We start from the raw sequence: 72089 nt of genomic DNA, 5'->3' as shown, positions 1-72089 counted from the left end.
TCCCTCAAATGTTTAGTGTTAATCTTTTAGTGGGGTGATGTATTAATCTTTTCTTGCAAAGTCCATTACACAAAATAGACATTGAAACTAATTACACGGATAATGGATAGTCATAATTGAAATAAGCTGAGAATGGTACGATGATTCTTTTTGTATAAAGACACGGACCTAGACTGGAAGTCGTATTTATAACTGATAATGTGTATAACTGTGAAAGGAGGAAAAGGTAGGTGAAATGATGATTTTGTAACAGATGGAAAGGGTTTTGTAGTTCGATTTGTGTCAAATTTGGATTTTTTTGAAATTTTAGAAAATATTAGCAAAAAATATGATTATGATTTTAACATGTTTAATTTAGAATATTGATGCTGTATAGTGGGTTATTAAACCCCCTAAGGGTGGATTGTCGTATATTTCTAAATGAAAACATGAACATAGCAACTGAAATGTACAAGGTAATGATTAGAAAGACAAAATGCTGATTGATAGAAGGGCCATTAGATATCCCCATGTGAGTTATTTCTGTGACCCTAGGCTTGAGAGGGAGATCACCCCGCACTCAGCCAACTGGAGGACAATCTGCCGTCAGGGTTTCACAGAGGATGGTTCGCTGATAGGGCAAAAGACTGTTTATGACGTTAATGCACATTCCATTGGTTGGTTAGCAGCTGTGGTTTAGGAAATGGCCACCTCAAACAGACAAGGAAGGAGATCATTATCTTTGAAACAGGAACCAAACTCAAAATAACAGTTGAGATCAAAAGGTCATATTTACCCTAAGTAAGGAATTTCAGGTTATGACATGGCAGATGGTCAGGAGACCGAGTAAATCGGACTGTAAACAGAGCCTTTCAGACTGAAGATAGATGAGTCAGCAGCACCCAAGTTAGGCCAAGTGTTCAATGCATCAAGGTTTAGCAAATCAGAAACGGAAGAAACAATAAGAAATGCAGTTGATTGGTAAATATCAGAGGTGAAGGGTTAGACCATTTGCAAAATGTGGTGTTTCATGGAGACTAGTAAATCGTCCTACAATATGGAAATCAAATAACATGTGGTGAAATGACTAACAACTGTTTTCAGCCAAGGCTACCATTAGTATTATAAAGGAAAGTGTCCATGTGTTTGGGTTCAAATAAAATGAGTTGATTTGCTCATTCTAAATGTAAAATAATGAACCCAATAGGCTACATTGTATAAACTTAGTCACAATAAAGAATAAAAACTCTTAATACTAGAAGATAAAAGCTGTACAATATTGGTCATATAATTTAATCAGGAAATAAAGTGTTACTCAGTGAAAAACGGAATCCCCTCATCAAGTAATGATTAAAGTGTCAGCAGACCCAAACTGTGAAACTGTTGTCACAAGACCCAAGAGGACGTGTCACAACAGACAAATTCCGGCTACAAGGAATGTGGCCAAATAAGGAAGGCAGATGGTGGGAGTTGTGACTAGGCAGGCAGGGAATCTCTCTCTCTCTCTCTCTCTCTCTCTCTCTCTCTCTCTCTCTCTCTCTCTCTCTCGCTCTCTCTCTCTCTCGCTCTGATAAAAAGGGCTGTGATGGCGACGGAGAGGAACACACAGAGGACAGACACCCGGGGACAAGACCCAGAGAGGATCCTGGGAGGCGAGACACACAGAACTCGAGAGCCGAGCCTGAGACACAGCGAGAAGGATCCTGGAGCATGGAGACACAGAGCCATGGACACAGACGATGACAGAGATCGCCTCGCAGCAGGGGAGCCAGACTCCACGAGGGTAGACGAAACAAGCGCTCCCAAACCGCCGAGGACCCGAAAGCAAGGTTGCCCTGACGACCGGCAAACCACTAAGAGAAGATTTGTGTTGCCATGGACAACCTGAGACAGAGAACCGCCACTGAGGAGAAAGCTCTGATCGGCCCTAGCTGATCCGAGCATGGACCAAACAGCCACATGAAAGAGACAAAGATATACAAAAGAGACGATGTACTTAAGCTAAGCTGTGGTTTATTAATAAACACCGCAGTTGTTTTTGACCACCTCGTCCGCCTCCTTTTAATTGAACCGAACATCCGAAATATCAAACAAATGAAGGAGAAGGGTAATAGAAAAACTATACGATCACTGAACTTAGATATAGGTAAATGAAGATACAAGTTACTTCACTAGTAAACCTAGTTACCTGTGTCCTGTACAGGAGCGGCCTTCACAAATGTGTGCCACCATTTTGGCTCGTGACAGTAAAAAAAAACCATTTTGTTTCATGACGAGGTTGATGTGTGTGCCACCATTTTGGATCCTGATGCTGTTGCTGTGTGTGACACCATTGTTGCTGATGACAGTGCTAATTTGAGTGACACCATTTTGGGTCCTGTTGATGTTATTTTGAGTGACACCATTTTGGATCCTGACCATGTTATTTTTTGTGACGCCATTTTGAATGGTGATCCAGGAGACGAAGGACAGGCCAGAGATGAAGAGAGGCAGACTGGAGGAGGCAGCTGAGCAGCAGGGGCCAGGCACCGCAGCCAGGCACCGCAGATCAACTACGACAGGAGGAAGAACAGCAGGAGGAGAGCCACTGAGGCAGAGCTGAAGAGACGGTGGGCCAGCTGGGGAGATGTGGAGAGGACAGCCCAGAGACACTGAGGCAGCAGCAGACCAGAGGAAACACTTTTGCCTGTAGGACCGCGCCCTGGAATGGGGACCAGCTCAGGAAGGGGCCCTTGCCCTAGAAGATGGGACCGGCCCAAGATGGGGGGTGTACTGTAACAGAGGGAAGGAAGCGCCCTGATAGACATTGGGTGTACCTGAGTAAGGGGGGTCCAAAAGGGGTTAAGTGTATTGTCTGAAAAGTTGCAAATCTGTGTCTCTCTCTTTCTTCTTCTCTCTCTCCCGTTCCCCCCCTCCCTCTATCTCCTCTCTGACCGTCGTTCATCCCTTCTGGTTTAGGTGTGATGCGTGTAATGGATGACAATCGGCGGGTACAGATCCATTAATGAACTATTGTGTTGACATATTGATTTAATGTAAAAAGGGGGAGTTTTTAGTTCACTAATATCTTATATATCTGAGCACCCATTGTCTCCCCACGATGTGCGGGCTGCACCCTAGATGCTGGCGCCGCTGTGTCCCCGTTTACATCTGGCTTGAGTGACCTGATGACCCCGTTGCTGCACCCATCTTGATTTGTTGGTTGTTGGGCTGTAGCTACATCTGGAAGTCATTACCCTCCTAGCCCCCCTTCTTCTGACACAGGCACACACACACACATACACACACACACACACCATACACACGCACAGGCACACACGCACCCCTCCCTTTTCTCTTTGTCCATGTGAGGGTATATAAATCGCTGTCATGTGTGTCTTCATTCTGAACGAGAGGCTGAGCAGGTAAGGGGCCCAACACATTTGGTGCTACACGTAATGATATTATTGTCTAGACACACTAGGTCAGGAGTGATGCCACTCATTGTATGTTTTGGACATATGTTTGGTTAGGTAGTGTAGGTAGTGAGCAGTAGGTTTTATTTGACCTTTGTGTTTGTGTATAGGTAGACAAGATATTCCTTACTGAGTTAGTTGTGTTTTACTTAGTTTATTCCTTTGGCATCTTTTAAGCTCCTTTTCCCTTCTCCTCATTACACCTTACTGTAAATTGTACCTAAATTGTACCTCATCCCATTTCTGCATTGTACTGTATAGTATATTGTATTGTAACTCAGTTACTTTTCTACTCTGCATTGTACATTGTATATATGTATATATTGAACACTTTTTCTCTACGTACTTGACTTCTATTTTATACTTACTATACTTTTTATACTTATCTATTTTTATCTAGCACAATCTCTGGAGCAAAACAGAAAGAAGCATTTTATATAAAAGTATTCTGTACTTGAAACTTACTAGAATACAGCTGCCTACTGCCTAACATGGTGAAACACGTCTTTAAGCTACAGTAAATTAACTCAACCAACTGGCGTTATCATGATAATATCTAACGTTAATGGCTCTAACGTTAACGTTAGGTTATGTATATAACCAAGTTCTGTTAATGCTAGTGACGCTCAGCGTCATATTGCATATATCTCGCATCAGCGTATATACACTGAATACATTTCAAAATGTACCTTTATATGCCAGCATTCATCTGGCCACACCCCCATCCGCTTACCTACATAAGCAGGGATGGTGCCACACACTCATCTCCTTCCCAAAAAATTTCACCACAATGAAAAATCAAGGGCCGCAGCAGCGTCTAGACGCTGAGCGTCACTAGTATTAACAGAACTTGGTTATATACATAACCTAACGTTCTGCTTCATACTAGCTCCGCTCAGCGTCATATTGCATAGCAGGAGCTGAGCGGGAGCTAGAAGCTCGACAAATGTACCCCGCTGAGGCCCCCCACAACCATCAGATCAGGGAGGACCGAGCCCCCCCGACCCCCTTAATGGAGGGGATCACGGGAGGGCAACGGACCCGACCGTGCGAAGAGGCACTCAAGCAACTCAACGCACAGGGTGAGCAGACCGTGGCTTGACCCCACGACTACACACACGCACAACCCGCATGCCACCCGGGAATGAACGGAGGGAACAACCTCGTTACTGCCCCCAGAATCACGGGGTCAAGGGCAAACCCAACCCCGTGGCAAGGCCGTAGCAGCGGAGCGCGAAGGAAGACCCAGACCCACCAAAGGGACTGGACCCCCTGGAACGGGGGCCCGGAGAAGTCCATGATGCCAGCATCAAGACCCCACCAGGTGGGCACTTAGTGACCCCGCCCCCCACATCGCCAGCGTATTCGGACAAAGGCCCCTCAGCCGAGCGGGCCCTGTCCCCCCAATAGTCCACCGCCTGGCACACTGACCCTGCAGAACAGGCAGTCAGCATGGCCGTAAGCACACAAAAAAGGTTAACCAACGGAAGCAGGCAGTGCACCGGGGAAAAACCAGGCAACAGGCTGTTAACCCGAGCCTGGAGACTGCGGACGAGACAGGCGCCAGAGGGGACAGCTGAACACAGCCGCCCCGGCGGAAGGGGCGTATGCTGGCGTTGTTGCATGACCAAGCCTCCATTTAAAAAAAACCCACCCAGAGGGGTTGAGGCAGAGAAGGCTGACACGATTGGCAGACGGCATGAACGTGCAGGGGCACCCTCAACCGGGTAACCCGGGAGTTGACACTGCTCCAACACACCAGGGAATCAACCACCTTGGTGTTACCCAATGCAGTGGTTGTTCCTATAACCCCTCAAGAAAAAACTCCAAAACACACCTGCGGGTATACACCGGCTATACCGCAGTACAAGTGTTTCAGTTTTCAAAAAAGGGTTAACCCAGGCCTACGGGTTGACGAAACATTACTTCGGACCGGGCCCGGCGATACGGGAAGCACAGGGTCACCAGAGGAGGTCAAAGACCACCCCAACAGGCCCCTCTTCGCCATGCGTGAGAGAGGAGCGAAAAGAATGGAGAACCAGACCCAAGCACACCGTACTTGGTATTCCCAGGCGGTCTCCCAACCAAGTACTAACCAGGACCAACCTGCGTAGCGGCCGAGATCTGACGAGATCGAGCGTGTACAGGTTGGCATGGCCGTAAGCCATTACGACAGTGCAGAGTAAAAAATGTACCCAACTAGGGTCTCCATAGCGCTTAACCCCGTGACACCCGGACCGACCTGGCATTTTTCCCCCTGAAAAAAGCCCAAGTCCCTCAGGGTACCAGAACAGCATATCTGCATCCCCGGCGGACAACGGGTTTAACTGATCCGGACCAGCGTGACCAGAACCAGTCCCGTGCCCTAACCACGCCGACATGCCTACTCCAGGAGAAGGGGCAGATATGCGTGTTGATCTTAAACATGAAAAGAAGGCGCCACCCAGACGTTCGGGGCGAACCGCGCCTGGTGGCCCACCCCCAGGGCGTGAGACCCCTCTACATATGTTCAGATCCATTCCGTCATCATCCCCCAGATATGAACGAGAATCCGTTGATAACCAAAACAGGTCGTCGGAAGAGGAAACACCTCCATCCCAGTTGCTTTATAAAAACGCCGTTTTAACCTCAAGCAACCAAGGCGTGCCAGTCAGTCGCCTGATTACAGAACACCCCGAGCTAGCACTATGCGTGCGTCGGGACACAACCACATCAATGAACAGGCTATTTAGACCTGTCATTGAATCCCCAAGGCGCCCAGGGGAACGACAAGAGTGGTGTGATACTTCCTAACTCCAACTCTTTTAAAAGAAAAGAAGGAAGCACCAACAGTATGTATCCCAGTCTACACAGCCGGGGGTAAAAATTGTTTACATTTTTACATCCCACCACCCTCCCATAGAGAGGAGACGGAAATCCCCAGAGAGACTTCCCACGCGAGCTGTACAGATTGAAAAGAATATATTGCACCTCGAGCCATGTAAAAGTTTGGTTTTAGGGCTCTCCGGGGAGGAGGCACTGAACCCATACACACTCAATAATCGAATTGAATCGAATACACACACAATAGAGTAGGACTCCTTCTTGAGGTTCCACTCACCTTATCAATCTGAGGAGGAGGCTCTGTACTCTGAGGAGGCTCCCTCACATGGAAGGAGAGTCCCAACTCACAGAAGGCCCGAATAGGAGCTTCGTGAGGAGGAGCCCTGACCACCCCTCGAAACAGATCCATCATATGGACCTGAACAGCACACGGAAGTCCTACCAACAGAGACGCGCACAGTGACGTACTCTATGGCGGGGGAATTTCTGCGGTGCACACGCCCAATATTCCAGGGCGTGGGACCAGGAAACTCCCCCCCCCCCCCCCCCTCACCCTGTAACGTGCCTTAGCGCAACGTGACAGGAACCTTGAAGGACAGGTGAGTTTACCCCTGACCAACAGAAACAAGGGGGAGGAACAGTTCACCCCTTTACGACCCCACACCCATGATACGATGTAATGACAAAAAGAGAGTATGACACAGTCATAGTCAGCTCCATGAAGCGTCTAACAGCTTCACACAGCGCATGTGCTAACCTGCTATCTGATTTTTACTAAGGAAAAAACACAGACTAGAGAGGGCTCTCCAAGAGCCCCGGTACCAAACTTACACATGTGCTTCTGTGGCCAGCCCAACCCAGTTGTAGGTCACATGACACACACAACCCATCATCACCTACAAAAAATGGCAAAAACACTCTACAGAGGAACGCCGTTTTTCATAATGAGAGAATACATAATTCTCAATTAGTATCGGCCACAGGCCTTGCTAAGCACACACGAAAAGCGACCAAACAATCTTTTCTTTTAGGAAAATAAAGTTTCTCAAGCAGTTTTAGCACAACCTCAGCAATCAAGCTAAGGGTTACATCGTATCCCTACCACACAGTGACACAAAATAGTGTAACAACATGTCTGAGAGGAGGATGAAGAAGTCCCCAGGGAACCGGGGGGAAACACAACCCTCCTACTTTACCCTTAATACGGCCAGTTAAACAGGTAAACCTGTCAATATGTGAACACACTGTTCATTGTCATTACAGGCTGAGAGAAGAATCATTCTTTACTCATATGTCACTAAGCATAGCTTTATAGGTTAGTTCAACCCCCTTAGTTGAGAGTGCACGGTACAAGAACACACATGATGTTTCTCAACACAACAAACCAGATCATTTTCACATCTGTAATAAACAACCCTATTTGCATGGAGAAGCTAATACCAGTGACAAGACAATTCACACATAACTCGCATCATATCCTAAATGTAGTGCAGCAACACTCGTTTTGGAAAACATCGTTATTTACAAAACATTTAGAAGGGAAAGCAAGAAGAAGTGCTCAAGGTCTGGTCAGACCTTGCCTACCTTGAGCGCAGATCAAGCGAAACTGCAGTCTCTAACAAGGCACCGTAGTAAACACAGCCGTTCTGTGTTGTCGACCTGGGCAGCGTCGCCGCTCCATCCCGCCGCTACGGTCCCCCTTGTTGACGCAGTCCTCGCCGTCCTGGCTCAGGGCAGGTTCGACGAACATCCTCTGTCAAAGATGACGTCATAGTCAAGAGGGTTTAAAACATGTCATAATCAAAGCACGTTCAACAGTGTAGCATTAAGCTAACGGCCGCACTCGGCCGATAGCAGCAAGCTAACGTTTCCTAGCCTAGCCTAGGTAGGCCACAACCAGCACGCAAGCTAACGTTTCCTAACCTAGTGGTCACAACAGGCTAGCGCCGCAGCTAACAGCTGACTGGCTAACAGTAGGCCACCACTAGCACGTAAGCTAAGCAGCTATCACCTGAACTTGTACACAATGATATAACAATCACTCAGACAGGCCGCCGTTCTGAAACCCTCCTCACTGTTTAAGAGAGAAGAGAAACAAGATGTTAACACAGTTTTACAACGGTGATTTTACCAACACCCGACGGAGCCAGCACAATACCCAACTGGCCTGTAGCTGACTTGAACACAGATCTTCCGCTAACGAACATCCATGCCCATATTTCCTCGTGAGGGAATACTCTCATTTGTATATGAAAGAAGGGGCCTCACGGTGACAGAGAAACATCCACTCGTCCAGAAAACACAGGGATCACCAGTGTTATTGGTTGTGGCCCACTAGTTAACTATAATGGGCTTCAGACCAAGGTCTTCCGTCGCCTAAGAGGCTGAACAAAGGACCCTAGTCTGGGGCCGGTTTTCATAAACATGGTCAGCTAGCCCTCAAAGCACTAACAGACAAGTGGAGCACGCCAGCAAAAACATTACTCACCAACCTGGAACCCACCGCTCCTCACAACAGCGCGTCCTACAATCCAGCTGTCACTGAAAGGTTTTACAGCAACCAGCCACAGCAAGGAACTGCAGTTGGGAGGCATGCAGCGGCGTGCTCCCAATACGAAAACCGGTGGAGGATTTTTAGAATGATCACCATCTTCCAGACACTCCAGTACGAAGACAATATCGCTGTATTTTCTCGAATATAGTGAGAGAGAAAATAAAGATATGATGTCAACGTATCTCCTCGTTCTTCCTTTCCTCAGAGTAAATATTTTTCTCCACGTCAAGTGGGCATATGAGCAACACGTTGCTTGTGATGAAATTTGAGAAGGAGATGAGTGTGTGGCACCATCCCTGCTTATGTAGGTAAGCGGATGGGGGTGTGGCCAGATGAATGCTGGCATATAAAGGTACATTTTGAAATGTATTCAGTGTATATACGCTGATGCGAGATATATGCAATATGACGCTGAGCGGAGCTAGTATGAAGCAGAACAGGCAATGTTGAATCTTATTGACTAGTGTCAAGACAGAAGTGTTGTCTGGAGCATTCGAGGATTATGGAAGAGCGGCTGGCTTGAGAGACTACATTGACTCATAATTCATACACAACACTTTAATGGTTCTGCCCAATGATGATGTTTCATGATTTGATTTGATAGTTTATTTGGTAGGGACAACACATGTCAATGAACATCAAGTACAAAATACAAAATGTAGACATGCAGGGTTGTAGCTAGAGCTAATTTACACCTGTAGTCCCTAAACAGGAGACATAAAAAACTCTTTCAATAAATAAATAGCCTGCTTAAGGTAAAAGCATTGTGACAATCAATGATAAAAACAACAATAAAAACAAGTTAAATAACTAAATTAGATTAAAAATTATCACAGTTAGGGCGGTTAGGTGGCGTAGCGGAGATTGCGTTCGTCACCAACCCCGGAGCTGTCTCACAGCTCCGGGGTTGTCACCAGCTTGGCTGGCCGTTCACACTAATACCTGTCTCAAACCCTGCCCCTTTTCTTGATCCTCCAATCACAGCTTTGTTTGTACAATCACTTTGTTTGTACGAGGAAGTCAGAGGTAAGCGACAGCTGTGATTGGAGGATCAAGAAAAGAGGGCAGGGTTTTGAGACAGGTCCATTGGCTGTATTAGAGGGTGGGAGAAGCTGGCGGGGTGGGTCCGGGTCGTTGTAAACAGCGACTCCTACAGTTCGGTCGGGGTGCCTGCTAAGCGTGGATAGGACCTGAGTGGGATAGTGTGATCCTTCCACACGCTACGCCCTCTCAGGGAGGATCCGCGCTGCCAGGTGAAAAGAAGCGGTTGATTGGCTGGACGTGTGTCGGAGGAAGCACGTGATAGCCTCCACTCTCCCAGATGATCTGACTGTGGGGGGTAAGTGCGCAGCGACCAGGAAGGGGATTGAGAATTGGCATACGACTAACATTGGGATGGGAGAAAATCGGAGGAAAATGGAGGGGGAAAAAGATCAATAAAAAAATATTATCACAGTTCTGGTTTGCCTTGAGATGCAGTTTAAGATGGGTCTTGAACATGGAGTATGTGGGGCACTCTCTAATCGCAACTGGTAGGTTATTCCAGTAGTTACCACCTTTAACCCTTAGAAGTCTAACCTAAATAGCTCCTCCTCCTGAGAATTTCCCCCTTTTTTTTTGTTACATAATATAAAATTACAGATTCATACCTTCAAAATAAGCCATCAATTGTCAAATTTGAGACGATAGTTTTCAATCAATGTCCTATCAAACATTCTGGTAAAATCCTAACACCTTTTCAGTATAGGACTTTGAACTAGATCCAAGTTCATTCAGCTATCTGATGAGAGAACTACACTCCCAGAATTCAATGTGATCATTGTCACTAGAACCATTTCACACCTGGAGCAAAGGCCCAGTCATTCCTTTGTTATTCCAGTGAATGGACCCAGCAGGAGGCCTAGCCTAGCGACAAGCGGCCACTACATAGTTGGGTATTGAAAAAATGCTCATATCCAAAAGTAGTAGATAGATATAGGTCATACATGTAGGTATGCACTTGTCCTAATATACTAACCTACACTGTAGCACTCAACACTTTGATGAACATTGTTACTCAGCTGATAGAGGTGTGCCCTTCCTCAATAAAGCCAGAGAGAGAGAGAGAGAGAGAGAGAGAGAGATAGAGAGAGAGATGGTATTTACAGTACTGTACCATATCACATACCATATCACCTTTTGCAGCATACCATGATTACTTATATTGAGATGTTTCAGTACAGTGGATGGTACAGTATATACAGTAAAGTACAGTATATATAGTACTGTAAGAAAAAGAAGCAAACCAATAACAATTTGTGGTTGTATTTCTCTAGAATGAGAGAGAGAGAGAGAGAGAGAGAGAGAGAGAGAGAGAGAGAGAGAGAGAGAGAGAGAGAGAGAGAAAGAAAGAAAGAAAGAAAGAAAGAAAGAAAGAAAGAAAGAAAGAAAGAAAGAAAGAAAGAAAGAAAGAAAGAAAGAAAGAAAGAAAGAAAGAAAGAAAGAAAGAAAGAAAGAAAGAAAGAAAGAAAGAAAGAAAGAAAGAAAGAAAGAAAGAATTATTATTGCAGCGATTTTCACTGTTGACTTTTATTTTACTGGCCATCTTTGAACATGCCATATTTTTCTACTAACTGCCTGCTGGCAAAACTATGCTACTCGCTACAGTACCTGCAGATTAGACTACCTGTATATGCGCTGTCAACTCTCGCTCTGACTCCAACCCGTTGAAAGAGACAACACGCATTTCGTGAAGACCCGCCCTACTCTGCCTCTGATTCGCAGACTGTGGGTGGGGGGGCGGGATTCTGACGGGACTCTGAATATGATTGGACCAAAGCAGTAGACAGACACAGGCAGTTGGAGCAGTGCAGGCGGACAGACAGGAGCAGAGGAGATAGCGGAGAATTTCGAGGATACCTGCTATACGCACTGATGACAGGATATATTTCCTTCCACTTGGTATCACTCTTGAATCACGTTTCAACCACTAACGTTGCTGCCATGAGCCTTCGCTATGGTAGCCTACAAGTGATAAAATAAATAAAACGCCCAACTTGCTGTACAAGAAATTCCTTCTGTGTGTGTGTGTGTGTGCTCTACTGGGCGCACCTTTCTACTCTAGAAAACTGCGAGATAACTCATCATAACTCGTACACACAAGCACTCTGTCTCTACTCATACAGTAGTTGATGTTTTAGCGCGACGTGGGTATATACACGGGCGAGGATGAAAAGCATGTTAGACTACTTTTTATTCATAAGTTAACGTTCCGTCGGGTCCGCGTGTATTCTCGAGAATGATAATAATAATAATGCAGGACCTCTTCAGATTATATTATCAACGACAGACAGTGAGAAACACACCCCCCCCCCCCTCTCGCGCTGAAGAATATGCATATTAGATCACTCAGTGATTAACACCTATGCGCTGTGTGTGTGTGCGCGCGTGCATGTACGTGACGCGTTGTAGTTTCGGGGGAATACAGGGATATTTAGAACTATACAATTGAGCAAGAATTAAACATATTTACAAGTCGTATTATGTTTAGCAAGTAAGGATACATATAGATTACACTATTATGCACTCGAAATTGTCTTTGTGCTATTTTTACAGATTTTTGAAAAACGGGACTTCCTGAGCATTTGTGAGAGATTCTAATTCTTTTGTTCTCCGCCCACGGGAGCAATAGGCCCCGTTGACTTCTAAGGGTTAACAGAGAACACAGTTTTTGCAAAGGTAGTATACCGAAAAGGCACCTTACAGTCCCCTCTACTGATGTCCCTGGTGGTAATGCCAGTGTCTCCTTTTTGTTGGATGAACTCATTCAATGGGGGAGGGGCAAGTCCATGCAGAACCTTGTACATGAAGCAAGTATATTTAAAAACGTGGAAATTTGCGAAACTTAGCATGTTATGTCTAAGATATTACAGTGGTGAAATGAATTTGGTTTCCTATCAAATACTTTTATGGCTTTTTTGTAGCGTAATTCTATTGGTGTAAGAGTAGTGACATATGAAAGAGACCAGTTGATAAAACAGTACTCAATGTGTGATAAAATCATTGAATGCATAAACATCCTTGCAGCATTAACTGGTAGGCAGGGCCTGATCTGCCTGAAGTTTTCGATGTTAAACTTGACTGTGTTTGTTACTTTCTTCACGTGACTTTTGAAGGTCAATGTAGAGTCCAATGTGACCCCAAGATACTTGAACTCATTTACAATGTCCAGCTCCGCCTCTCCCAGAAACACATTAGAGTGAGTGACCTCTACTGGTGACTTTGTGAACATCATACACACTGTTTTCTTGGTGTTAAGTGAAAGACATGATTTTGTTAGCCAGTCTTGAACATGGGTCATCATTGCAGATGTCAGAGTTGCAGAGGCATCTTGTATTGATTTTGCAGATGTAAAGATTACACAGTCGTCAGCATACATTTGGACATTGGTGTTATGGCATGCATCGGGTAGGTCATTGATAAATAATGAGAACAGTATTGGCCCAAGACTTGAACCCTGTGGAAGGCCTGTATAACAGTCAAGGTAGGGAGATTTGACACCATCAACACAAACACATTGCTTTCTACTGGATAGATATGATTTCATCCACAATAGAGCTCTTTCAGAGAAATTTAAATGTCTAAGTTTGGACAATAGAACCTGGTGGTTGACAGTATCAAATGCCCGCTTCAGATCAACGAAGACGGCACCAACACAGTAATGTGTGTCCAGTGAGTATTTAACTTTTTCGAAGCTGATTCTGTTGAATGATGGGCGCGGAACCCGAATTGCATGGGGTGCAAGAGGGTACAGCTTTTATTCATTCAATAGCTTTACTACCCACTTCTCAGCTACTTTAAATATGACTGGGAGAATACTGATTTTTTTGTCCAGATTTAATCCCTGAAGGACAGATTGACCAGATGTGTGATTGGGGGGACCAAAGATTCTATATGGGTTTTAAAAAAAATGGTATCAAGCCCATAGGCGTCCTTAGCTTTGGAACTGTTTAGTGTACCAATAATATTGGTCACCTCCAGCTCTGTTTTTCCCTCTAAATTAAAAATAGGTTGTGCATGATTAATAGTACTATGGATGGCATCAGATGGGGTAAAACACTGTGTTATCTCCTGGACAGAATCCAAAAAGAAACAGTTGAATTGGGTGGCTAGAGTCAGTGGGGTTTTCACTAATTCATTATTAATTTTGAGTAAATTTTTTTTGTTATGTTGGTTTTGTCTACCAATTAGTTTATTAATATGTTGCCAAATTATCTTACCATTCCCTTAAGCATCTTTGATCATGTCCATGAAATAATTTGCTTTGGCCATTCGCATAGTATTTATTACTTGATTCCTCATTGAAGTGAATTTCTGTCTGTCTGTCTGCCTGTCAGCCAGGCCAGAATTCAGAAATGTTTTGAGCAGAAGGTCTCTTACTTTCATCTGTCTCCTACATTCATCATTCAACCAGGGCAACGTGTCCTTATTTCGTCTCTTTTGACTCCTCATCTTGGTGAAGGAGGACACAACTTCATTAATTGTTGCCAGGAATGACTCGCAGCCACTCTCTATGTCCTTATTTAGGAGAATTTTACTCCAATCCTGCTCTTTAAGAGCTGCCTCAAGATGGTGCTGTTGACTCTTTGGAACCATGTTCTGATATACAGTAGGTCTAGATTTGAATGAATTAGAGAATCGTTGTTTTGTTAGCTTTCTTGAAAAAGAAATTACATTGTGATCTGATATACCGGTCAAAAAATTATAGGTCTTAGTTATTCTTTCCGGTCTATTGGTAAACAGTAGGTCTATTCTAGTTTTTGAGGTAGGAGTTATCCTAGTAGGCTTTTCTATAAGTTGAGTAAAACCCAAGTAATCTGTAATATGTTTAAGATTTTTCTTTTCCTTATTTACATCGCAGTTAATGTTAAGGTCACCTACAACAATTATTTCCTTCTTAGAATCACAGTGATTGAGGGTGACCTTCAACTTATTATAGAAGTCTACCTTTGTTGAGGGTTTCCTATAAATACAAATGACACAGAAGGACATTTCGGGGGAGAGTGAAATGTTCACACCAATACATTCCAAATCTACTTCTCTTGGCCATTCAATTAGAGTACATTTTAAGGAGCTTTTGACATACAGCAGAACCCCTCCATGCCTGTCTTGGTCTCTGTCTTTCCTAAACACATTATAGCCAGGCATAGTTATTGCTGCCTGTGGAGAGGAATGGGTTAACCAAGTTTCTGTCGGACCTAAAAAGTCAATATTAGAATTGCAGAGTAGATGCTCCAGTTGTTCACGTTTAGGTATCATACTCCGAATATTTAGGTGTCCCCCAAATAGCCCTTTTGTTTTACATTGTGGGTTCCAGACTATTTTGGATGCATTCAATGTTTTGAAGAATTTAGTTTTTCTGTGTCTTTTCACAACTAGATTCCTTTGTCTGGTTGGCATGGTTTGTTTGTCCATTTCATGACCAACAAGGCTGCGACTGTTCCCATGGGACACAATAATTACAGGGGAGGGAGGGTGTTGGTCCAGCTGAGCATCCAACACAGAGAAGGTGTTATGTCAGGCCACGATGTTGGAGATGTGACATGGCCAGAGCTGAAATTCCATTGTGATTGGGGTAGAGATTGTCATGTTTGTAGAGTTTAGACTCAGTCCAAAATGAGCTCCGTCTAAGGGTGGGAATTAGACCGGAGAAGTACAGGTTTTCCCAAGGCTCTCTATCAGCTCTGCCAGCGCTTTGTAGTCTTTGATGAGTTTGATGTGCCCGTATGTCTCGCGATGGTCTACTGATTGTTTACACCTGAGGCTGACGTCATTCACTCCCACATGCACGATTACTGTATGAGCAGATGGGTAGCGCTCGACAATGGATGGGATATGTTGGATTAGATCAAGAACTTTTGTGCCAGAAAAGGAGTACGAGATGCCCTTGGGAATCGGGACGTTTCTCACGATGGAATCCCCCACGAGGATGTATTCGGGAGGAGAAAAGAAAGAGGGCTTGCCATTATTTGCGGTAGCAGGAGGAGGTAAATTACTAGCATCAGCTATGCTAGCTGTAGCAGTGTTATCAGCATGTGAGGAATGGAGGGAGGCTGTGGGGGCCAGCGGAGAACATTTTCGTGTACGCTTACCGGAGGGAGAGCGAGACGTAGACTGTGACCTGGAAACGTTGCTGCCGGCAGAGGTGCGTTTCCTACGTGAGGTAGCCCCGTCGCCCTTCACCTTCTTGGACCAGGCATCTAGTCCAGTGGCGCTATGTGGCCGAATTGGAGAAATCTCTTTTCTTTATTATTTTTCACATATTGAACGATAGATAGTTGATGTCAAATGGGCCATAGTATATCCATAGCTATAATATAGAATATAGTTATAGCTCTACAAACAAGGTGACGCACTCCTATCTTTTAAAGCGTGGCATTGCTACAACGGGACCCGTATAATGGCTGGCGCCCAATGTGTTAATGTCCAAAAATCCTAACTATTAATTTAAGCTATTGGCATGGAAATTGTATTAATTGAGAAATGTGATACTTCATCCTCTGATTTTGGGAATACTCCTACCTGTACCCAAGTAGCACAATATACACGTCCCCATGTACTTTCAAACATACAGGTTCCAATGTAGTGCTCTCACACATATTCATAACCTTCATATTCGACTGCTCACACTACTCAGCACTATTCAGGAGCTTCAAGCTTTCAAATATGTCATGAATTGCATACAAATGGTCCAGTTGGTTTAACATCCCCTGTACTTTTCCATCAGGGCCAATTCAATACGTTATGTCAGTTTCATTACCTTGCTCCAGTGAGCGATGGCATAACACTACTCACTGTGCCTGCAGGGTTAACTGTATCTGTCAGCCTGCATATTGATAGTTTTAGTTCATTGATCTGATGTCAATATCTTATATATCTTTAGGCTGCACACTGCTCTCTGTGTCTCTCTCCCCGGGCCGGCTCCCTCCTCACACACATGCAAAATCATGTAGCAGAACATGCAAAATCCTAGTTCCCTTGGCAGTTATACATGCAAAATCATGTCCCTTCCTTTCAGCACACACACACACACACACACACAAGCACACACCACACAAACACCCATACATACACACACAGAGACATACACACACCCCCCTCCCCTTTCTCAAGAGTGTATAAAGTGACATGTAATATGGACATTCTGCCTCTTTTGTCTACTGGTGATGTGCCCGCGCGGGGTGACTGTCTGTCTTCTTCTCTAATGAATAAAAGCTCCGTTTGAGAAATACTCTGTCTTCCGCTTCGTCTTTCGGCCGACTGGTCCACAACTATATCAATTAAGAACTCACGACCAGGGATAGGTAATCCCTAACAAATGGAGGTTCCAGTGAGAATTGATGTCGATGGTCGCCTGAAAATGTAGGGCTGGTGCCGAATTGAGGGGGAGGGGCCGGCAACAGGACTTCGGCCTGAATTCAGTATGATGCAGTGTCCTCTGGGGGAGGTGATGGCTGACTGACGAGGATGGAGTGTCGTTCGGCGCTCTCTGCCTGATGGCCTGCGAGGAGACTGCTGGAGATTGGTGTTGAGACTGTGGGATTCACAGTCTCAAGGGTGGGTGTGTGGACTGTGTGGACTCCACACAACAACTGAATAGTGGACTCAACAACTGAATAAATTACTGAATTGAAATAATTAATTGAAATAAGAATATTAGAATAATAGATGAGAAAGTATAAATTGATTGAAATTATGCAAAATGTGACTGAACTAAAACTGGACTGTCTTAAAATATGATTGATATTGTGCAAAATAAGACTGAACTGTCTGAACTGTCTTAAATAGTATTTCAAACATGTACATTGTGCGAGAGGGGCATGCATCATTTCCATATTTTACAGATCCTGGTTAATGTTAAATCGACGTCAGTTTATTGGTAGATTATTTTTTTTTGTTTTTATTCCTCTATAAAGTTACGGCAATGAATTTTGATGACTGTTCGAATTGGTAGTGTACCCTCAAATATGTTTCCTGGCTTGTATTGTATAGCTGTCATTAGCATTTTACGGGTTTTTAGTTAGCCTGGAGGAGCAGGGCCCAGTAGTGCATTGTGGCAAACACAAGATTACAACCGGGCATAATGGATAAATGGGAAATCGATTGAACGGGTCATCGAGGTCCTGGGTGGTCCTGGGTGGGCATATGTCAGGGGTAGGACTGGGTAACACGAAGGGCCAAGGTAAAGTTGATGATGTGTATTAGAAGATGGACGATTGAAGTGGAAAAAAGAAGACGGTTCACTCCACTCTCTTCCCCTCTGGTCCGTTCCATCATCTGCCCACCTACGATCCCTCCTGTCTAAAGACACTAGACCTGCCCACCTATGATCCCTCCTGTCTAAAGACACTAGACCTGCCCACCTATGATCCCTCCGGTCTAAAGACACTAGACTCTACTGGCGAGATGGAGGCAGTCGTCTCGGGGGACATCGCCTCCCTCGTCTCCCTCTACCCACTGACTGTGCAGGGATCAAGGACTCTGAGATCTCCAACACCCGAGGGGGTTTTGCTAGGACTCTGTTTCGTTCTGCGGGACTCCCACACCTGTACTGTATTGATGATAGTATTGGTGGTCATCCATCCTTGTGTTTGATGGTTGATGGTTGTGTCATAAATTATGTATTATGACAAAAGGGGGACTGAAAGGAATCAACCATCAAATTCCTGTCATACCCTTTTGATTAGGTGATAGAATTAAGATGTGATAGAATTAAGATCCTACATTGTGTTCTATGTCTGTTCCCTCCTGTCCCGCATTTTGGGTTGACCTACTTACTCGTGGTGCAGGCTGAGGCCCCAGTCTGTTTTACACACAGCTTGGTTTGACCTGCCGACCTTTTGACTCCGGACCCCTCTCCCCACACACACCCACACATGCACACACGAACAGATCTCTTGCTGGCTGCTTGCGTCTGACGACTGGCCGGCGCACAAGCACGCACACACATGCAAAATCTCTCTCTCTGGCACATCAGAACACTCACAGATAATTGATAGGTTTTTCAGTTATGCAAAACCTCCCGAACCCACCTTTAAGGCATTTGCACCCCAAGATCAGTTCCGTCACCACCGGCAGAGGTATGGAGAGGAGAAGGGCCTTGGTACGGTTCTCAGCATGACCACAGCGTCCCCAAGGAAGCGGACGACAGCTGACCGTTCCCCATCGCGTCCATGGTCGTTCAGCCACTCCCCAACCCGACAGCCTGTGGAAGAAACAAAGCACACAGAACACCACAGCTTACTCAACAACCACAAGCATATTACAATTCATCTAGACTCTTTCTATGAGAAAACCCATTGATTGAAACACATACAAAATGCGTAAAGAACCACTCAACTTTCAGATTTCCAGTTCCGGCACATCAGCGTCATACTCCGTGCTCATTATCACCCATTTCACAAATGAAAAAAAAACAACAAGAGAGGACAAAATCAGAAACACATATTCCAACAAAACACATAGCATAAATCAAATCAAAACCAAACAAAACACACATTGTCCTACATCAGTGCATCCCTAACGCAGATCTAATCTATTGAGCATAAAGTAGTCTACTGAGTATACAGTATTCCAATGAGTATACATATTCTAATGAGTATACAGTATCCTACTGAGTTATACAGCATTCTAATGAGGTTGAGAGAGTGAACAGTTTCAAGTACCTCGGAGCCCACATATCCGAGGACTTGACATGGACCACACACATTGACAGTGTTGTGAAGAAGGCACGACAACGCCTCTACTTCCTCAGGCGCCTAAGGAAGTTCCAAGTCAGTCAGAAGATCCTTAGGAACTTCTACTCATGTACAATAGAGAGCATCCTGACCGGCAACATCACCTCCTGGTTTGGGAATAGCACTGCACAAGACCGTAGCAGACTACAAAGAGTGACACGTTCAGCCGAACGCACAATTAGAGGGGGGCTTCCCACCCTCCAGAACATTTACAACAAGCGGTGCAAGGGGAAGGCTAAGAGAATTATTAAGGACTCGAGCCACCCGAACAACTGCCTCTTTGAACTGCTGCCGTCAGGCAAGCGATACCGGAGTCTTATGGCGAGCACAGAAAGACTCAGAAGGAGCTTCTATCCCCAGGCCATCAGGCTGCTAAACGAAAATAATCGCTAAACGAACAATAATCACTATGCAACAACCATCAAATGCACACAGCACACACCCACACGCACACACTCACTCAAACAAACAACACACTGCAGCACCCACTCTCCACACTTTAGATCACACAAACACACTTACACTTTATATTTATTGATAAAGGATTTGCACTACAACTCGTACACCTACTGTGAATTGTACCTAAACTGCACCTCGTCCATTTATGCCTTGCACTATATTGTATTGTATATTAGTACACTGCACAGTATTGTATATTGTATGGTAACTACGTCTACGAACATTGTACATATGTCAAAACTGAACACTGTGACCTCTTTTTTTACTTCTAATTTTTACTATGTTTTTATTTCATACTTATCTTGTCATGCACAGTCTCTGGAGCGCAACAGTAAGAAGCATTTTGTACAAAAGTATTCTGTACTTCTGTATGACAACTATTAAAGAAACTTGAAACTTGAAACTTGAGGTATACAGCACTGCATTCTAATGAGGTATACAGCATTTTACAGACCAGGGGTATATTCCAGCATCCAAGCTGGATGGTCCACGGCCTCTTCAGAGGAGAGCAGGAAAAAAGGAAAAAACAAGCAACAACATCCAGTCTCCTACCACAACCATAGAAACATGCAGTAATTGAACCTTCGTATAATTCGTTCAGTCATTTTTCTTGAAGAGGGATGGGAGAGAACAAATAAGAGGAGAGAGAGAAGTAAGAGAGAGAGATAGATTGAGAGAGGTATTCAGAGAGAGAGAGAGAAAGAGAGTCAGTGAAAGTGCGAGTGAGTTAGTCTGAGAGAGAGAGGGAGAAGAGAGAGAGTGAACGAGAGTGAGAGAGAGGGAGAGCGGGAGAGAGAGAAAGAGAGATGGTTAGAGAGAGAGCTAGAGCGAGAATGAGAGAGAGAGAGAGAGAGATGATCAGAGAGAACGAGAGAGAGAGAAAGAGAGTGGGGGAGAGAGAGAGAGGGAGAGCGGGAAAGAGAGAAAGAGAGAGAGATGGTTAGAGAGAGAGAGGGGGAACGTGAAAGAGAGAGAGAGAGAGAGAGAGAGAGAGAAAGAGAGCAGGGGAGAAGGGGAGAGAGAGGGCGCGAGCTAGTGAGAGAAAATGGGAGAGTCAGAGAGAGAGCGCGTGAGGAAAAGTGTCAGTCCGGGGTGCGTGAGCGAAAGAGAGAGAGAGAGAGTGGTGAGAGAGAGAAGGAACGAGAGAGAGAGTGAGAAAGAGAAGGAGAGAGAGAGAGAGAACGAGAGAGAGAGAGAAAGGGAGCGAGAGAGAGAGAGGGAGAGGGAGGGAGAGAGCGTGCGAGTGGGGGAGAAGACAAGACACTCTGAATGGGTCCTGTGAGAGCGGGAGAAGAGAGAGAGAACGAGAGAGTGAGAGAGAGAGACAGAGAGAGAGAGAGAGAGAGTGGGGATTCACCCAGAACGTGCTGGCTCACTCGATTTCAGCACCACCACGGAGGGAACAGCTCCTACTGCCGTGTTGCCGGCAGGACCGAGCGCGCGTCGCCCCAATAAAATGTTGTATCAATGTGAAGTGTCTTTAGCAATGCAGAGTGCAGACCCATGTGAATTTACGTGTGGTCCCGCAACGTTTACAGCAAGCGGCACCAACGAAATAATAATGATAATAATGGTGATGATTATGTTGAAATGAAAATGGGGACCCTGATGACGAAAGTTCCATCACTGGTCCGCCGCTTTAACAGCACTGTACCGTATTTCTGTGAACATGCTCGCCTCTACCAACATCCATATTTGTGGTAACAACGCAGATATCGAGTGTATTTCTGTGAACATGCACGCCTCTGAACCCAACCACGCGAAAACAACCGCTTCCACCCCTCAAGCCGCGCGCCCGTGGGGGGAGCGAAAGCGAAGCGCCGGTCCCACCGCAGAGCGCACGGCGGTGTTCAGAGCGGTTCATGCAAACAAACTAACCACATAGCACAACATAATACATATAATATAATACAATATAACACCTGCTCCTTCTCAGACCCGGAGCATATATACCCACCTATATTTAATCAACTAGGTTGTCAATGCATAGTCTGAAACTGCAATATGGACGATATTCATTTTAATAATAATTTAACCCTGGGCCTCAAACCCTATTTGGGCCTCTAACCCTGGGCCTCAAACCCTATTTGGGCCTCTAACCCTGGGCCTCAAACCCTATTTGGGCCTTTAACCCTGGGCCTCAAACCCTATTTGGGCCTTTAACCCTGGGCCTCAAACCCTATTTGGGCCTTTAACCCTGGGCCTCAAACCCTATTTGGGCCTCTAACCCTATTTGGGCCTCTAACCCTATTTGGGCCCCTAACCCTGGGCCTCAAACCCTATTTGGGCCTCTAACCCTGGGCCTCAAACCCTATTTGGGCCTCTAACCCTGGGCCTCAAACCCTATTTGGGCCTCTAACCCTGGGCCTCAAACCCTATTTGGGCCTCTAACCCTGGGCCTCAAACCCTATTTAGCAGACCTTAGGGCCTCAAACCCTATTTAGCAGATCTAGGGCCTCAAACCCTATTTAGCCAGGCCTAGGGCCTCAAACCCTATTTAGCCAGGCCTAGGGCCTCAAACCCTATTAACATAGACAATATTCATGTCCTCACAGATGTCAGCAGACGCAGGTACTTTTCCCTATCAAAATGACAAAACAATTCTAAATTTGGAATTTGCCAATTTGCAGAAAATTTAGTAATGGGTTTTCTGCTTACCGTTTTGTCATTTGAAGAAAAAGCACCGGCTCTCGTTTCGACCTGGACCAATGCACTCAACCGTTTATGACTCGTCAGTCAGTCCCGGAACGAATGCAGAACGGACAAGAAGACAAATCCAAAAAAAAATAAAAAAAAAAAATACAGATTATGATCTACTCATCCTGTGCCAACTCTGCAGATAATCTACTCGGTCTCTGCTCACCTATTTCCGATCACCAATCTCAGCGGCGCCTCCAATTGAAAGGAAATTCTATCACAGGCCTCCTCCTATAATGTAACCTAAGTTCTTTTAGTTGAATGTCGGCGAGGTGAACAGAGAGATGAGACAGAGTCAGATGGCAGTCTGTAGAGTTTTACTGAACCCTCACAGCACAAGTAGATCACAATCCGGACCACGCACCTCCGCACACGGAGCGAGCCAGTGCCAAGTGGTGGTCTCGTCAATACATCGTCACATCATTTATACATTTGTCGCGGCCACCCCTCCTCCTGGCTTAATGATTGTGTGGGTGCTGGTGTGTGTGTGCTAGAGTGTGTGTGTGTGTGTGTTGAAAGGGTGTTTGTGTGGTGTGTGCTTGTGTGTGTGTGTGTGTGCTAGAGTGTGTGTGTGTGTGTGTGTGTGTGTGTGTGTGTGTGTGTGTGTGTGTGTGTGTGTGTGTGTGTGTGTGTGTTGAAAGGGAGAGAGTTAAAGCTATATGCTCCAACGTTCTTGGGGGAATGAATGTGTCTTCTGTCTTCTTCTCTAATGAATAAAAGCTCCGTTTGAGAAATACTCTGTCTTCCGCTTCGTCTTTCGGCCGACTGGCCCACTGGCAAATCAATTAAGAATTCACGAGGGATAGGAAATCCCTAACAAATGGAGGTTCCGGAGTGAGAATTGATGTGGGCCAGCCGCAACCAAGGACGGAACGGGGAATGGGGACGCGGAGGAGGAGGAGGAGACGGTGCAGAGGATCCAGCAGTCACTACCAGCTGTCTGCAGCGCGTCTGAACCAGGGGTGAGATACCAGCAGCCCCTCAGACGTCCGTGACCAGACCACCAGACGACCGGATGACAGGCAGGAGGAGACGAAGGACAGACGGGCCAGGATGAGAGGCGACCGGAGGAGATGGCAGCTGTGCGAGAGGCCGGAGATGACCACCGCAGCACGGGAGAGGAACACCGCAGCCAGGCACCGCGGAGACCGCAGATCAATCACCGCTGATCGTCGTCTACGACACGCAGTTCGTCCACGACTAGAACGGGGGAAGCGACAGCAGGAGTGACACTGAGCTGAGTTGGAGTGATGGTGGGCCGGCCGGCGAGAGGTGGAGAGGACAGTCTGAGACACTGGGAAGGCGGCGGACCAGGGGAGGCACGTTTGTCTAGGGGACCGCACCCTGGAACGGGGACCAACCTCAGGAGGTCAGCCCTTGCCCTCCAGAAGACGGGGCCGACCCAGGTGGGCGGTGCACTGTGACAGAGGGAAGGAAGCGCCCTGATGGACGTTGTGTGTGCCTACGGGAACCAGCTCAGGAGGAGACCCACGTCCCCTAGAAGACGGGACCAGGGGTGCACTGTAATAGAGGGGGGGTTCCTCTGGGTTAGGTGATGAGTAAGGGGGGTCCGGCGGGGTTACGTGCTATCTTCTGTTAAGTTGCCAGAATTGTGTTTCTCTCTTTCTTCTCTCTCTCTCTCCCGCTTTCTCCCCTCCCTCTATCTCTCTCTCTGCTCTCCTGATGTTGATTATCCCGTCTGGTATTGGATGTGATGCATGTAATGAGGTGACAATCGACGGGTACAGGTCCATCAATGAACTGTTGTGTTTGACGTATGTATTTAACGTCAAAAAGGGGGATTGATAGTTTTAGTTCATTGATCTGATGTCAATATCTTATATATCTTTAGGCTGCACACTGCTCTCTGTGTCTCTCTCCCCGGGCCGGCTCCCTCCTCACACACATGCAAAATCATGTAGCAGAACATGCAAAATCCTAGTTCCCTTGGCAGTTATACATGCAAAATCATGTCCCTTCCTTTCAGCACACACACACACACACACACACACACACACAAGCACACACCACACAAACACCCATACATACACACACAGAGACATACACACACCCCCCTCCCCTTTCTCAAGAGTGTATAAAGTGACATGTAATATGGACATTCTGCCTCTTTTGTCTACTGGTGATGTGCCCGCGCGGGGTGACTGTCTGTCTTCTTCTCTAATGAATAAAAGCTCCGTTTGAGAAATACTCTGTCTTCCGCTTCGTCTTTTGGCCGACTGGTCCACAACTATATCAATTAAGAACTCACGACCAGGGATAGGTAATCCCTAACAATACCAGATTGAAGTTAATGTAAGAGATGATCAATGCGCTTGCCGGTCCTATTTGATCACATATAGCATGTTGATAGAACAATTATATTTTTATCAAATGAGTTATTTCCTATACCAAGCTAGTATACCGCTCTGCCTTCAGAAACGTCTCTAGATTGGTCTAAATCCATATTATGATTTGTGCTCAGGCACTGCAATCACACGCAGAGGAATTCAATTGATGGTCTCTACAAACGGAATGCAGGCGGGATTGACATGTGTGAGGTGTACGTTTTGTAGCACACGGTCGCAATGTGATGTCACATCAGGCTTTACTATTTACAATCTGACGTCTGATTCCAGAGCACTGTGTCTCCTTCTCGAGTGATCTGGCTGGACTGTGTGCTGGATTTGTTGGTGGGGCAGGGGGGTTAGAAAGGGAGTGAGTGAGCAAGTGAGTGAGTGAGCGAGTGAGTGAGTAGAAAGAGAAAATAATATGAGAGAGAGAGAAGAGGGGGGAGAGATAGAGAGAGGGGTAAGTGGTGATAATTAAAATGTGAAAGGCTGCAAAGCGATGTGAAGAATTCTCCCTGCAGATCAGTAATAATTTGTCATGATTATATAAGGGTCCACATTTAACACATGTAAACATACCCCTTTAATCATAACTTACTATAAATCTAAAGTTATATACGGTCACACACATCTGACTTTAATCAATTCTGTCCTCAACAAGGCATGGACACATATTGGACAACCACATAGGTAAAATATTACCTTGGGGAGTCTGGGATACTATATGACAGGCGGCGAGATTGACTAGTGGAGATATGGCACAGAATGTACAACAGTAGTGAGAGGACACATCCCAGGAGATGCTCTCTCTCTCTTACGTGCGCTTACTCCCTCTCGCTCTCTCTGTGTAGGTGTGTGTGTGTGAGAGAGAGTGTTTGTATGTGTGAGCGAGTATGTGCATGCTCACAAGTGTGTGTGTGTGTGTGGTGTTGGGGGTGATGAGCCTACTTTTAGATGGTCCACATCCTTTAGAGACAGATCACATATGTCAAGTGAATCGTCTGCCAGTGGCTGTTGCCCTTTTGTCATGACCTGTACCTCTCCTCCCCTCTTCTATCTTTCCCTCCCCTCCTTCCATCCCCTCTCCCCTGCCCCCCTCCCCTCTCTCCCGCCCTCTCCTTCCCTTCCCTCCCCTCCCCCCTCTCCCCTGTTCTCCCCTTTCCTCTCATCCCTTCTCATCTTTCCCCCACCCCCTCATCTCCTTCCCCTCTACCCTGTTATTCGCTCCTCTCTTCTCTCCTCCCCTCCCACCATCTCCTCTCCTAATAATAATAATAATGGCTTGAATTTATATATCGCCTTTCACCCATGGCGCTTTACAGTAAAAAGGGGGAGGGGAGAGGATAGCGGTGACCTAAACTAAGGCCATGTCCAGACGAAGACGGATCCGATCTTTTTCGTTTCGTTTTAATTTAAAAAAAAAACGTTTTCGTAAACACGAAATCATTTCAAGAGATGTGTGCGTCCAAGCTGGGTGGCGTAGCGGAGATTGCGCTTGTCACCAATGCAAGAGACTCCGGTCTCCCACGCGTTACTCCTCGCCACTGAGAGTCCGCGCTGTCTGGTGAAAAGATGTGACAGGCTGCCTCCTCGTGTACCGGAGGGGACATGTGATGCAAGGCTTCTATCCTCACTACAGCCGAAAACACTGAAATGCTGTAACGCTGCCACAAATGTACAAAATAAACGTCTTTCCGACGTCGCTCTTTTATTATGAAACCCCCCGACAGGAAGTATTGTTGCTGTTATCGCTAGCGACTTGTGTCGTCCGGTTCTGTGTTTTTGAGTTAACGCTAATACAAATGTTGAGATTGTTGGTGAACAACTAACTTTAGGTTAGTTTTAACGTTAGCTAGCAGCAGGGATGGATGCCGTTGTGCAAATGCAGCTACAGGCAATCGATGGTGAGGAGGAAGAGCTATGGTGAGGAGGAAGAGCTGCTGATTTTATATAATAGCCCTGTGGTGCGGCTCGAACTACCTGTTGTATTAAATGAATTGATTGATGTTTAACTTGTCCTTGTGTCCAGTCCTTTCGACTAGCCCCACCCGTTCATTGTAAACAATGAACAAATGTAATTGTATTAACATTACGGTGTGTTGTAGCTATGGTAATCAATTCTGAATGGCATTAACGTTAGTTGGGTATGTTAGCTAGTATGATAGTCCAGACCAGTGGTTCTCAACCTTTTTACACCAAGTACCACCTGAGAACGTAGCTGGCTCTCCAAGTACCACCATATGACCGAAGTTAAAATACAGTCTATTCAGCTATGGACAGTTCACACAGGAGGCAAATTTATTCCTAATAATATTATTTATTGTTAACTTTTGTCAGACACAGCCACAATGTATAAAGGGGTAGCACTAGAACTAGCAAACTCTTCCACACAATTCTCATACAATGGGGCATTGAGAACATAATAACTCTCACATAGCAAGTGAGAAAATTAAGAACAACTATTTCAGCAAATGTAATAAAAATTTCAAACTTAAATGTAAAAATGTCACATACTGTTTGAACACAACAAAGCCACAACCACTGGATTACAAGATGTACAGTGCAATGACAATATACTTTTTTCTTTTTCAAATGACAGTGTAGCCAAGACACCAGGGCCCTCATTCATCAATTGTGTGCGTAGAAATGTTCTATTTCCACACGTAAGCACGGAATGTAGAACTAGTGTACGCACAGGGAAGTCGGGATTCATCACACACTGCGTACGCAGGCTCTATGCTCCTCCGTGTTGATGAATACCACTTTGTTCTACCGTCAATGCTCGTGCATGATTATCCATATATGGTCATGAAAGTGAGGAAACACCCCCCATGGGATGTGAAATAATGGACTGACCCGAGCGGAACCCTGAGAAACTCCACGGAGAATTCACTGCTGTCGAACCAAGAAGACACTATCGCGTATTATGGGATAAATAAAAGGCGGATTTGTAAACGGTGATGTCAGATATCAACGGCTCCCTAAGACCATTGCTGCAATTCTGCCTGGACAGCTCAAAATACTAATAAAGACCGTTCGTTGACCACTGTTTGGCGTTGGTTGTGTGTCATTATAACCGTGCTGTAATATGAATGCCTTTATTAGTTGTGTTCGATTGGCTATATGATTTTTAGAGGCATCTATTTTGTTGTCGGCTAATAAAGACCGCGCTGGAATATAACTGCCTTTTCCCGTGTTGTTTGATTAATACCCAGGGATTAAAGTTCTCCTCAATTTGATTCCAAATCGCGATGGATCTCCCGTCAATTTTCTACCTGCTGCATATGATTTCTAGAGGCATACTACAATCTATTTTGATGTCAGTATTGGGTAGCCTATACATAAACAATAATACGAGAGCATATAATACAAGAACAATGAATCTTACTGCCATGTATGATGTAGCAGATGCGCCATGTGTAGCCTGCCTATATGTGATCAATACAAACATGAACTTGAATTCCATCATGTCTGTGTGCGGGTCACTGCGGGAACTCACAAGGCTGTTGTCACAATGTAAATAAGAACGTGCACTGAAAAGTTACAGTATGTAGTTGGTTGATTATTTGTATGACAGTCAGTAAACCCTTGCAAAAAGTATCAGTTTTATTTAATGAATTGAAAACATTCAGCATCGCCTTCCTCCCGGCATCCAGCAATAACATGTATCAGGCAAATGCGCATCGCAACATTGACTGAGTGGAATCCCTTTCTATTCACATAACTGCATTTGTGATGGAGCTTTGACAGCTACAGTAAGTAACAGTCTATTGCTCGATCCATCTCCAATATCACGATGGACCGTGCCGCGGTGGCAAAGACCCGAGGGTGGAGAGGATCTTGAATTAATTCCATCATATATATGTTGTGTGTCTGTCCACTATGTTTGTTACTTTGTTATCCCCCCCCCCCTATCTATGTAAAGCGACCTTGGGTCTCTTGAAAGGCGCTATATAAAATGAAGCTATTATTATTATTGTTATTATTATTATTATCATCACGTCTGTGCGGGAGCTCACAAATAGACTGTTAGTCTCAGTGAAGTTTCAACGGAGGTCATCTATTCTAACCAACAAATTGAAGTAGAAAGCATTTCGTGACCAATCTTATTTGGAAACATGACACACAAAATAATTTGCTTTTTATTTGAAACAATATCTAATCGCGTTTGGAGGTTGGTGTTTTGCGTCTGCCCCCCCGTGCCAAACAAGCAGGCCAACCTCTTGTTCGCGTGTGAGCCCGTTATAATTACACTACTGTCGCTATTTTACAATGAACTATAATGAATTACGGGTCATACAGAAGTTGAACACTAATGCACGGAAGCTTATTTCCGCCTTGAAACGAATGCAGGACTGAGGAGTGCTTATGCGTAGTAACGATATTCTACCACTGGGCGCCAGGTACGCCTGGTCTGACCTGTGCATAGATGTAAGCACGGAGTCAAGTTCAAATCGAAATTGATGAATCCCACTCTTTGCTTAGAAATGATCGTACGCACAGGGTAAGCACAGATCTGTGTGTAGAACACGTTGATGAATGAGGGCCCAGGTGTAGGTCTCTTACTGAACAATCAGTGTTTTTCTCATCTCACCCACGTCTAGACACCCCTCACCAAGAGAGAATTGTACACAAAATAGTTCTGTGAATCTGAGAAACATCCCGTGTAGGCTTCGTTTTACTCACTCATATCACGCAGAAACTACAAATGATCAATTTCACACGAGCAAGACAAGAGACAAGCAATTTACTGAAACTAATGAGAGTGGTGAAACTGAGATGCGTAAAATATCAAGCTGGTGGGAGTCAGTCTGGACTTCACGCGACTCTTGTTCAAGTTCATAACAGAGAATGTCTGCTCACAGATTATAGAGCCGAACAAGCTCAGCATTCTCTTTGCAAGTGTTCGCATTTCTGGGTATTTACCTTTTATCCAGCTGTCTGTAAAAGTCCAGAAGTGAGATGATGGGGACAGTGTCGGGGTCCACGGAGAATGGAGATGAGAAAAGTAGCTAATCCCCTTTGATCACCAGCCATAGCTGGCTATTGAAAAAACAGTTGTCCCACTTGTCTCTTAACACTTTCAGTGCCAGCAGGGGGCACACGATTTAGTGGTTGAATGCCCAGCATCCACTTCAATGTTAGCGCTAATAACGCCTAATATTATAATTTTTTTGTATCCACTTTTTCTCCCATTTTCTATATTTTCTCCCATCCCAATTTCGTATCATCCAATTCAACCCTCCCCTGTCACGAACGCTGTTTCTTGCCTCCCACAAGCCGGCTGCAATGTGGACTAAGTCATACATAGCACAAGTCCCCTCCGGTACTTGAGGTAACAGCAGTCGCATCTTTTCCCCTGCGCAGCTCGATCTCTCAGTGGCGAGGAGTAACGCGTGGGAGGCTCACGCTGCCCCCGACACTTCCTGATTCTACTGCGCAGGCGCACCAACCGACCTGTAGGAGTCGCTGTCCACAACGCCCGATCCCCACCCATCAGTTTCCCACCCCCTAATACGGCCAATGTGTATTAGTATGAACGACCAGCTAAACTGAAAGCAATGTGGAGCGCTGGGCTCGAACAGGCAAGCCCAGCGTCTCCGTCATTCGTGGCGAGCACCTTGCCCACTACGCCACGTAGCCGCCCACGCCTAATCTATGTTTTAAATTATGGCTATGTGTCTAATCTGCCCATCGCTTATCAATGACTCATTTTCCAGTCAACATTGTCAAAGCGGATTGTTTTTTTATCGGTTCATTTCTGTTTTATAGCATTTTGAAAAGCCCTCGTTTTCAAGGAAAATTAAAAGATTCCGTGATAAACGCCCTGTACTGGAATATTCTAGAACGTTGTAATTTTTCGGCCTATTTATGAATAGTTTTCAAATAAACACTAGATTATCGATAGAGAGAGAGAGAGAGAGAGAGAGAGAGAGAGAGAGAGAGAGAGAGAGAGAGAGAGAGAGAGAGAGAGAGAGAGATTCCTAAGATGCCGTAGGTGATGATGTCACACCCGGATTGTCAACACACAGAGTTGCAAACGGGAGCAGCTCCGATGGGTTAAAGCTATATGAAACTAATAGCCAAATAAATGTGAAGTTATCTTTGAACCTCTGTTGTCAAGCCTTGTCAATATACCCCCCCCCCCCCCCCCCCTCCTCACTAATGGAACTGTGCCGCAGAATCACGTTAGAACGTTCGCTTAGCGGTAGCCCCTTTCGTGACTGTGATGCAAGCCTTGTCAAGTAACGTGCACTTACCTAGAAATGCCCCTCCACGAAATCCACTTGAGAGCATCTGTGTAACAAAGTCCAATATGCCCTCGTTCATTAGATCCAAAGCATCAATTGCTTTTCCTCGACTCTAACGCTAGTTTAGCAGCTAATGGCTAATGGCTAAACAGCTGATTTTGTAAACAAAGCACAACGAGCCGGCCCGCCTGGCTGCATTCACATGTAAATCGAACTCCTCCCCCGCGAGGACAACTGAGCCGTGAGACAAAGTCTCTAAACAGGATGACTTTACACAAAGTAATCTTACCTTTATAGATACTAAAACTGTTCGCTTTTATAATAAACATATTCTTAAAAACTCAAATTCATTCAATCTAAAAAAAAAATTTAAATAGGGAAAAAAGAAAAGAAAGTTTCAAGATTCTCTTAGTTCCTGATCGCTCACACAGCCACACACACACATAGGGGAAAAGCTTATATCTCCGTGAAAACAGGTCTGATTATCCTAAGACTGGTAAAATAGATTCCTTACCTGAGATCAGATGGTATCCAAAAAGATCATTCCAATTCCTGATTGCCATTCCAAAAATCGATCGCTGTTGTACACCACACACACTTGCTTCTGTATTTAGTGAAAAAACATTCTAATTTCTACCGATCAACTTTTCTTTTTTTAGGTGCATTCGCCATGGCTATTATTGCATTACATGGCCTCGCTGAATGAATGGAGTTATATTCCAGTATTACGTGTGCAGTATACGGTTGGCGCGCAGCATTCCTTGCCAGCATTCCGGACATAGTATGGGGGTCATGTGGAGACAGATATTGCTAGAGAAGGTGCTGCCACCCTGAGGTGAAGAAAGAAATTGCAACTTGAACTTTTATGAATAATTCATTCTTGTTTGACGTGCTGGCGGGCCGTTCATAATACAATTTATGAATGAAGTCAGGGATCCCTCCGAGTACCACCAGCAGGGGGCTCAAGTACCACTAGTGGTACGCGTACCACAGTTTGAGAACCACTGGTCCAGACAAACAAAGCTATTCAGTTAGCTTGCTAGCTATCGTTGGTAATCAAAGTTGTCTGTATTTAACGTTACCTCAGGATACCACTGTCATTGTATTTAGTTGGTTAGCTATTTAGCTAATGTTGATAGCATTGAATAGCACCAGCGCTAGCTGGCTGGCTACAACGAATTCTCACAAGCTGGCATCGTAAAATCTCAACACCAGCCATGGGAATACTATTTACTAAATTATGGAGGCTTTTTAATCATCAAGGTAAGAGAGGATTTGTCAACTGAAGGTGTATGCTTTGGAACAGTCTATGTGCTTGGCTACTTAGCTAGCTTATTTGGGTTTTCAGAAAAAGGCCTGCTATGTGACACTAATCTCTAGAGTCTAGCTAGTATCGTATCGTGTATTTCATCACAGTAGCCTCCCGGTGTTTAATAAAAACTTCTAGCCAGGACATATCTGGACATATAAGACATATATGTATCATGTTTCTTTTTTGTTGGGTGGGTTTGCGCATGCGGGTTAACACTTTCGCGGCCAACCACATATATATACGTTATTGGGCGCCAACGGTTAACGGCCAAAAATCCGTTACGTATATGCGTTTTTGGATAGTTTTCCCTTTTTTTCGATTTTAATATCCTATTCAATGTCAGGGACCTGTATGTTGCAGTTACAAGGCATACTGGGACCCCGAAGGTGCAGTACCGGCCAGATCCTGCTAGCAGGCAATATCGAGAGTGCAGTAAACCCTGTTCCAGACCGGGTGCTATGTTTAAACTGCTCCGGGTGGACTTTTCTAGTAATGGGAAACCAAGGGCTTCACCCGATTGCATTGAATCGTTTTCGGGAACCCCAATCCATATGTTGTGGTGGGTTATGTCGTGGACGAGATGGACATAGGATGGACCAGATGGCGATCAAATAATTGGAATATTCTTTTTGGAATACCACCGACCACAGGTAAGGACAATCTGACGTCAATTTCAGCTTGATCGTGCAAGGTTATCATACCCATCCCCCTGATCTGCGTGTGTTGTGGTAAGCCTGTGTCAGAGGAGCAGAGATTCTGGGATGGGGTGTAGGTGTGGAGAAGGTCGTATAGGTATTGAGGGGCAGTGGTGTGTAGGGATTTATATGTGAGCAGGAGGATCTTGAAGGTGACATGAGATTTTACAGGAAGCCAATGAAGGTGGGGGTGATGTGCTGCCAGGATTTGGTGTGGGTGAGAACCCTGGCGGCAGAGTTCTGAACGTACTGGAGCCTATCCAGGGCTTTGTGGGTCACCCCGGATAGGACTCCATTACAATAGTCCAAGCAGGAGGTGATGAAGGTGTGGATGAGGGTTTTAGCCACAGAGTCTGTAAGTCAGGGCCGGAGTCTTGAAATGTTCTTGAGGTGAAACAAGGCTGATTTAGTGACAGATTTGATATGGGGGACAAATGAAAGTGTGGAGTCCAGAATGACACCTAGGTTGCGGACTTCTGAGTAGGGGAGAATGGAGCAGCCATCGATGGTGAGGACTAGATCCCCAACTTTTCTGAGCAGTGCCTTGGAAGTCACAACCATGAGCTCTGTTTTGTTGCTGTTGAGTTTGAGAGAATTTGATGACATCCAGGTTTTGAGGTTGTGCAGGCAGTTCAACAGGGACTTGGGAGGGAACTGTGTGGAGGGTTTGGTGTAGACATAGAGCTGAGTGTCGTCAGTGTAGCAGTGAAAGTTGAGGCCATGTTGGCGGATGATCTGGCCAAGGGGAAGCATGTCAATTATGAAAAGGAAAGGGCCACGGACAGAGCCTTGAGGTACTCAAGTCGAGAGAGTCTTAAGTACCTCGGAGTCCACATTTCCGAGGACTTGACATGGACCACACACATTGAACGTGTAGTGAAGAAGGCACAGCAACACCTCTACTTCCTTGGGCGCCTAGGGAAGTTCAAAATGAGTCAGAAGATCCTCAAGAACTTCTACTTGTGCACAATAGAGAGCATCCTGACTGGTAACATCACCTCCTGGTTTTGGAATAGCACTGCACAAGACCGCAGCCGAGCGCACAATTGGAGGTGTGCTTCCCACTCTCCAGGACGTTTATAACAAGCGTTGCAGGGCCAAGGCTAAGAGAATAATTAAAGACTCTAGTTACCCAAACAACTGCCGCGGTCAGGCAAGCGCTACCGGAGCCTCATGGCCAGTACAGAGAGACTCAGAAGGAGCTTCTATCCCCAGGCCATCAGGATGTTCAATGACACTATGTAACAACCCATCATCTACACACTGCACACACATGCACATGTACACACTCACTTTAAACAAACACTCACCTTATCACTCACTTTAGACACTTATTTTATCTATTATTAACACATTGACGGCCACAGGGATTAGACGGGCCCACTCTATAAGGCCAGTTTATCATAACAAGGTTTAACTGGGCGTGAGGGTGTTTGTAGAGCTAAATCTATATTTAAAATGATTGCTATGTGTCATGGGGCTATGCCCTATAAGTAGGGATGCCCATGGGCCTTAATTGGTTTGACCTGTTCCCACATGTGGTCATGCGGCCAAACATTTAGTTTAGGCCTTTGGCCTAGTTTGTTTTGTCATGTTGTTTTGTAATACAGACTCATTGGTTTAAACGTCGTGTTCTGCGCCGTCATATACCGCCCGCCTAAATACAACAAGGACTTTTTAAACGACTTCATGGACTTCCTCTCCGGATTGATGGTGAGATACGATTACATTCTCCTATGCGGCGATTTTAATATCCATGTGTGTTGCGAATCACATCCCCTGTCACAAGATTTCCTAATCTCATTGACTCTTTCAACCTCACCCAATCTGTCACAGCACCAACGCATGAAAAAGGACACACACTTGATCTCGTTCTGTCATTTGGACTATCTGTCAATATAATTGATATATGTGCTGCTGCTTTTTCTGACCACTCACCTATTGTTTTCTCCACTAAAATCCCCTGCTCTGCTATTTTCCCTCATGTACCTACAAAAAAATCCTGCACGTTTACCTCTGACACTGCTGCCCACTTTTCTGATGCCTTCTCCAGCTCCCCAATCTGTGTCTTAAATGCAAACAGTGTCCCAAATATTGATGACTATCTCTCCATGTTCAACGAGTCATGCACCGATATTTTAAATACTGTAGCACTTTTTAAAACTAAACGCATAAAACCCCTCCCCACACCCTGGCTAAATGAATCCACGCGTACTCTTAGATGTGCATGTAGACGTGCCGAGAGGAAGTGGAGGAAGGACATGTTGCATGTCTCCCTCCAAATCCTACACAGCACTCTGTCCATCTACCAAACGGCTGTCAAAACTGCAAAAACAACTTACATTTCCAACCTAGTCACAACAAATTCCAATAAACCCCAGGCCTTGTTCAAAGTCCTAAACTCCCTCATAAACCCCTGTGCCACTCCCTCTGTCGTACCTTCATTAGCTCTATGTGAAGGCTTCCAACACTTCTTCATCAGCAAAGTCTCTGCCCTCAGATCTCTCTCCTCCTTGCCCCCCCCCCCACCCCCTCTTCTCCCCCCCCCCCACCCACTGCCTGCTGTTTTTGACCAGTTTGCCCCAGTCTCCCTCTCCTCCCTTTCCGATGCCATTAAACACCTGCGACCAACAAATTGCCCCTCAGACGCACTCCCCTCGCGCATCCTAAAGGAAGTACCTGACCCTATCCTCCTCGCATTATTACCTCTACTAAATGCCTGCCTCAGCACTGGATGTGTCCCGGCTGCCTTCAAGCATGCTGTGGTCCAGCCCCGGATAAAGAAGCCCAACCTCGATCCCTCTGTCTTTGCCAATTTTAGACCCATCTCACAATTACCATTTTTATCAAAAATCCTGGAGCGCATAGTCTACATACAGCTACAATCATTCCTTGAACACAACAACATCCATGATAAATTCCAATCTGGCTTTAAACCATGACACAGCACTGAAACGGCCCTCCTCCGTGTCTTAAATGACCTGATTTCAGCTGCTGATGCAGGCAACCCATCCCTACTACTACTCCTTGACCTCACAGCCGCTTTGATATGGTAGATCACCTCAAGCATTACGTAGGCCTTAGGGGCCCCATCTTAGACTGGTTCCGGTCCTACCTAAGCAATAGGACCTTCTCTGTCCAACTTGGCGACTTCACTTCCTCTGTGGCCCCCCTCACCTGCAGGGTGCCCCAAGGCTCGATATTGGGTCCCACCCTCTTCCTCTTATATATACTCCCCCTAGGCCAGATCTTGGCAAAACATAATATCTCATTCCATTGCTTCGCCGATGACGTGCAGGTCTACCTCCCCTTAAAACACACCCAAGGGAAAACATCAATAAAACCACTACTTGACTGCCTGGCAGAAATCAAGTGCTGGATGTCTGAAAACTCCCTGACATTAAACGAAGGGAAAACCGAGGTCATTGTTTTTAATAGTGCCCCCCCGGCCCCCCTCATTGACGCACTTGGTCCCCTGGGTCCAAACCTCTCCACCTCTGTCAGGAACCTCGGGGTCATCTTCAACAGCAATTTTAAATTTGATAAACAGGTCAGTGCCGTAGTCAAAAACAGTTTTTACCACTTCAGACTCCTGGCGAAGACAAAGGCATACCTCTCCCAAAGTAACCTAGAGACGGTGATACATGCCTTTGTCACCACTCGCCTCGACTACTGCAATGCCCTCTACACAGGCATCGACAAATCCCTGCTTCGCCGCCTACAACTGGTGCAGAACGCAGCCGCGCGCCTCCTCACCAAAACAAAAAAACATGAGCACATCAGCCCAGTTTTGGCCTTGCTCCACTGGCTACCTGTTCGTTTTAGAATAGATTTTAAATTAGCCCTAAATGTTTTTAAATCACTGAATGGCACGGCTCCTCCCTATCTATCCGAGCTCTTGCACTGCCACACCTCCCACCGATCCCTCAGATCAGCTGACCAGCTGCTATTGGTGGTGCCTAGAACTAGGCTCAAGACTAGGGGAGACAGAGCCTTCTCCACCGCAGCGCCTAGATTGTGGAACAGCCTCCCCCTCAGCGTACGGGCCGCCCAGACTGTGCAGGTTTTTAAATCACTTTTAAAAACCTACCTGTTCTCCCTGGCCTTCCCCCCCCACTTAATCACCACTAGACCCCTGGCCCTTCTATCCTCTTTGTTTTACTGTGTCCTACCTGTTTTTATTACTTTCATTGCTTTACTGTGTTTTTAATCTTATATCTTGGATCATATTATTTTGTTTTTATCAACCTGCCTGTGAAGCACTTTGGTGCCAGCTGCCGCTGCCTGGAAATGTGCTATACAAATAAAATGTACTTGACTTGACTCAACTTTAAAGCATAACATGTTATGTAGAATTAAAGTACATACATGTGTTGATAAATACTGTTTGTCTGTGCTCCCACTTGGTTCCTTGTAGGATCTCTGGCTGCCCAACCAGAACTGGAAGAGGCCAGCTAGGGCATTTTCTGGAGGGGAGATTTGGAAGGAAGTGTGGTAGAGTACAGGGGGGGGGGGGTCATAATGAGAAGGGAATAGGCTTATGAAGCGCCCTAAACACTGTTTAGTGTTTTGTGATGATAGATCATGGTGGAGTTATGTATCCATGTTGTCCAGAGTTATTGGATGTGTAAATTGATGTCTGTATTGATTAATTGATTGTTTTGTTTTTGGTTTGTCCCTGTAGGAGGAGCTTCCAGCATAAAGCCAGGGATGGAGGCTCCTCTCGGGGGGAAGTAATGTCACGCTTGGAAGCGAGACACAGCCGTACTAGAACTAGTTCCCTTAGCCAAGGGCCTAGTTGTTTATATTTGTTAAAAGAAATCATTTTTAACTGGGCTGTTGTATTATTTTTGTATTTATGTTAAAATATGTTTTTTTCCCGTTTTTCCCACTGGGGAGCAAAAGAACAAATAGAATAAAAAAACAACCACCGGGTGATGGCAACCTGACTGACTGCATTTTTCCTTCGCTTGGCCACATCCTCACAATTGGTGTCAGAAGTAAAGAGGACTACAAGCTTCAGGGATGCCTCCCAAAAAGCAACAGCAAGAGCCTGCAGAGGAGGGTGCCACAGGGGGATCTTCGAGGATGGCTTTCAATCGGCAAGTGGCCCCACTGCAGGTTCGGAGGCCAGCTTTGCCAGGTTGGTGCAAATGCTTGAAATGCATATGCAGTACCAGATGGATCGTGATAAAAGGCAGGAAAAAGAAGCCGAAATAAAAGAACGGGAGTTAAGTGCTATCAGCAACAAGGTCATGAGCTTCAGTTGGGTCCCAGGCGGAGAACCCAGGATGGTGAGGTTAGAGGATTCCGATGACGTGGAAATTTTTTTGACCACTTTCGAAAGACTGGCAGCAGTGTATGGCTGGCCACGACAAGAGTGGGCTGTCCGCCTCATTCCTTTGCTGACTGGTAAGGCCAGGAGTGCCTTTGTAGCTATGGACCCAGCTCATACCAAAGACTATGACATTTTGAAAGCAGCAGTATTGAGGAAGTATGATATCAACAGAGACACTTATTACCAATGGTTCCGCTCCGGCGACACACCACCAGATGAGGCCCTCCATGAGCTCTACACCCGTCTCAAGGACATGTTCTGTAGATGGGTGGGTTATGGCACCTCCACCAAAGAGGAGATCATGGAGAAGCTGGTCCTCGAGCAGTACATCAAGGTGTTGTATCCAGAGGTTAAGACCTGGGTGAGGGAGCGCAACCCAGAAACGGCGGCAAAGGCTGCAGAGCTTGTTGAAACATATGTGACGGCACATGGAGGTCCAAGGGGCCACCGCTATGCTGGCGCACTACACCAGGCCAGAGGTAAGTCTGAGGGTGTTGGGATGTGTGGTTCAGGAAGTTACTCTCCTAGGCAGCCTGGTTGCAACCAGCCCAGTTCGAGCCAGACTAGGCCAAAGCCATTTGTAAGAGGATATGCCAGGAATAGGTCAGAGGTTGTATGTTACAACTGTGGTGAGGCAGGCCATATCAGTCCAGTTTGTCCCGTTAGAAAGCCGGATAGCAAGTCTGTGCTATGTACCTAGGCCAGCTCTAGGCGCCTCCCCTAAGGACAGTTCTGAGTCACCAGTCATGTTGAATGGCAGGCCCCTGTCAGCCTTATTAGACACGGGTTGCACACAGTCTCTGGTACAGGCCAAGTATGTCCCCAGGGAGATGTGGAGTGAGGAAAGAATTACAATTGTCTGTGTCCATGGGCATGAGTCAGAAGTCCCCATAGCGGAGGTATATGTTGAGGTAAACAACCAGGCATATCTGGTGATGGTTGGAGTGGCCCCACAACTGCCCTACCCTATTTTGCTGGGGACAGATCTGCCTATTTTGCTAGACCTCATTCATGAGAGTAAAGGGAGATTATGTGGGGTAGTTACTAGGTCCAAGGCGAGAGAGCACACTAATACACCAGTCTCTGTGACACAACCACTGATTCAACCAGACACAGCAGACACAGAAATACCCACCAGTATCAGGCCAGACTACGACACACCAGTTACCAATGCGGACACAGTGCAGCTGATGCCATTTTTTGGGGTAGAGGTAGGTGGAGTGCCAGGAGTCACACAAGAGGAGAGATGTGAGAGGCGCAGGGAGCAAGTCAGAGGAACTGTGTTGCAGTCAGCTGACCAGCAAGATAAGGATATGGAGTCGCACACTCACACAGGTCTATCAGCTGTTAGGTATCAAGAGAGTAAGGACCACTCCCTACCACCCTCAGACTGATGGCCTTGTTGAGCGTTTCAATCAGACCCTGAAATGTATGCTGAAAAAGTTTGTTTCTGAGTCAGGGAAGGACTGGGATAAATGGCTGCCGTTTCTGTTTGCCGGACCACTCCCTACCACCCTCAGACTGATGGCCTTGTTGAGCGTTTCAATCAGACCCTGAAATGTATGCTGAAAAAGTTTGTTTCTGAGTCAGGGAAGGACTGGGATAAATGGCTGCCATTTCTGTTGTTTGCCTACCGTGAGGTTCCCCAGGCCTCAACTGGGTTTTCACCTTTCGAGCTGCTTTATGCCCACCAGGTCAGAGGTCCATTGGATGTGCTGCGAGAAACCTGGGAGGAGTTGGAAAAGCCACAGAACATGAACATCATCTCTTTTGTCCTGAAAATGCGAGAGACGCTCATGAGGACCACCACAATGGCACGTGAAAACATTCTGAAGTCCCAAGCCAAGCAGAAGCAGTGGTATGACCGGTCGGCAAGACAGCAGAGCTTGGAACCTGGGGAGGAAGTCTTGTTGCTTTTGCCAACGTCAGAGCACAAACTGTTGGCAAGGTGGCAAGGCCCATACCGGGTCAAGCAGAAGATGGGGCCGGTAACGTATAAGATCCACATGCCAGAGAGGAAGCAGCCACTTCAGATTTTCCGGGAAGGAGAGAAGAGCTCTTTCGGATCTTGCCCCTCCATCTCTTCAGGGAGACTCCGGGGCGCACAGAAATGGTGCACCACCACATCACTTTGAAGGAGACTAAGCCCCTTCGTCAGCCAGTCTATAGGGTGCCAGAACGTCTGTTACCGGTGCTGAAGAAGGAGTTGGAAATTATGAGGGAACTGGGGGTGATTGAGCCCTCCTCCAGTGAGTGGAGCAGCCCAGTCATCTTGGTCCCAAAGAAGAATGGCACCCTGAGGTTTTGTTTGGACTTTCGGAAGATCAATGGGGTGAGTAAATTTGATTTGTACCCCATGCCCAGGATCGATGATCTGGTGGAGAGGCTAGGAGGCGCCGGCTTCATTAGCACTCTTGATCTCTGCAAAGGGTACTGGCAGGTTCCCCTTACAGTGGGAAGCAGAGAGATCACGGCTTTCCGAACCCCCTTTGGTCATTTCCAGTTCACGGTCCTTCCTTTCGGCCTCCACGGAGCGCCGGCGACATTCCAGAGAATGATGGACAAGGTCTTGTCGGGCACAGGCCTTTTCCGCTGCTTACCTGGATGATATAGTGATCTACAGCAACAGCTGGGAGGAGCACCTGTGTCATCTCAAGGAGGTCTTGCAGAGAATCAGGAAAGCAGGCCTTACCATCCGCCCTGACAAGTGCTCACTGGCCAAGCAGGAGACCAGGTACCTGGGTTTTGTGTTGGGGAAGGGACTGATCCGACCACAGGTGGGGAAGGTTGATGCTATCAAGTCCGCTCAGAGGCCCACGACCAAGACTCAGGTCAAGTCCTTCCTGGGTTTGGTTGGCTGGTACAGGCGTTTTATACCTGACTTCTCAACTGTTGCTGTGCCTCTCACGAACCTCACAAGGAAGAACGAGCCTAACAAAGTGCAGTGGATGGACGGATGTGAGGAAGCCTTCCAGGGTTTGAAGACCGGCAACAGGTAAGAGCTTTTTCACGTAAATTACATGCTGATCAGGCCTTGTTATCATACCCAACCAGCCAATCAGCGAATAAGGCTACTGAGGCTAATGCCGTTATTGGTAATCAATAATCAGAAACGACGTCCCCCGCCCCTTTCATGGATTCATGGTGGACCATGATACCGACAATATGCATTTTGAATTTTAGCTCTAGCTTGTCTATAGCCAAAACGCCATTCGATTTAACGTTATTAGCTTAGCAGCACCCTTTATCTCACGTTCCAGGAAATACCCCAGAACATTCTGGTATAACGTTCATATTCACAATGCTATAAAATGGGAACGTATTGATGAAACATTTTTTTATTTAAGGCATATTGAAGGGACAGTTTATAGTGTCAATTGACAATGAGAATGGACAGTTAGCAATAATATAAAGTATAGATTTAGCTCTACAAACAGCCTCACGCACAATGAAAGTTTGTTTTGATATGCAGGCCGTATAGAGTGAGATTAGACGGATCCCAATGGCCCCGAATGTGTTAAGAAAACAGGCAGTCGTTGATTAATAATGAATTACACTGTGTAACCTACTGAGTGTACCAGCAGATAATGAGCCTTTTCTTTACAGGAATGCCTGTACGAGCTGCTCAGAAAACACATTCAAACTGACAGCTAGGCAGACAGCAGGAAGACTAGGGGCTGTACAAACAGGATGACGTGCCGTACTGTTCGAGGCAGACGGCAGAGGTTTAGACTAAATAGAAAAGGTTGGCCATCCCTGAATTTTAATTTCACACCTTCCGCTACATGTCGTGGTGCATAACTAATATACCTCTATAGAAAGGCAGGCAGGTAGCAACAATGGCTGGCATCCCTATTAATCTGGAACCACATTGGCCTGTGAATAATCCCAGAATAAAACAGGGCCTGCAAACACAGTCTGGGTATTACTAGGTTCCTGCCTCTCCGCTTCTGCTCCACTCGTTTACTTCTGCTGGAATAATCTCACAGATTAGTTTAGAGATGCCTTGTTGTGCACAGTATGACGCTCGGCGCCACCAGAGTCCTAATGCACAGCATCACACTAATTAAATGGTGACGAGTTATTCTCTGCTCTCAAATTGTTTGTGATGTGGTGTGTGTAGTGTGTGCATTAAGTGTGTGTGTGTGTGTGTGTGTGTATGCCTGTGTGTGTGAGTACAGTACATATGCATGTGTGCTGTGTGTAGTATCTAGGGGAAAGATAGCTACATCTCCTACAGATGAGGCGAGCCACAGGATGATTAACCTCTCATAATGGCCCATTTGGTATGTACTCTTTCCTCAGACGGCTCTATATTAATTTCATTTCTTTTATTCGTTTATTAGGAAGGGACAGCATGTATTAATGGACAATACATACACTGTAAATACACAGGATTTAGCAAGGGATTCTAATTGTCATCCTCAGTCCCCAAACATAAAACAAATAAAATACAAAAACTGATGCTGTTGGAAATCTCAAGCAGGCTGCTCTGAATCTAATCAAATCAAATCAAATTTATTTGTAAGGCCCGACAACACGCGTTAATGTCCCCATGGGCCGGACACGTCTTCTTTAAACAAGTCAAGAAGAAACATCACAATAAGTCAAGAACAAAACAAGAACAACATAAAGTCCAAATTCTTTTTTAAATAAATGCAAAATAAATGCAACACTCCCAGACATACCCCACGCGAAGGTAAGGAAAAACTCACTAAAACCTAGCAATAGAAAAAAGTCTTCATCACGGGACGTCCAACACTCCGAGACAGCCACTCACAGGGAGACGGGACATTCAGACTGATTCTGTTGGAAATTCAAAGCAGGCTGCTCTACATACAGACTGATGCTGTTGGAAATTCAAAGCAGGCTGCTCTACATTCAGACTGATTATGTTGCAAATTCAAAGCAGACAGCATTTTCTGGCTGTTAGCCAATTTAATTTTTTAATTAATTTTTAATTTAATTAATTGTATTGTCTCGTCTGCTCCTGGAATTGATTTTTGATTACATCTGAGACACCATAGCAACGGCCCCCCGCCCCCCCCCCCCCGTGGTCTCATGGTGATGAATCAAATTACTTTATAGTCACCACTATAATATTTATTATTCATTGGTTCAGGGGGGTCGTGTCTGACAAGAGGCCCTGACTAGGAGAACTTTTTTTTGGATCTTGTCGTCAAAAGCTGAGTCAAAAACTCAAGCACTGAAATGTACCTTGACATACAGAATTTTACAATTGATAAGTAACAATTACAGATAAATTAGTAAGTAAGCCTTGTTCGGGCTTGGCTTAAATAATAAACAAGGTTTACTGTTATCTCCTGGAAGATAGAACCTAGGTATTGTTAGTAATAATGATAATGATATTATCTAATATAATATAATAATGATTTCCCACAACACTAATGTTATGCTGTGTCATACTATTAATCCTATTTCATGCTTAACTACACACAAACATGTCATGTTGTGCTGTGTATTGAATAGACTATGGAATGTCACACAAACCTTGTCAGTCGATCACTAAACTGTCCGTGAGTATACCTACATGTGTAAGCCTATCGCTCCTTGCCATGGAGGATACGTTTGTTTGCTATATGTGTCTGAGTCGCTGTGTCACTTTGATTGCAGATTGCATTTCGTTGTTGAAAGTTTACGTTTGACGTGGCGACCTTGCCTTCTCCCCTTTATTTTCCCTGATTATTGTATGTATTGTGAAGCGTATTCAACATGCTTTGGAGACGGAGATTTCTCCCCTTTTGTTTATCCGCCATTGTATGCGTGTTCATTGATCTACTCGAATTAAAGAAGTAGTGCTTTGTTTGAAAACCAACATCTGCCTCTCGTCGTACAGTACTGCACCTGGGTCCAACACACCTACCAAACCGTAACAGTTTCTTCCACAAGCCATTAATCCTCTGTAAGTTTTGCCCTCTAAACATTTTCCCTCTGGTTGATGGGGGGGGGGGGGGGGGAGCGTGTTGTTTTTTAACAGCGCAGCAGTGCAAGAATGTGACAATTTGACCATGTGACCGCGGGAGAGCGGCAGTGCGGAAATAGGCTGTCTCTAAGACAAACTCTAACCTTAACCAGCTCCTTAACAGCGCCTAAACTTAACCGTTCTAACCTTAACCAACTCCGAAACAATGCCTAACCTTAACCTTAACCTTAACCATGCCTAACCTTAACCATAGAAAGAATATTGCCATTCTCTAAGACAAACTCTAACCTTAACCAGCTCCTTAACAGCGCCTAAACTTAACCGTTCTAACCTTAACCAACTCCGAAACAATGCCTAACCTTAACCTTAACCTTAACCATGCCTAACCTTAACCGGCGAAAGAATACATGTTAAAAAAAAAATCACGTTAAAAAAAAAAAAATTGATGGGATTCTAACTCGTCAACAACGGACCGCAGGACCGCTGCTCTGCCAGGTGAGCTGAAGCGCCGAATGAAAATCATGGCGGACATGACATAATTCCGCTCGCGCTCTGCCGCTCCGCTCGCTCTGCCGCTCCGCTCTCTCTGCCGCTCCGCTCTGCGGTTGCCGCGCCTGCCGCGGGGCATGGCGCAGCCAATCAGGGAAAACGCGGAAGCAAAAGCAGCACTGCTGCGCTGTTATTAAACAATAGGCGGGGGGGAAAGCAAATCCTTAATTCTAAAGTTCTCTATCGTGACCATTGATTGGTTCAGTCAGGAGTTCCGCTTTCCAAATTTACCTCCCTACTCAGCAGTTTTCTATAATGTCTTTGTGTTTTCTCCACTTACTGTACAATATGAGGGATTTAAATGACTACGACTACTACATTTCCTCTCTACATTCTACTACAAATTAGCATTTATATTCACATGTGTCATCAACAGCACAAGTACAGTACAGAAAGAAGTTGGCATCTATAGAGTGCAAATGTAACAGTAAAGTGCAATAGCAATATACAATGTAAAAGTGATTAGACAGGAGTATATATAAATGGGTACTACTGAGTAATAATGCTAATCAGTGTTATAGTATTATTATGTACAGTGATATAGGTATAAAGACACTATGGTAGTGAGTCATATTGGCCAGCGGTATAACTACTAGTAAAAGTAGGTAAAGGATATTCATGACCCTTTAGCTCAGCTTGTTAGTGCGGCTGCCTTTGGATCCTATGGTGCCAGGTTCAAATCCACTCGGCCACACAAACAAAACTGACGCTTTTCAATGCTTTTGTTTGTGTGGGATATTTGTGGATATCCTGATGAAGAATGTTCTCAGTCAACCGAGGTTTGGATAATAACAAGGTTTATTAACCAAACAGATAGAATACATAGAGAGAATGGCTGAGGGCTTCCCCCAGGTGATCAGCTGAAATGACCCAGGTAAGAAGACCTGGATTGTGGTCGGGAGGAGCTCTATATAGTTAAACAAGGGGGGGATGTGGTCCCATTTGATAGGTCAAATGGGGGGGGGGGGGGTATAGGTTTGGGGAGAAAGGGGAGGGGAATGTCTTATTCCACAGAGAGGGGGGGGGGGCACAGGTAAGGGGGACACAGGGGAGGGGAATATATTTACATGAGGACATTATATTATACCACAATACTCACTTTTCTTTCTTATAATGTGGGTGAGATTAATGTATAATATACCAGGATTGTTTGGAACAGGTAAAAGTGAATAGGTATGGTAAAAGAATGGGACCGATGTAATCCATCGGTTATCAGAATGAATAAAATAGAAAACAATTAAAATAATGAACATTTTGGCCAATGTGATCTGTTGGTTGGCATAACAGTTTAAAATAGTATTATTTATATACATGATTCATGACATGATCGACTGGACTGCGTTCTGTGTTATTTTGATATCAGAGATGTGGGAATAGATATCACCCTTTTCTTTTATTTATCGCTCAAAATACCTATATCAATGAGTGGTCCTCAACTCTGATATCAAACAACATTTAACATAATCATTAGAAGCTATAGCTGTGCACATATCTTGGCATACCTTCAGTCGTTCATGTCGTGACTCAGGGGAGCTAATGTCATGTTTGTACATATACAAACATAGTAATATTTACAATAGACATTACCTTAGTGGCTAATGTGTCAAAATAAAATTGAAAACCGTTAACCTAGTGGTTAATAAAACTGATATAACAGGTGATTATGATAATCGTTATGCATTGTTCTGTGGTGCATACTATCAATGGTCAAAACAAACTTGGTGTCTTGGAACAACCCAACTGGTTCTGCCCTGTTTAACAATACCATTTTGCAATGTGACTCTGTGATCATTTCTCATTGCCATTATAAAATTGGTTAATGCAATCTTACTGATTGTATTTCATCATATTCCTAGTCAATAATTTTCCAGATACATATGAACTCTGTGAAACAGTTCTTGTTTGTGAATCTGACAGTTGCTGTGTTGTGTTGATCGTCTGTTCTCGGTCTGTCGTGTGGCAGGGCCAAACAGTAACACAGTAAATTAAATACATACATAATAATGTGGACAATGTGTGTTCAGAAGTCTCTTGGTCCACAGGTCTCTGATGTGTCTCTTCTTGACGATGCAGTCGGGAACATTCACTGGTCGCCGTCCATTCCCTGTCAAGGGTCACCTGTAGCAGTGGCGGTCAACTATAGTGGCCTTGCAGACTCTTTTCCTGGAGCCTGCGCTGCTCTCCATCACCACCACACATCCGCCACTGTGCTCACGCTTGGTCCCCATCAGGCCTAGGGACATGGTGGTCAGGGCGTTTTTGAATGTGTTGTGCTGGTTTCGCTGTCCTCTCCTCGTCATTGCGGTACCACTTGATGGAGGGCGAGGGCCCGCCGGTGTAGTGGCTAGTCAGTAAGACGCTCTCTCTCACACGGATGGTGATCTTGTCATCGGAATCCATCTTGATGGTCAGTGCTCTGGTTCCCTTCTGTAGATGGTCTGCCGCGGGCCGCCGGGGTGAGGCTGCATGTCATCCTTTCTGTCTCTGCTCCCCTTCCTTTGGGGACGTCTGTGTTGTGTGGCTGGGTTGGATGGCGGCTCTCCCACGGTTGCTGTCATCGTCCTGGTTGTGTCCGCAGCTCCTTGGCGGCGTCCCTGGTGGTCCTATGCTGTCGTGGGTCGCTTAGGTCGCTGGGTTGTGTTCCTCTCTGCCTGGTCCTGCCGTCGTTCGTGGTTCAGGTCACGCGTCGTCTCACTCCTTCTCACTTGTCGTGTCCTCTCACCAATATGATCTGAGGATGATAAAATTGCCTTAGAAAACCTCCTCACATAAATCGCTGCTGTCGGGCCAAAACCTCATAACTCCATTTTTTTTTATTTTTTTTTATTATATAAATCAACTCCGTAGATCATCCTCCATATGTGTGTGTGGGTTTTACAAAGTTTAAACAATGGGAAAGCATTAAACCGATCATCTGTCTAAACCTCCTAACTCTATTCACCCTCAAATCTGTGTTAGTTTTTTTCATCTGCTGAAAAGTTGGGTTTTTGGAGTTATGAGGTTTTGTCCCGACAGCAGCGAAATGATTCAACGCCTTTCAGCTAAAGAGGAAAATCATTTTGGGATTAATTCAATTCATTGTGTAATATCATCATGCATTTGATATCGTTTTGATCCGATCTTTGCATGGAATCAGAAACATTTCTTTTTATCTTTATAATCTGTGATGTCAAATTGAAGTTGACCTTACCTCAGGTCGCGTACGATGGTGTGCTTCTTCAAGATACTTACCTCGCCATGACTTCTCGGTTGTTCTTCACGTCTCAGTGTGGCTCGTCATAATTTAGCATGGGGAAAAACATAAAATCTAGGCAGCCAGTTAATTTTGCATGAAAAACAATCATTTGTTTTGTCATCTAACCCTAACTAACCTTATTGTCATGCACTCGTCCTAATAAAACTACCCTACACTGTGGCACTCAAACTTTGATGACTTGTTGCTCAGCTGATAGAGTTGTGCCCTTTTTGATGTCCTGTCATACAGAACCTGTGAGTCGCTTTTGGATAAAAGTGTCAGCTAAATGATCAATGTACGTGTATACCTTGTACATTTAGATAATTGTGCTCCAATTTTGGTGGTTGATATTTTGCAGTCATGGAAATGTATTAGTTTGTTAAAAGAATAGTCATGCATGTTATTGGTTATAAGCAGAGAATAGAAGGAGGAGATTTCAAGTGAAGTTGTTTTCATCATTAATCTTTCATCTCGGGCACTTCTACTTTGTCTGGTTTCATTCAGAAATTATATCTCTAATTCGTGTGCCTTCTTGAAAATAGATGATGAAAACACTGGTTAGTTATTTTGTTAGTATGGGAATTAGGTAGACTTTCATGACTGCAAATTCATCATTTGTCTCTGATTCATGTTGAATAAGTGGTTCTCTGTTGTTATCCATTGTTAGGTGAGTCCATCAAGCCTGTGGTCAGAGTGCAGGCATTTGCATTGCTTTGTCTCCCTCACGCCATACCCTGTGGGTTTCAAGTGCCCACTCTGAATAGCATCTGTTATCGTTGGCGTTCCTGTAAAAGAAATTTACATGTGGGTGTTTGGATGCAGATTTGTTTTAAATGGTCAATCGATTGTCTCTCAACTCCACACCATCTTCGGTTGAGTTTCGTGGTAACAAAGAGAAAATCTGCATCTAAAGCGATACTTCCTACTATACTAAGTATAGTGGAGATACTAAGTTGCGTCTGGTCAGAGTCCTCTCTGGCTATTTGCATTGTCTTTCAACTCCACATCGTCCTCAGCTGGTTTGAGTGAGTGTTTAAACACTGCTTTGTAATTCAATTTAGAGTTAACTCAGTCTGCCTCTCCTGTAAACACAAAAGACATGTTAATTTCCCACTCCTCTAAGACCATCTGAGTGGGTTCTCCTTGATTGTCTGTGAGCTTAACAAAAACATCAGCTAGTTCTCATCCATCCCATCCTAGGATGTAATGATATAGTGTTATCATTTATCAATCATATCGCATATGTACACAAGCACCATAAGAATGTGGAACCACACATTTTGAATCATGTTTAAAAATGTCTTACAATGGAAAGGGCTAGTTATCTTTCATTGGTTCTTTAGATAAACACATTAACTCAAGTGAATATAACCAACTTTTTAACCTAAACATCTTACTTTTAAACATAATCTATGTTGTTTGTGTCCAAGTTTTCAACATTAAAAGCTTATAAGGTCTAATCTAACGCTGTTTATGTGGACTATAATTCCTGTACTGCCATATACCGGAAACCGGAAGTGTTTGTTTAGCTCCCCGTATTGGTCAGTATGACCGGTACGCCCACAGATGCATTATAATTCTGAAACAGACATTGCAATTAGCTTTATGTGACTTATAACGTGTACAGTAATGAAAACCAATCACTCAAGCGATATGGGATAGCTATAATTCACTGCGAATGAGAAGATAGTTATGTCATGCAGCTACATTAGGATTTTAGACTTACCGGAAAAAGCTGCCGTGTTCACGTTGGATCCTCACAGTTCAGTTATTGAATGACCATATTATATTACCCCCTTGTAGCGTGTATTTACACATACAATTAACATATACTATACGTGGATTTCATATACTCTCGCCCTCGGGCATATTAAACTTTACGTTCGCCTATGGATAGGCTCACAACAAAACCATAACTCCACGGCGCGCATAGCGTGACGTCATCGCTCCAAGCGACGTTCGTGCGTTCCCATTCGCCTCGGAAATAACGCTTTGCAATCCTGCAGTACTAGTTCCGCGAGCTCTCAATAGCCTGGAATTTACTTAAAACAGCGTTTTGTTACCGAATGAACACACCTGTGCATATGTGAAAACAAACTGAAACGATAAAACTATACTTCCCAAATGGTCGTTCCCGTGGGCCGGTTTTGTTGGTTCCGGAAATTACTATCCTAGTTTGTCGCGTGAATTGCACCTCAATGTTATTCTCTGTATAACGGTACTCGTCTCTCAATGCTCGGCGCGATATCAGTCGCATACTGTGCGCATACAAACGAGACTTTAAACAGACAAACAAACATTAATACATATAAGTTAACGTGTGTGTATATCTGACTGTATTGGATCGCTGTTCGTTTAGTCGACCAGCACCGCTGCGACAAGGCATTTATCCCTTGATATACCTATACATCGTTATTAAAGTCATAACGACCGAACCTGACTTCGAAATTTACCAGCGATATATTAGATGTGAATATACCGTTTAATCATACTCTCGGTCTCTTCAACTCGCGACTAATGTCCCGTTTAGTACACCGGGACATCGCGTAATCAGCTTCCCGCTTATCTGTATGATCAATTGGTTAATTTAATCCGAATACATCGTTTTCAGGAATGGAAGAGATTGTGGGCTTAGTTTGAGGTTGAAACAATGAATATTATGACGCTACTCTGGTAATTTCTAATTATGATTCCATCAGCTTCTCGGTCCTAACTTCCCGCCTCTTTGCAAAGGAATCACAGAACGTTTTTAACAGAGTAGCGTTTTCAAGGATATCACATCTAATAAGCCCACGTTTCTTGCCTTGTTGCCTATATTTTAGTCTGCATCAGCTAGACTTGGGTTAGCAATCCAACAACCTTATTTTGTGTGCCTTAGCTTTTGGTCGGCTCCAACTCGACCAGGAATAGCACTTCAACCTTTGTGCCTAAACTTTCGGGAATAGCACATATAACCCATCCTCTCAGAACCTCTGTCCAGATAAGGACCCAGGTACACGCGTTGCCCTGGTAACGATTCTCAATACAGATCAGATATATTAATGCACATTATTCTTACTCAGCCATGATCTCAATATTTGACAACATTCTGTAAAATTCACCTGGCACAGAGAAAAGCTGGAAGGTTTTAATTCCTTGCCATACATTTTTGGTCGACCAGTCTATTATACTCACTTTTCTCTGTATAGCTGAAACAATACATCACGCCGGTGGGACGCAAAGAAGTCCGTCACAAGTTCGTAGACGCCAATTGTGGGATATTTGTGGATATCCTGATGAAGAATGTTCTCAGTCAACCGAGGTTTGGATAATAACAAGGTTTATTAACCAAACAGATAGAATACATAGAGAGAATGGCTGAGGGCTTCCCCCAGGTGATCAGCTGAAATGTCTTATTCCACAGAGAGGGGGGGGGGCACAGGTAAGGGGGACACAGGGGAAGGGAATATATTTACATGAGGACATTATATTATACCACATTATAAGAGAGAAAAGTGATATTGTGGTATAATATAATGTCCCCATATAAAGATATTCCCCTCCCCTGTATCCCCTTACCTGTGCCCCCCCCCCCCTCTCTGTGGAATAAGACATTCCCCTCCCCTTTCTCCCCAAACCTGTATCCCCCCCATTTGACCTATCAAATGGGACCACATCCCCCCCCTTGTAAACTATATAGGTCTCCTCCCGAGACCAACTGAGGTCTTCTTACCTGGGTCATTTCAGCTGATCACCTGGGGGAAGCCCTCAGCCATTCTCTCTATGTATTCTATCTGTTTGGTTAATAAACCTTGTTATTATCCAAACCTCGGTTGACTGAGAACATTCTTCATCAGAATATCCCACATTTGAACAGGCTAGTTCAGACTAGTAGGGGAAGCAGGCCCTCTGTGCTGGTCGAAAATGGCAGGAGTCGAAATTGGCATAAAAGACACTCCTGCCTTTTAAAATGCTTGTATGGCAGCATTTTGAATTTCCAGTTGAAACACAAAATGGCAATGTGACAAGACATGGATAATCTGTAAGCAGTGTAAGAAAATAGTGCTTTACATCACCTCTAACACAACGAATACGTTAAATCACCCACAGCGTCATCATGGTTCTCAATGCACCTAAAGCACCTAAAACACCAACACAGACACATTTCTTTGCACCTCCACTTCCCACAGTCGAGTGAAAGAGCCACAGCAACAACAAGAGGCATTGGTTTTCATTGCAAAGGACATAAGTCTGCTTTCCGCTGTGGAAAACAAAGGATGTCAGCGTCGCAGCGACTCCTTCATACTTTGGAACCCAAATACACCATCCCAACACGCTGCACGTTTCACTCACTCAGTAGTCACGGCCCTTAACACATTGACTGCCACGCTTCTATCCATCAATGTACGGCGGCACGGTGGTGTAGTGGTTAACACTGTCGCCTCACAGCAAGAAGGTCCAGGGTTCGATTCCCGCTTGGGGACCAGGTTTCCATGATGCCAGGTACCCAGGTGGGGTATCTCCCAGGCCTTTCTGTGTGGAGTTTGCATGTTCTCCCCGTGCTCGCAAGGGTTTCCCCCCCGATAAGATAAACCCAATGGAAAAACATGCACAACAACAGATCGCTAACGCTGTGGCGTCCTTGACGAAGACGGACAGGAGCACTTGGATTGGTCCCCTGGCGCGGCTCACGTTGACGCCTGTCTGCTCCCGGCTGCCCTTGGGGGGGAAGGACGACGGGATGGGTTAATCGCAGAGACGAATCGCATCGGCGATTCTAAAGAGACAATGCATGTGTGTGTGTGTTCCGGTGTGTGTGCTAAAAACTAACCGCTGTGTGTACCGCTAAAAAACATTGAGTGTCGTTGCATGCCGAATAAAGACCTCTGCAACAGGTCCTGCATTATTATTATTATTATGTATGATCACTGCCACCAGTCTAAGCGTATGGAGATGTTCATCTTCTTTGCAGGGCTATAACTTTTTAAATTGTATTGCTAAATTTACATTACTATTGTAACTGAGAGGTTACAAAACCCTGACTGTATTAAAGATTGTTTAGATTAAACCACTACTAAATATTATTATTACTTGCCAGACAGTACAGTTAAATATGGCAGACACTCAATAGACGGCACGGGGACAAAGAGATAACGTTTACAGTATTTTATTAGCAATATCAAATATACAACTGAAAATTAGGACGTTGCTCTTTTATGGCGAATGATAGTAGAATGTCAGAGTATCAAAGTCAGTGGGAATGAATAATTCCTAGGTTAATAATACTCGACCGGAACGCTGCATGGAGTGAGATGGCGATACAGGGCAAACGAGGGTATAGCTGGAGACTGGTGATTTCCCCCACGGAGTGGTAAGCTCCAGAGGAATTGAAGAATAGTCAGATACTCCTGCTGGTCACTGAAGAAAAGGGGTCTCATACGGATCCAATCTTTGTAATCCAAGTGCTCGATAGCAGGGTAATAGCTCTTAATCCAATGCCCGACGGCAGTGATGATAGCTAGCTAGCTTCGTCCTCGAAGCTAGCCCGATGCAGCTCTTCAGGTGTAGTTAAATCCAAACGCCAATGGTATTAACGATGCTCTTCTCCACGGTACTACGTTTACACAATTCACTATAATACACCAACAATGGTTCTACAATATCAAGGTCGTATCTAAGGAGCTACTAGCTATCCGTAACGATACACCGCGGGTAGGTTCCACTGCTCACATGTCCAATCGTTCTGCTGTTAGGTTCACCTCATGTTCTGATACTAATTACGTTAAGTCCACACACACTTGCTAAGGTTCACGCGCTTCTCGTTACTGCTGCACACTACATTAGGTTCACGCTTTCACTTGTTCACTTCGCACTTCACGTGTTTAGGTTTCACTCTGCTGCTGCTTGCGCCTTCTACAATATATACTCCGAGGGGTTTCTAGAGCGCAACCGAATCTCTTGTCCGGAATCAATGCGCTGGCCAAGGGCATGTCTCAACTTGCCCGGACTCGTCTTTGAACTTGTCTGGGGGGCGCGACTGTTGGCGCCGTCAATGCCAAGGGCGGTGTCCAATGAGGAAAGCGAATAATGCTATGATTCAAACGGAGGCGTAAAGGTATATAGCTTATATATATAAATAATATACAAGTTATATAAAATAATAAACGTAGATTCTCAGTGTTAATCTGGCCCTTCAGAACAGCCGCCTCCTAATTAGTCCGCACCTAATTAGTAAATAAATGGGCACAGATTAATATTAATGTCCAGTCAACTTCTCCATACTGTGTTATGAGGAGTGGGAACAATCTACAAAGTCAGTGGGTCATGGTCGTCGTCAGGGGAGTCAGGGATGGTCGGCAGCTCTATCAACTTAGCTACAGGTCTGGTGTAGGTCCGCCCTTGGACGATGACTTCTGCCGCTCTGACCTTCCCATCGGAACCAGTAATCACTCTGCTCACACGGCCGGCCGGCCACGTAGCTCGGGGTAGTGACTATTATCATTACGACGGTATCCACTTTCAGGTTGTCCCTGTCCTTTACCCACTTCTGACGGGCTTGAAGGGATGGTAGGTAGCGTAGGAGGAAGCGGGCCCAAGACTGGTCGATCTGTACTTGGTTGTGTCTCCACATCTTCCGTCCGTTCCTCTCGTCCTGTCTGTACACCGTCTGAGGAAGGGCTGGGTCCGGCCGCCCAATCAAGAGGTAGTTTGGGGTGATGGGTTCGAGGTCAGCTACGTCGCTTGGAGCGTAGCTGAGGGGGGTGGAGTTCGGAACTCCCTCTTCTTGAGCCCTCAGGTTTGTCACTGTTCCGTACACCACTTCTGAGGCGTCGCTGAAGACGTGCAAGTCTATCTGACACTTCTCCAGTCGCACAGTAGGGGGGAAGTGACTCCGCGGGATGGCCACCTCGCGGAGTGAGACAATTTCACCTCCATGGGGTAGCTAGGTACTCGGGTATGGGGTCTTCCCAGCCCTGCTCCTTGGCCCACGGTTCTCTCACAGGCATCTTCGTCCGCTTCAAGAGTGGGGTTGCGTGTCTGAACACTCCGTCGACCTTGACTCTCGTAGTCTTCTGATCTAGTAGAGCGATGGCGTATTTGTCCTCTTTGGGCCGAACCATCTTGCGTTCGGTCTTGAATGGCATCGCATCTAGTGTCCATAGCCTCTCAACGGGCTGTAAGAGAGTGTTGTCTGTGTCGCTCACCTTGGTGTAAAGGCAGCGGGTGGACGTTGGTTGGCTGGCAGGTCCGTAGAGGGGGCCCTGGAGCGTCCACCCCAGTCGGGTCTTAACCGCGGCTGGGCATCCTTTGGGTCCGATGTGGGCCGCCTTGGTTGGGACAATGAGGTCCACGTGGTCGGAGCCAATGAGTAGGGTCGGTGTAGCTCCGCTGATGAGCGGTATGGGCAGTAGGCGTAGGTGGTCGTACTTCTCCATCAGCTGTGGGATGGGGTAGTCGTAGCGTGACAAACCTATGTCATCGCTCATGAGCGCCTTGCTGATGCTGTACCGCTTCTCAGGGTGGTCGATCGCTGCTATGGTGAACGAGACGTTTTCACCTTTTATTGTCTTTAAGTCTCGACTAATGGTACGGAGGGTCATCGTCTCCTCTGGGCCCTGCAGGTCCAACTGGGTCGCGGCGGAGGCGAGGAGGAGTGTCTTCTCCGACCCGTCGTCGAGGACGGCGTAGGTGTCGAGTACCTTGTCTCCGTGGCTGAGGAGTACTCGTACTACCTTGATGAGCACTCTGGGGCTCCCACTATACGCGGGGTCGATGTGGAGCACTTCTGTTGGTGAGTTGCCTTGTAGAGCTAATCTTCGCTTGTGGGCCTCGCGCAGTGTATCGCAGTAAGCGTGGTCCTGCGTGTTAGTCTTACTCCACTGATCCATTTCGGCGGGGGTCAGTTTATTGTATGCGTCGCACCGTGACTTCCAGTGTCTGCTGCGGCAGTAAGTGCACCAGGGGGGGGGCCAATGGATCTTCTGTAGTGGTGGGGGGTAAATATTCCATTCCTCTGTGGCGGGGGAGGTGTGACTCGTCTGTGGTGACACCGACTCGGCCTGGTACATCACTGTGATGGGCCTACTTTGGTCTCCTGGTGGGCGTTTATTGCTCTCGTGAAGTACTTTGAGGTGGGTGCCGTCACACTTGCCACACCGCTTCTTAAGGCGGCATTCTGCTGCCATGTGGCCGTGCGCGCAGCGGAAGCAGCGGCGGTTATCTTTAAGCCACTGATTTATTTCGGCTGTAGTCAGTCCTTTGAAGGCGTCGCACTGTGACAGCCAGTGTTCACTGTCGCAGTATTGACAGGCAACCTTCCATTTCTCCTTGGCGTGGGGGTTGTGACTCGTCTGCCGTGACACCGCCTCGGCCTGGTGCATCACGGTGGTGGGCCTGCTTTGGTCTTTAAACCTTCTCGGTCCCTCTTTAGTGTTAGAGCCGCCCCACGCGAAGGTGTCGATCCGTAGGCTGCTGACCTCTCTGGCTAGGAAGTCAGCAAGGTCTAGGAGTGATTGTTCTGGGCCGTTGGGGTCACGGTGATCTCTTTGCCGCCGAAAACGTTCTTGGCGGGATGGGGGGAGCTTCTCTAATATCCGTTCCACGTTGGAGTTGGCGTACAACTCGTACATCCCCTTCTCTCGTTGTGACCCGAGCATCCCTACCAGGGATTGTACTTTAATGGAGAGGTCGTCAAGGGCTCGATTGTCTTTAGCTGGGGGGAGACGTTCAATCTCCCGTATCTCCTGAATGACATAGTCCCATGTACGTCCGTAACGCGTGTCGAGGGCCACCAGGGCATCAGAGTAGGGAGTCTGTGAGTTAGAGTATGCCAGCGCTATGTTGTGCGCTCTGGTTACTTTGAGGTGCTTAAGGAGGATGGCATATTTGTAGGACTCGTCCTGTACTCCGGACATAATGGTCTGGGAATGTGGGTGTCCCAATGTAGGATGCCATGGATGGCTGTGACACTGATGCGCGTAGGGGGAGAGGCCTCCTTGGCGAGTCTCCCCGTACGTGGGGTCGTGGGTTCGTGCTGGGTGGGAACCAGAGGCCGGGCCCCCAGGTACTGCTCCTCGGTGCTGTCTGTTGCTTAAACTCACCCCTGGGACGGGTTGGGGGTTCGTAACGCAGCGTGTCGGGGCTGAGATCGGGGCTGTACTGTTCCTCCTGGTCTGAGATGGGTTCGTGTGTGTGGGCTTTGTGTCCTCCCTCGTCCTCCGCTAGGCGTTGTAGTCGCTTGGTTAGTTTCTCGGCGACGTAAGCAGGTTCTTCCCGTTGGCTGGGTCCCGTGTAGATTGGTCGGGGAGGGGAAGGTGCCCTCGACCCTTGTCGTGATGATCTCCGGGAGCTCCGGGTGGAGGAGTGGGGAGTCACCCTCTGGAGCGCTTGCTCCATCATTTGCGCCTGCAGATGGTCTCGTTCCGCCTCGCGCTGGGCATTGGCTGCGTCGCGCTGTGCCTCGCGTTGCGCATTGGCGCGGTCTCGCTCCATGTTTTCTTCAGCCTGGAGGCGCCTCTCTTCCAGCCTGATGGTCATCGTGGCGTCAGCCTGGAGGCGACTCTCTTCCAGTCTGAGATGTTTGCGTTCACTCTGGAGGCGGTTACGCTCACTCTGTTGTTGCGCTTGGAGACGGTCACGCTCACCTTGGAGGCGGTCTCTTTCGGTTGAAGCTGTCAGCGTGGCGATCAGGACTTGCGCTAGCCTCTGGTCTGCCTCGCTTGGGGATGACGCTGATGATGGTGATCTGGAGTTGACAGGGCTTGGCGTTGACCTGTTCTCTTTACGCGCTCCGAGGTCCATCTCGGGGGCGCTGTATCTTATCTTCTCCCGCGCTCCGAGGTCCATCTCGGAGGCGCGGTACTCTTTTCTCTGGTGCGTGCTGAGGTCCATCTCGGGGGCGCATTCTTTATCCTCTTGCGCTCCGAGGTCCATCTCGGCGGCGCAGTCTTTATCTTCTGGCGCTCCGAGGTCCATCTCGGTGGCGCGGTGGTCTTTGGGCATAGTCAAGTCATGTCCCGCTTGTCCCCCCCCGTGAGCTAAGTCAGTTTCGCTTAAACCAGCTTGGGTCTCTACCTGACAGGTAGACAGGTCGATAAGGTTGGGCATACTTAAGCTACTAATTTTATCCGTGCTTAACGTTCTTTTAGATAAGCTAGGGGGTAGATCTACAGCGTAGTTCTCCAAGTGTGGAGGGGGCTGACGCTGGCGCCTAGGGCGCTCTAGTATGGGAGAGCCGTTTGGAGAGTGTCCGCCGCTGGCCATATTATTATTAATATGATTATTATTATTACTGATACCCTCCGGCTCGAAGGACCAATTGTAACTGAGGGGTTACAAAACCCTGACTGTATTAAAGATTGTTTAGTTTAAACCACTACTAAATATTATTATTACTTGCCAGACAGTACAGTTAAATATGGCAGACACTCAATAGACGGCACGGGGACAAAGAGATAACGTTTACAGTATTTTATTAGCAATATCAAATATACAACTGAAAATTAGGACGTTGCTCTTTTATGGCGAATGATAGTAGAATGTCAGAGTATCAAAGTCAGTGGGAATGAATAATTCCTAGGTTAATAATACTCGACCGGAACGCTGCATGGAGTGAGATGGCGATACAGGGCAAACGAGGGTATAGCTGGAGACTGGTGATTTCCCCCACGGAGTGGTAAGCTCCAGAGGAATTGAAGAATAGTCGGATACTCCTGCTGGTCACTGAAGAAAAGGGGTCTCATACGGATCCAATCTTTGTAATCCAAGTGCTCGATAGCAGGGTAATAGCTCTTAATCCAATGCCCGACGGCAGTGATGATAGCTAGCTAGCTTCGTCCTCGAAGCTAGCCCGATGCAGCTCTTCAGGTGTAGTTAAATCCAAACGCCAATGGTATTAACGAACGATGCTCTTCTCCACGGTACTACGTTTACACAATTCACTATAATACACCAACAATGGTTCTACAATATCAAGGTCGTATCTAAGGAGCTACTAGCTATCCGTAACGATACACCGCGGGTAGGTTCCACTGCTCACATGTTCAATCGTTCTGCTGTTAGGTTCACCTCGTGTTCTGATACTAATTACGTTAAGTCCACACACACTTGCTAAGGTTCACGCGCTTCTCGTTACTGCTGCACACTACATTAGGTTCACGCTTTCACTTGTTCACTTCGCACTTCGCGTGTTTAGGTTTCACTCTGCTGCTGCTTGCGCCTTCTACAATATATACTCCGAGGGGTTTCTAGAGCGCAACCGAATCTCTTGTCCGGAATCAATGCGCTGGCCAAGGGCATGTCTCAACTTGCCCGGACTCGTCTTTGAACTTGTCTGGGGGGCACGACTGTTGGCGCCGTCAATGCCAAGGGCGGTGTCCAATGAGGAAAGCGAATAATGCTATGATTCAAACGGAGGCTTAAAGGTATATAGCTTATATATATAAATAATATACAAGTTATATAAAATAATAAACATAGATTCTCAGTGTTAATCTGGCCCTTCAGAACAACTATGGTCCATTCAACATCGATTATCTATCGTTCAGGATGTAGGAACGTTATACTTTTTCATTCATAGATTCTTCCAAAACCAGCTTCTAGAATATAAGTATGTTTTTATCGTTTTCTGCAGTAATTCATAGAACGTGAGTTATAGGCATAAACGCATATAGATTATCAACTGCCGTTTATTGCCGATACACGCTATATTAAAAAATTCAACGTTACATGATCGTATACGTTATGATTCATCATGCGCGGATGAAAGGGGGAGGGGGGTCGTTTATAATTCCGTGATCGTCAGTAAATGCTTTATGTAGTATGGGTGATATATTGATCAGAGCGGTTTGCATTGAAAAGAATAAACAATCAAGCTGAAAGTAACGTTACTGTCCTCTTACCGTTCGCGGATGAGACTGGAGGAAAAATATCTAATTTCTTTTTTTTAAACAATGTTTTTATTGCATTTCTTTCTTTTATACAAACATACATATATACAGACAATAACACATGACAAAAATAAAAAGACACCCTCCAATCCCCTCCCTTCCCTAATTATAATACAAATGACATTTCCGCAGACATACTACAATAGAAATAATTATTGTTAATGTTCATTTATACAGGGGAACTATCCTATACACGGCATTCCTCAGTGTCCAGTACCTTTCCCCAGCTCTATGGATCCACATCAACAGTATCCACGTATCCAACTCTCAATGTCCGAGATTTCTCACCCGCACACAGTGGTGGGAGCCCAGCCTTAAAGTGTCCCAAGATCCTGAGATAGAACCATGTTGCTTTTCAGTACCTGATTAGAAATATAGAACAATGATCCTCTTATTTTATTTATTTATATATATATATATATTTTTTTTTCAAACCTTTCCGAGGTGTTCCATAGATTCACCGGAACTGTGCAAAAGTCCCCACATAGTGAAAGAAACATCCCAATAGCTCTCCTTTTAATTACCTACCAGAAACCACGGAAATATCAGCACAAAAATAAAAATAAAAATACCATAAAAGACAAACAATAAAATACATAAAATAAAATACATTAAAAAATAAAAAATAAAATAAAGATAAAAATAAACAACTGTTCTTCGGCTTCTCTACCTCCATCCATCTTCCTTTTTTTTCTCTTTTTTCCTTCTCTTTTGTCCCCTAAACCTTCCTCCCATTTTCCCTTTCCTTTCCCTTACCTTTCATGTTTCCTATCTCTCTCCTTTAGATTCTTACCCTTTCCAGGAAATGTATAAACGATGACCAAGTCCTTTCAAATAGTTCTGTTTTTCCCTTCTGTATGTATGTTAGTTTCTCCATTGCTAAGTTTTCTGACACTTCCTTTAACCATTGTTTAGCCCCTGGTCTCTGTATCTCGTTCCAGTTTAGAGCTATCACTCTCTTGGCCTGTAGCAAACAAAAATTTATCAATTTCCTCTTTCTAATATAAGCTGGGAACTTCTCCGGGTATAAGTGTAGTATACATAACTTAGGATCGGTCTGGATTTCTATCTCTGTCATCTCCGATATGAGTTCCAATATCTCCTTCCAATACTCCTGTATCTTCTCACATTCCCACATACAGTTGTATAGGGTCCCATCTATCTCTACCCCACACCTAGTACATTCATCCGGGATCACGGGGTAAAACTTGTGTAATTTCTCTGGTGTCATATATACTCTGTGTATCCACTTATATTGTAGGAGTTTACATCTGGTATTGATTGAAAGTGTCTGTGACATCTCACATGCTTGTTCCCAGTCCTCTTCTGCTATTTCTACCCATATGTCCCTCTCCCATGCCCGCAAACTGCTCAAAGAGCTCTCATCCGATCCTGATAACAACACATCATAAAACTTGGATAATTGTCCTCTTCCCACCATATTGTTCCTAGTAAGTCTTTCTATTATGGATGTGGGCGGTTCCTCTGTGCCCCTGTTCTTTGAGACTACGTAGCTCCTGATTTGAAAGTATTTAAATCTATGTGATCTTGGGATTTCAAATGTGCTTACTATCTGTTCGAAGGTCATCAATTCCCCCTCTTTGTATAAGTCTTACCCAAACCCCTTTCTGCCCAATTTTTGAATCCCCCATCATTCCTTCCCGGTTTAAATTCCTCATTCCCCCAGATTGGTCTATACCCCGATAATTTATCTCTTCTATCTAAGTGTAAGTGCGCCTTGTGCCAGATCCTTACTGTATTTTTGAGGAACGGGTTCTTTGTATTTTTTATCAACAAGTTACTCTGTCGTGAATACATATATGCGTCTAGTGTTATCTTTGTCTCCTCTTTTTCTATCTCCATCCAAGCCGGTATATCTGTCTGTTGAAAGTAAAACATTGCTGTCCTGAGCTGTGCCGCCCAGTAATAAAGCCTCATATCTGGAAGTCTAAGCCCTCCTCTGTCATACGGGAGGTAAAGGAGTGTCAGTCTCAACCTGGGTTTTTTATTGTTCCATATGAAACGTGTGAATATCGTTTTCAATCTCCGAAAGAAGGTTTCAGGTAAGGGCATTGGGATTGATTGGAATAGGTATAGGAATTTAGGCAATATAGTCATTTTAATAACATTCACTCTGCCTATCATTGATATTGGTAATTTGCTCCATCTTTCAAGGCTATTTTCTACATCTGTCATTATTGGATCGTAATTACTCTGTACTAAGTCTTTAATCTCCGGGGTTATCTTTATCCCCAAATATGTAAACCCCTTGGGGGAGCTCGCAAACTGCGTGTGCACAGGTGTTTTTTTTTTTTTTTTTTTTTTACTTTGACCAGTCACCTGGTTCTTTTTAGCGTTTATCGCTTTTCTTCGCATTCATACTTGGTCAAGTTCGACCGACAGAAGCAGGCTGAAAGGGTTCAGATGGGGGGGAAGACACTCTGGGAAAGGCACGGTTGCCGTCCGGGATTCGAACGCACTCAGCCCCAGATCCGCGCGAGCGCGGTTGTCCACGGCGCTGAAATAGCACTCGCGGTACGTGGTGAGCTACTGGAGCTCCCCCTGTGTGCACAGGTGTTTTCCCCCTTTCTCTCTCATTTAGTAACATAAGCGCGCTTTTATTTTGATTAGGCTTATATCCTGAAAATACTCCAAATTTCTCCAGTATTTCGTTCGCATTTCTAATTGAGGTATCCAATTTAGTTAAGTATAGTATTATATCGTCCGCGAAAAGCGATAGGCGATGCTCCATACCCCCTATTCTCATCCCCGTGATTCCCGGGTCCTGTCTAATCGTCATCGCTAATGGTTCGATTGCGAACGGAAATAGCAACGGAGAAATCGGACACCCCTGTCTGGTAGATCTCTGTAGTTTAAACGGTGTCGATATTTGGTTGTTTGTAGTTATTTCGACCATTGGGTCTGTGTATAGAATCCTGATCCATTTTATATATCCTTCCCCAAACCCGAACATTTTAAGTGTTTCAAACAGATATCCCCACTCAATCCTGTCAAATGCCTTTTCGGCGTCTAATGACAGAACTGCGTGGTCTTTTTCGTTTTTCTTAGTGTGAAGAACATTTAGTAATCTCCTAATGTTATGAAATCCCTGTCTTCCCAATACAAATCCGTTCTGGTCATTTTTAATCAGATGTGGAATCGACTTCTCTATGCGTCTAGCTAGCGCCTTACATAAAATCTTCGTATCACAAGACATGAGGGACACAGGAAGTTGTGTCTGAGGGTGGCTTTCTGAGGGTGGCTTTCCCGGTTTCCTAAGTACCGAAATCATCGCCGATCTTAACACTTTCAGTGCCAGGCCGTGTTTTCCTTTTTACCCCGTTGATGCCACGGTCCACGGCCCATGTAACGTTAATATCGCCTAATCTATGTTTTAAATTATGCTATCTGCCCATCGCTTATCAAAGAATCATTTCCCAGTCAACATTGGCAAAGCAGATTGTGTGCCTTTTACTAGAATATTCCAGAACGTTATCATTTGTCGGTCTATTTATGAATCGTTTTCAAATAAACGCTAGATGGTCGATAGTATGTGTGCGCACGCTCGTGCCGTGCGCTGATAATCGCTGCTATTATTTCCTCATGGCTTTTACAGTGAAACAGCCATATCACATATAGTGGAAACGCTTATATCTCCATGAAAATGAGTCTGATTATCCTAACACTGATAACATAGATTCCTTACCTGACACCAGATGGTATCCAAATGGTATATTCCAATTCCTGATCACCATTCGAAAAAATCGATAAGTATATTGATCCAACGTGTGTACAGTATAACCCAGGGGTGGGCAATTATTTTTCCCGGGGGGCCGAATGAGCAACTGAAAATATGTTGGAGGGCCGGGCCAAAATTCCAAACTCAATTATGCATAATATACATTTTATTTCTATATAAAAAGCAGTAAATGGCATTGTTTTGACCCCTGGTAAGAGTGTATGTTATTATTTGGCAATTAAAAGGTGAGGTTAGCTTTCAAAAATAAAATTTATTCAAATAGAATTATTTCCAAAATGATAAACAAAATGTGAAACATTAATAACAAAGGGCATGTATGAAAAAGTGCTATACAAATAAAGTTATTATTTTGAGTTTCATATACTATTGAAACAAGGATTTTCTTAGCTTTCTAAAGACATCACATCATCTTATAGCCAAAATAAACAAGACATGTCACTGAACTGTGTAAAGAAAAGTGTCCCAGTAGCCTTTTTTACTCTACATGCCTATATTAAACATTTAATGTTTTCAGAACTGTGCAAAAAAAAGAAAAAAAAGGATCAAGTGTCCCATTTCACTTGTTATATTTCCAAATTTTAGTGTTCTTCAGCTCTTTTTTTTTTTTTTATTCAGTGTGATAAATCCAGTCTCTGTCAAGTCAAGTCAAGTCAAGAGTTTTAATTGTCACGGCATACAGGTATACAATGAAATGCGGGTGGTCAAAATTGAGCTTTAACAAGTCCATCAAAGTCAGGTTGCATGTCTGAGGTGGAGATGCGAAGCACAGCTGCCAGATGTTCATCAGTGAGAGAGGATCTGTACCTGGACTTGGTAAACGTCATGACTGAGAATGTCTGTTCACATATAGGTGGATCCAAAGAGAACCAACATCTTCTGAGCATGTCTCCTCATGTTTGGAAAGTTCTCCTCCTTGAGAGCAGAGTAGAACTCTAGCAGTGATGCTGACTTAAAGTGCTCTTTCAGTAGTGAATCAGACTGCAGGTCAATGAGTTCAAGCTGAACATCAGTGGGTGCACTATCAACACTGCAGGTAAAGGGAGAGGAAACCAGCTGCATTTCATCCTCAACCTTTTTGAAATCTTGAAAACGCCTTAAAAATTCATCATGCAGTGCTCCCAACATGGATGAGTACCTGTGCCGGTGATCAGCTGATGGTTTGACTTCTTTCAGGGTTTTCATGTGTTTGAGATTGTTGCTGCCTAGTTGCCTTGAAATTAATTGCAACTTTGTCATGAAGGCTTTCACATGGCTATGCATTTCATGAGCAAAAATGGCCTTGCCCTGCAGTTGTGTGTTCAGTAGGGATGGGTACCGTTCACATTTGAACCGATACGGTACCGGTACCTGTGAATCGATACCGGTACCCAACGGTACCTTTTTTCTGTACTTTAGTCTCTAAAAACTTTATCTACCTACCTCAGTTGTGAAAAAAGAAATCCAAACTTCAAATAACCACACTTTCGACCGTTTTCGGCTTGCCCCTACTGCTTTATTGTTGAATCAAGTCAAATCCTAGGTAAGCGTATATTGTGCGTGTGAACGTTGACACGAAAAGAAAAAAGTAAAAAAATAAAAAATAAAAAAAAATATTTTTTTTTTATTTTTTTTTATTATCATGTAATCTTTCGCAGGCCGGTCAGAATCATCCCGCGGGCCGTATCCGGCCCGCGGGCCGTACAATGCCCAGGTCTGGTATAACCCATGCTCGCCGCGGCTCAGAGGCTCCAGAATGAACTCTGGTAACTCCGGCTGCATCATTGGACTGGAAAATGTGGACTGGAATATTTTTTTCCCCATCCATTTTCATTGAGTCCATTCCAAAAGGGTGATTTACCATCTGGGAGACGATAGGGGGCGCTTTTTTCACATCTGATCACCGGCGGCCCCTGGATCTCCAACGGTAGGCTCGCGTGATGCAATATAATTTCAGATCGCTAAAAAAAATTTAAATAAAAAATTCAGAGAAAAGCCGTGACGTGGCTTTCAACGTCACAATCGTAAACCCGAGATTAGCCGTGAGTGGCGCTCAAAGTGTTAAGGATGGAGGCAAAGTCCCCTCCTCATATACTTCATTGAACATTTGGGGTAGCAGTTTCCCTGCGAATCTCTTGTATATTTCTGTTGGTATCCCGTCTGGGTCCGCCACCTTCCCGCTATTCATAACCGTAAGCGCCTCGTTTAATTCTCCTATTGTTAGCTCTTGGTCAAACTGTTTCTGTTCCTCCTCCGTTATTTTTGGGAATTCTAACTTGTCCAGGAACTCATTTTGTTGTTCTGTGTCCTTTGGGTATTCTGATTTATATAATTTTTCATAATATTATTTAAAGTCGTTATTTATTTCTATTGGGTCATTTGTTTCCACCCCATTCCCCAATTTGATCGTATTTATCATCCTTTCCGTTTGTGCCTTTCTAATTCTCCATGCCAGTATCTTGCCTGCTTTTTCCCCTTGGTCGTATTATGACTGTTTTAGCCACTGTAAGTCCGATGTTATCTTTGTAGTGGACAGATGTTTGTACTGGGCCTTTAATACCCGCAGTTCCCTCTGTTTTGCTGGGTCTTCTCCTCTATATAGCTGTTTTTCCACTTCTTTCACCTGTCTTTCTATGTCCTCCATTTGTTTATAATGTTCTTTAGATTTATGCTTAGTATAGCTTATCATTTCTCCCCTTATATACGCCTTAAATGCCTCCCATCTCACCGTTGCACTTGTCTGGTCTGTATTTATGGAGAAGTACATGTCTATTTTTTCACCTATAAAAGTCATACATTTCGGGTTGTTGACCCATGTGGTTTGGAGTCTAAATCTAGGGGGTGCCTTCGCTATTTCCGGCATGTTCATACTTAACGTCATTGGAGAATGGTCAGACAGTAATCTACTGTCATATTCACTTCATGTAAATTTAGATATCAAGCTCGTCGAAACTAGAAAATAGTCTATTCTAGAGAACGTTGGCCTACTTAGTAACTTAGAAGCGCACGAATATTCCCTCTTGCCTGGATTTAGTTTTCTCCATATCTCCACCAAGTCGAGGTCTCTCATAAACGTATCCATTACTTTCCTTGTTCTTCCGTGGGAGGTATCCCCTCCCCCTGACTTATCTATTTCCGGTCTCCTCACGCAGTTAAAGTCTCCCCCCATGATGAACTGGCCCGTGAGTCGCCATTTTCATAAACAGTTCTTGAAAAAACAGCGGGTCATCATTGTTTGGTCCATATATATTTACTAGGTTCACCTGCATGGAGACTATAGTACCGCTTAATATTATAAATCTCCCTCCCGGGTCCACAATTTTATTTCTTAAAGTAAATGGTATCGACTTGTCTATCAGTATCATCACCAGTGATGCCAGTAACGCGTTACTAAGTAACACGTTATTGTAATCTGATAACTTTTCCCCGAAATTAGTAATCTAACGCGTTAATCTTTAAAAGCCAGTAATCTGATTGCAGTTACTTGTCCAAGTGGCTGTGCATTACTATTTCGTTACTATCTCATCATAAATTCATAATGCAGGCGGAATGCAGTATTTTATTTTGTTTTCGACAGTCAAAAATACATTTTGAGCTGTTTTTCTTTTGGGAGTGACGTGGTGTGGCAGTGAAAGGGTTAAATACAAGAATGTGTCCCGCGGCGTGACTGGTCCCTCTGTCTGTGAGTGACTCTGCTCTGGTCCAATCACATTCCCCATCCACAGTCTGCGAATCAGAGGCAGAGTAGGGCGGGTCTTCACAGCACGTCATGTGACATATGCGCCAATCGTGTGACAGCAGGGCTCCGTCGTCGGAGAATTCCACCCCAAAACGCTTGGCAAAATTAAAAGTGAATACTGTCTACCGCTAAAAACAGCACATCCAATTGCATTGAAAGCATCTGGAGGGGTGCTCCAGTAGCACACCATGTTACCGCGCTCGCACGGGACTCCGTGCTGCGTCACGGATCTGGTTGACTCCGAGTTCGATTCCCGGACTCGCCGTCATTTGCCGAATGTCTCCCCCTGCTCTCTCTCCCGTTTCACCCTGCAACTGTCGGTCATGCTTGACCAGGAAAGCGATAAACGCTAAAAAATAAAGTAAAAAAAAAAAAAAAAGCATCTGGAATCACAACACTAGCCGACGCTTCGACTAGGTACAGGAGGGTTGATGGTGGCAGAGCAAAAGCTCTTATTTGCCAGATTTACAGTTAATTTACATGTTAAAGAGAGACTGATTGTATGTTTATAGAGAGACATTTATAAAAACAATTTAATAGTTACAGTTGATATAATTGAATAGTTCAGCCTGCATTTGTTAGATGTGATACACTGGTTTTGTAAAACCACTGGCTGGCTGCTCTAATGCTGTGAGCATCATAGACTGTTGCTTTACCATACTTGATGGTACAGAAGCTGAAGCACTAGTTTAACAATTTACGTTATGTGCAGAGAAACAAGTTAAAAACAATTTATGCACTTTCAATAAAGCGTTTAAAAAAAACTGTTGGGGGAACGACGACGACTTCGTAACCTAGTTACTTTCAAAGTAACTAAGTTACTCTGATAATCAAGTAATCAGTAAAGTAACTTAGATTACTTTTTAAAGGAGTAATCAGTAATCAGTAATCAGATTACTAATCTGTGGCATCACTGATCATCACTCCTCTAGCTTGTGAGTTGAATGGGGCCGAGTAGACCTGTCCTTGCCATCTATTCTCAATTCTCCTGACATCTTCCCCAGTGCTGTGTGTTTCCTGTAAATAAACTATTTTCGCTCCTGGGCCCTCATTTATCAATTTTTCTTAGAAAATCTTCTATTTCCACACGTAAGCACAGAATTTAGAATGTGTGCATGCACAAAAAAAACGGGATTTATCACACGTGCGTACACAGGTCCTACGCACACCTGTCATTATAAATATCACCTTGGTCTTTATACGCTGAGGCTCGTGCACACTTTCACGTATTTGCATACCAAAACCGCCCCGATTAACCAAATATGGTAACAGGCCCTCCCCTTCAAATACCATGAGGAAATTCCTGTGCGTGGAATGTTGGAAAATGGCCAAGCGAACTAAGAAACGCAACTACACCGAGACGGAGGTGGATGTCCTCATCACAGAGGTGGATGCCAAGGCGGGGGTACTTTTTGGTTCCCTTAGCCTTGGCATAACAACCAAGAGGAAGAGTGCTGCGTGGGAGCCAGTCACCGACGCTGTGAATTCCATTTCTCCGCAGCAGCAAACTGTTGCGGAGATAAGAAAAATGGTTTGATGAGAGCGGAAGAGTAGCACGCATGCGGTGAGGCTCCTGGTCAAAAGAGCGAAAAACGGAGAAATAAGGACCCGAAAAGTGACGAAAAGTGATCAAAAATCAAGATGCAAACGAGAAGGAAGGAGGAGAAAACAAATATGAAGGAAAGAGAAATGGAGAACTCACAGGAAGAGGAGAGTTCGATGGAGCAGAACCCCCGAGGCGAGACCGAGAAGGAGCAGGCGGAGGAAGGGGGAGTCTCGGCTGAGACGGACAAGGAAATGCCAGGATGGGCCGTGCTCATGCAGGCCGGGATATTGGCGACCATAAAATTGAACTCGGACACGATGCAGGCGACCATGAAACTGAACTCGGACACGATAAGAAATGATATTGGGAAGTTACGGGAGGAATTGAGGAAGGAACAGGAGGACTTCAGAGGTGAAATGAATACAGAACTCAAAAGGGTGGATGAGAAGTTGGTGGAACAGGACAGAAACGTAACAGAGGTACAGACTAGAACGGCACAAATGGAGGAATGGAACACAGAGATACACGAGGTGTTAACGTGTGCGATTCAAAAACAAGAACAGATGGAGACAAAGATATCGGACATGGAGGGGAGGTCACGGAGAAATAACATCAGAATATGGGGATTGAAAGAAGGAGTCGAAGGGGAATCGGTGATCCAATATGTGGAAGAGCTTATCAAGGAACAACTGAAGGAGATGGGACTGGAAAAAATTGAGATACAGAGGGCCCACAGGGCGTTGGCTCCGAGACCGAAACCGGACAGACCTCCGAGGGCGGTGATTATTAACTTTCTGAGATTTGAGATTAAGGAATTGATACTCAGAACTGCGTGGACCAAGAAGATAGAAATCGAGGGGAAAAGACTGTCGTTTGATCAAGATTACTCGACAGCGGTGGCAATAACACGCAGGTCCTACGCGGGACTGAAGAGAATTCTGAAAGAGAACGGAATGAAATTCCAATCACCCATGACCTCGCTAAGGATTCACTGGAAGGAAGGGACGGTGACATACGCGACGGCGCGGGAGGCGGCGGAGGAGATGAGGCGACGGGGGATGCAGATGGCGGAGGACGGAGAGGGAAGGGGACAGGAGGGCCAGACGCGGAGCCTGCAGCAGAGATTGGAGGGGGCACGCAGATGGACCAGAGTGGGAGATCGAGGCCCGGGAGAGGAGGGAGGAGAGAGGAGAAGGCCGAGGTGAGAAGTGACAGACCGAAGGCGGAGACGGACGAGGAGGCCAGAGATGGAGAAGGAGAGGAGAGGAGGCGGGAGGAGACAAACGGATGAGTACACGCACAAGAGATTGAAAAACTATCCAAATAGAGACAAAATATAGAAACTGAAATAACATATACATAAACACACATTCCCAGGTAGAGGCAGGATATAGGAACGAACATAACGTATACATGGACACATAATACACAGGCTGACGGAGGAAATAAATGGAAATATAATTAGGTATGATAGACGGAACACAGAACATATTGAAACAAGTACATAGACACACGCTGAGAGTAACACAGTTGGAAGGGATTAAGGGGATAAATGGACATCACATAGAAAATAGAGAGGAGGAAAATAAAATAAAAATGAGTACACAGAAGACACCACACACGGGTTTGGGAGGAAAGAGGGACATTGGAACATATGAGCCACATTGAGAGGGACCTAGGAAATGGGGGTCTTTGATCAGAATGAAGGACAGAGCGCTTTTGACCAGGAGCACGACAGCAATAAAAACAGTAAGAAAGCTGGACAAATATGACGAGCGGTTGGGGGTAAAGGTTTCAAACCACCAAGCCGTCAGGAGGAGGCCTCTCACTAGGAGAGCAATTACTCCTCACCCACCAGCAGGGGACAGGGGGGGACACAGGGACCCCCCGAACGCCTTGGGAGCACTTTATGTAAAGTTTATGTTTTTTATTTATGTTAATCATTGTATTCGGTGAAGAGAGCGGAGGCTACAACCGGAGGGGGGAATGAATGTGACATGGGGGGGACTGACAGACGAAAGAAGAAGAAAGATGACAATGGTTAAAGGTATAAAAATGATGTCGTTAAACGTTAATGGAATGAATAATGTGATAAAGAGGGGCAAAGTGATGTTGAAATGTAAAAAAAGTGAGATGGAAGTGATTTTTCTGCAGGAGACACATTTGGTAGCACAGGATCATGAGAAACTGAAGAGGTTTGGATATGAAAATGCATACTATAGTTCCTTTAAACGGAACCTGAGGAGAGGAGTAATCACGTTAATCAAAAACACAGTCAAATTTGAATTGATCAAGGAAGTAAGAGACAAGGAGGGAAGGTTTGTTCTGGTGAAGGGAAAAATGGAGGGTCAAATGCTTACGTTAGTGAATGTTTATGCACCCCCAGAGAGTGAGAGGGATTTATATGAGACCATTTTTGATATGATAGTGATGGAACTAGAAGGGATATTGATATGCACGGGAGATTTTAATGTAGTACTGAATCACGACCTAGACACCACGAGTACTAGAAAAGGACGGGCACCAATCAGTAGATATATGAATATTCAGATGACGGAAATGGGAATTACAGATGTTTGGAGGGGGATGCACGCCATGGACAGGGAATACACACATTACTCACACCCGCACGTGACATATGCGAGAATAGACTACTTTTTGATGACGACGGGGGACAGTTACAGGGTACGGGAGAGCAGAATAGGAGTAGCGGACATATCGGATCAC

This window comes from Notolepis coatsorum (assembly GCF_963971535.1).
Source record: "Notolepis coatsorum genome assembly, chromosome: 3".
Lineage (NCBI taxonomy): Eukaryota > Metazoa > Chordata > Actinopteri > Aulopiformes > Paralepididae > Notolepis > Notolepis coatsorum.
Note: the sequence above shows the minus strand (reverse complement) of the source record.